Source organism: Lygodium microphyllum, chromosome 16, assembly GCF_053477565.2.
Source record: "Lygodium microphyllum isolate KBCC chromosome 16, Lygodium_microphyllum_v1.1.10, whole genome shotgun sequence".
Lineage (NCBI taxonomy): Eukaryota > Viridiplantae > Streptophyta > Polypodiopsida > Schizaeales > Lygodiaceae > Lygodium > Lygodium microphyllum.
In genome coordinates, this window is record NC_141150.1 from 105,016,486 (window position 1) to 105,088,574 (window position 72,089).

At 41.8% G+C, this 72,089-nt stretch overlaps 1 protein-coding gene across 2 annotated transcripts; it reads left to right on the plus strand.

The window, feature by feature from the left end:
* The first annotated feature begins 25,692 nt into the window (after positions 1–25,692).
* On the plus strand, positions 25,693–44,208 carry LOC148023191 (SUN domain-containing protein 2-like). Of its 2 annotated transcripts, XM_087696172.1 has the most exons (3): positions 25,693–26,036; positions 26,147–27,309; positions 43,006–44,208. In XM_087696172.1, the coding sequence occupies exons 1-3, from the start codon at positions 26,003–26,005 to the stop codon at positions 43,300–43,302; spliced, it is 1,494 nt and encodes a 497-aa protein (XP_087552298.1). In that variant the 5' UTR covers positions 25,693–26,002; the 3' UTR covers positions 43,303–44,208. The 2 variants fall into 2 exon arrangements, 1 of the variants encoding a protein (XP_087552298.1); XR_015693624.1 differs by lacking the exons at positions 25,693–26,036; positions 26,147–27,309 and adding an exon at positions 28,957–29,681 and having other exon boundaries at positions 43,006–43,130.
* The last annotated feature ends 27,881 nt before the right edge of the window (positions 44,209–72,089 follow it).

Genomic DNA, 72,089 nt, shown 5'->3' on the forward strand with positions numbered 1-72,089 from the left:
TGATAATGAGTTGAAACAGTAGGTAAATTCAATTCTTTTACCAACTTTGCAGAAATAAAATCATGCGTGCTTCCATCATCATGCAAAACAATCTTTTCTTGACCATGCACAAAACATTTCATCATTAATAATGAATATTTGGCATACCTGGTAAAGTATCTGAAGCATCGTCGATATCATCATCATCTTTAGTGAAGTCTGGCATATATTCATGGTCTTCGTCTTCAATCACTCCCAAGTAATTGATTTCAATAGCTTGCTTCTTGGATTGACAATTCACTGCTAAGTGTTCAGGTTGTTGATACTTGTAGCAAACTATAGGCTTTGCTTTTTGGAGACATTATTGGTAATGGCTGGAAATTTAGGTATGTTGGGATTTGACTGAAGAGAAGGCTTAGGGTTTGAATTTGTGTTTGATGGTAAAGTAGGGGGTTAAGTCCAAGGTTTATGGAAAGAAGAAGGAACAAAGCAATTTTGATTGAAACTTCAGAAGTTAGAATTGAATTGCTTTGAACCAAAGTTACCATTAGTCGAAAATTGTTGCGGTCCCTTTTCTCATCCATGAATTTTATCCTCAGCATCATGCGCTAAAGAAATCGCATCCTCCAAAGTCTTTAGCTTGAACATGTTCACTTCCGCATAGAAGTGACCAAAAAAACCGGACATATACTTGCACTTGTGGATCGCCTCAAGAACATCTTTAAGCATTCGAAGTTGAAGTAAGGCACTCCAAAAATGCTCAGTGTATTGTGGTATGGATTCACGATCTCTTTGTTGCAGAAGATTCCACAGTTTGATTGCTTTTTCATGGAATTGAGGTCGAAGAAAATTCTGTAAAAAATTCTTTTGAAAGGCCTCCTAAGTAGAGGGACAATCAACACTCTTGCGGACAACAATCTACCATAATGTGCTATGTCTGCTAAATGGTTAGTGACACATTTAAGTTTGTCTTTTTTAGCATATTACTCTTCATGAAAATAATCATCAAACCGATAATGAAAGAAAGAACAAATTTTTTGTCATGTTGTCCATTTAAAGTATGGAATTTGAAATTTCTCTTACTTATCTTGGCTTCTTTCCTGAGACACTGTGCTTTGAGTGTTGCATCAATCGTACGTCGAATAACATCTTCAGGTTGCACTCCTTATTGATCGATAGTGGATCTTTGAAGTGTAGCCAATTGTGCTTGCAATTTTTGACGTACTCTTCGCTCTTCTTGAAGTTGCATCATGATTAGGTCCAATTTTTCCTCCATAGTTGGCTCTGGAAAATCACCTTCATCTATAAAATCTTCCATGTTTTGATTGAACATCCTGCAAAAATCTCAAACAACCTCACACACTCGAAATCTCATTAGGAGGATGAGTGTAGCTCAAATTTGGGTTTACAAGGCTTGCTTTTTAAAAAAAAAGCTTTTGCGATATTGCTTCTTTTTGAGGGTACATAAATTGATGATGGTCTTCTTCCAAGAGAGAAATTCTTTTCTATAGACTGTGTGTGATAGTCTGCTTGCTAAAAATCAACTCTACCAAGCTACAGGTGTAAACATAGGCTTATTGGAGTTTCGAAACAGGTTCGGGATTGATGTGGTGTGAACACCTACTATGGAGAATATGAAGCCTTTGTGTAAAGCTTAGAACTTTAAGCTTTAGGAAAGCTTAATGGCTTTGTAAATAATTGTTTTAATGAATAATTGGCAGTGCGCAGGACGACAGGATGTTTTCGTTCAAGTCGACGTCGAGCAGTACATGCTGCCGCCATGGATCGTTGGATTTCTGAAGCTTAAGCCTATTTTAAGCTTTTTTAAAAAAGTTTATGAGCTCCAAGCTTAATGAAATTACTTATCTATTTCTCTGCCAACAAAACGACTTGCAAAGGAGCTTCAGAAGCGGTCCTCCGCCTCCTGGGTGAGGTCCTTCAGGATTTGACATCACAGCAAGGGGTTCTTCACCGCCAGGAACACGCTGGTATTGACGGTTCATTGCCTATAGGGCCCCTTTGTTCCAGGAGCTTTGCCTTCGCGCGAGATGGTAGGCAATTGGAAGCCCTTGATCTCAGTTTTGCTTTGATACCACTGATGCACAAATCGGATGTTGTATGCGCGCATAGTGAACTCTGGAAGGTCCCCAAGAACAAAGAACTCTACAAAAGCTTCATAAAGACAAAAGAGATTTTGCAAGACAAGAGATAAAAAGACCAATTGGGTGCAATCTCGCCCCGTGCCTTGTGTGAGCGTTTCACAAGGTATGTATTTATAAATTTATTAATCTCCAAGCTCAAAAATAGCCCAATTTACAATTAGCATACTTTTTGCTTTTGTGTTTGCTTTTGGCCAAATAAAGACTAAAGTGTTTGGATGTCCCAAAAGTCGAGCTGTGCCCAAATACAATGTCAAATAATTGAATTTTAAACCGAGCACCTATGTGCATACAAAATAATAAATATTTGTCAAGCGCTTTAATAAATAAGCATGCCTAAATAAATATTTACGCCATGCCTTTAATGATAAAGTGCGCACTCATCAAAAATAATAATTCTTTTACGTAATCTGAATACACACCATCACCCGGTGCTTCCCAATGCCACCGCTATCTGCTCTACACATCAACTGAAGCATTCATAATTATTAGAAAATAATAAGATAAAACCCACAAAAGTGACTACCTAGCAGTCTTCAGCTACAAAATAATTAAATAGGTTAGAACTCTATCATAACCTTAATTTAATACGAGTGCACTCTAAACTCATAAACATCCTTTAATTTAAATATGTATTTTGTGGAATCACCCACTGTGGAATCGCCCATGTGCACATTAAATTAACCTGACGCCCGAAAAGGACAGGCGTCCCTGTCAACTTCTCGCACAAGGAATCCACCTTGTATACGAGCCCTGGCAAATACATATAGTTTTAAGGAATCCAACGAAAAACCTCATGGAATCCACCATGGAATATGCCTCTAGTTTTACGGAATCCACTGAAAAACCTCACCAAATCCATCGTGGAATATGCCTCCTGGCATCATATGGACTGTGTTTGGGTAGGAGATCTGCATTCTTTTTTTCAAAGACATCTTGGAATTCCTGATTCTGGCTTGGTAGCTTGACCGACTCATCCTTACTAGATTCTTGAGTTTGACTAACTCATCCTTACTAGATTCTTGAGCTGGTATGTGATATATCATGTAGGTCAGTTCATGCCTTGATGTGTGCATAAAGGCTTTGACTCTTAAGTATACTGACTTTCCTTGATTTTCATGAGATGTAATCTTTTGGGTTTTTGAGTTGTATTTCTTTAGCCAAGGCATCCCAAGGATGATTGGATTTGTGGGACTAGATATGACATTAAAGCATACACGAGATTTGTGATCGCCAACAGTTACCATGAATGGTTGGGTTTCCTTGGTAATATCTCCAGATGCTAGGGGTCTTCCATCCACAACTTCAGCTATTGTAGGATTGGTCTTTTGGAGTACTAGAATCTCATATCTATTCACAAAGCATCATCAATGAAATGTGCAGAGGCCTCGAAGTTGACTAGGGCTTTGAGAGAAATGTTCTTTCTTAGCAAGATCATCTGGACTGTGACAAGGAAAGTTTCCATGGGTGTGGCTGGGATCAAGAGACCCTTTCTTATATCAAGGTACAATTGTATGTCTCATTTACAATCAGATGTCCTCATTTTTCTGCTCAAGGATGGTTGCAACAACTATTGGGGTCGCCCTCTTATTTGGGCAATTTAGGGCGATGTGTCTAGGGTTTTCACAATATAGGCATAGATGATTCTCTCTTCGTCTTTGCTTTTCTTGTGGGATCAAGGATTAGAATTTGATATTATCTATTTGTATCAGTTCAGGCTTGGTTTCTTCTCTGATTGGGTCTTCGATTGGGACTTGATTACATTGGCAAGGCCTTAATTCTTCTCACTTTTCTCGCTTTCTCTCGAACAATCTATTATCATGTTGAATGGCTTGCATGATATAATTGTTGAGTGTTTTTGCATCAGGCATAGTGAGCATGAGATCCTTGATGTCATCTCAAAGACCCCATTTTAATTAGCTAATAAAAACACTCCTCATGCCAATTGATGACACAAATTAATTGCCTAAATTTAGATACACAAGCAGAGGTAGGGCAGTTACCTTGTTGTAGCTTCCAAAGTTTTGTTTTTGCTACTAGACCAATGTCTCCATCTCCAAATGTGGAAGTAAGCTCGCAAAGAAATGCCTCATAGTTATGAAGTAATGGCATGTTCTTTTCCAAGATTGGAGCAAACCATGATAAATCTTGACCATAAGCTTGACTATAAAGCAGAGTCCCAATGAATCCCACATTGGAAGCATAATTTGGATACCTATCCGGTTGCATGCAGATGTAGAGCTTTAATTTTTGCAAGAATCCCCTGGACTTCGAACAATCACCATTGAACTTGTCTAGCATGCTGATCTTGGGTTCTCTTGTTGGGGGTTGATAAACACATGGAATCATCTAATCACTTCCTCTATTGTTCTGCAAGTCTTGGATTTGGTCTTACGTCTCTTGAAGTGTTGGGTCTAGATGCATAAGGTGTTCTATTTAAAGTTGCGCATGTTGTTCATTCAAGTCTTAAATTTGTTCTTGGAGGTTTTGAACGGAGGCCATGATTCTTTCAAGGGTCATCTCCATGGTGCTCAATAGGGCTAGAAAGGAGTCTTGCCAAATTGTTATAGGAGTACTCCATTGTGCTCGAGAGACTAGATTAGATGCAAGATTTGTTACAAGAATTCTGATTATAAGATAATCCCACGTAGGGGCACAAGGTACAATGATAACTTAACAAGATACATAAAATCCCACAACCTAGGACTATAGGTATAGACAACAAACTTGATAGGATATGAAGGATTCCACAACCTAGGACTGTAGGTATGGATACGAGATATCAAAATTAGAAGATCTTCATTAACACGGATGAACAAGATACAAGACAATACTAGACAAGATCTTGTCCTGCGAGATTACAAGGTGACAAGACAACAAGAGTATAATAGAAGACAAGTCAAGACTAGATACCATGACTAGATAAGGACTAGAACTGGAACTTGAAGTTACTTGGAGGTCTCAACTCCTTGAGCTCCCAAGACTAGGATTGGGCAAGACTAAGGAGATCTATGGCAAGCCCCTCCTTTCATAGGTGTTAGAGGACAGCTAAAGATCTCTTAGAATGTCCCATGAGGACAGCATCGATGATTCATGTGATGACATGGCATATCTTCTAGAAGTTTCTATGATGGCATGCAAAGGTGGGTTTGCATGGTTTGCTCGAGGATGTCCTATCAAAGATGCATTCACATGGGGTGTGGATTCATATGGCATGAGCAAGAATTAATCTGTACACTTGATCATGGCATGTCCATGATAGCTTAAGGGCAAGGGATTGCCTAACCAATTTTGGGTAAAAGTTGTTAATACTGCAGTCTACAAAGGCTCTTAGGGGCAAAACTCCTCATGAGGCATGTTCTTGTAAGAAACCATCTGTCTCACATTTTAGAACTTTTGTATGTGAATGTTATGTACATGTTCAAAAGGATAAGAAAAACAAGTTAAATCCAAAAAGCACAAAATGTAACTTCTTAGGTTATAGTGATGAGCAAAAGGCTTACAAATTGTATGACCAAGAGGCAAAGAAGATCATGGTGAGCCGTGATGTTGTGTTCAAGGAGCAACCACATACAGTGGAGGAGGAGAATATAAGTTCTTCCCTTTTATCATCTAGCGAAGAAGTAGTCCACTGTGAACCTGTCCCAAGAGATGTCCTTGCTCTCAAGGAGGAGGAATCATGATCTTCAAATGATGAGGACAAAGTTCACCAACTTGCAATCATGCCACCAAAAAATCCATTGCCGCAATGGGTGAAGCAACTCTATGTTTGTAGCAATCCTATGCCTACCATAAGTAATAAAAGGCAGATGGACCAAGGAGGTCACTGAGGATAGAGGAGCAAAGAAAGGCTTCTACTCACATAGTCAATATGGCCTTGATGGTTGTGATTATGAGAGAAGTAAAGGAGCCAGTAGACTTGGAAAAAGCACTTACCGATCTAGCATGGAGAGCAGCTATTAAGCTGAGTATGATAACATAATGAAGATACTTGGGAGCTAGTGGATCAGCCATAAAAGAGAAATATTATTAGCATCAAGTGGGTCTAAAAGGTAAAGTACGAAGCTAATGGTAGCTTAAAGAAATACAAGGCTAGATTAGTTGCACAAGGATTTTCACAAGTTGAAAGATTTGATTTTCAAGAATTATTTGCTCCAAGTGCTAGAATAACCACTATTCGCACAGTACTTGCAGTGGTTGCTCATAAGAAGTAGCCAATTTACCAAATGGATGTCAAATCAACATTCTTGAATGGTGACCTCAAGGAGGAGATGTAGGTGGCTTAATCACCAAGGTTTGAGCCCTTCCATATTCTAAGAACAAAGCTTGTAAGCTGAGGAAGGCATTGTATGGGCTGAAACAACCCCCTAAAGCATTGCACCAGTAGATAGATCAATTCTTGCTAGGTAAATTTCCAAAGATGTGCCTTAGATGCTAACTTGTATGTTTATAGGGATAGTGAAAAATATATAATGATTGTCCTATATGTGGACGACCTTCTTATTACAGGTGATTATGAAGATATAATCCATTAGACTCGAAAGGATTTAAGCTCTGGGTTTGAAATGATAAACTTGGGGTTGTTGCACTATTGTTTAGGGATTGAAGTCTACCAAGTGCATAACAAAATCTTCATCTCTTAAAAGATGTATGCATGGGAGATCTTAAAAGCATTTGGCATGACCGAGTATAAGGAGATAGCTACACCTATGGAGGTCAAAGTGAAGTTATCCATTAAGGATACATCTATATTAGTAGATATTTGGAGGTATAGGAGGTTGGTTGGTAGCCTGATCTACTTGTGTAACACTAGGCTAGATATCAGTTTTGCTATTGGTATTTTGAGTAGATTCTCAAACAAACTACGAGAAAGTCATTGGAAAGCTCGGTTGTGGGTGCTCAGATACTTAAAGGGAACTCTTAACTATGGTATCACATGTAGTTTTTGGAAGTGCTCTTATGGGATACTGTATTGACTCAAATTAGGCAAGTGACAATGACTCTAAGAAATCGATTTCTGGATATTGTTTCTCTTTAGGTTCATGAATTTTCTCTTAGATCAGTAAAAAGCAACCAAATGTGGCATTGCCTTCTACCAAAGCAGAGTACAAGGCAACATGCGTTGTTGCATGTGAAGCAGTATTGTTAAGGAGGATCCTATGGCATATGGGAGTACAGGATGATGATCCAACGATGCTAAGATGTGACAATCAAAGTTGCATTGCCATTGCCAAAAATCAAGTTTTTCATACACTTACCAAACATATTGAGATCCAGTATCACTATGTGCGTGAGTTGATCAAGGATGGGATAGTAGAGCTAGTTTATTGTCCAACAAAGGAGAACGGAGTAGATATCTTCACCAAAGCTCTTATGAAGAATCTCCTTTGAATTCATCTTCAGAGACTTAGCATTGGGCCGAGAATGTAGTTCACCGGACATTGAGGGGGGATGTTAGATATGCTCAATGCTCCACCCTCGTAAGGTGCCACCAATGATCCATAGTTCTCAAAGTTGAAGGAGGCTGATCCCATTATGAGGAGAAGCCATGTGTGAGCACAAACATTGGGTGGATCCTGACTTGTATGTCAGAACGAGGTCTATGTGACCAAATGCCAAAAAGTAATCTTTGTGGATCTATCCTTTGGGTTAGATAGAGTAGTTATGCTGGTACCAACTCAAGGCATGGAAAATAATACAATTTGCACAAGAATAAGGCCAAATCTCATAATTAATACAATTACATAATTAAATTACAAGTGCCCCAAGATAATCTGGCAAAGAAAAAAATTTAATATGTCTCCCAAAATGATTTTCAACTCTTGCACCTAATCTAAAGTGTATTCCAACAAATATCTAAAGCCATAGGGTTGCTAGCAGAATAACCATTAAGTTTACAATCCAACCTTAGTAATAAGCACAATTATATGCATCCATGACCCAAACTAGAAACATAGTAATGCTTTGAGGCAATTAAGGTGGAGTTCTTTCTAGCTTCTTAACTTTAGAAATAAGAGAATTCATTACCCAAATGAGGTTAGATACACCATGATGAGATCTTTGGCAACATAGGAATAGCATCAATTGTGCCCTTAAGTAACCATGGTAGAAAGAGAGTGAGTTACGGTACCCCAAAGAAAATCCAACTTCTCCAAGAATAAGATAGGCTGCCAATATGGAGACCCATCATTACCAGTTGTGAAAAAATATAATATAGATATGCATACATGCGGTAAGTAAATTAGGTGGCTATATAGCACTTTCAACTCATAGCATACATTTTTGGCTACATCATACACATGTCGATTGCTCCAAAGATATATGCATGCCATCATCATAGCATGGTTGTTCAACAATATCTAATCGAGTTTTCCCTATTATAGGGTAGGGAATTAAAGCTACTTAGAGCAGCAACATGAAATGATCATTCCACGTGCCCATTTAGAAAACATAAGCTATCAGGCCAACACAAGGTGATCTTTCTTCTTCCTCATTGGGAATGCCATGAACCAACGAGCTAGCACCAACATGAAATTATACCATAATGTATCTAGTTGCTCATCGTCTACATGAAATAGTAACAACATATACTCTTTTAGGTAGCATTTGATGAGCTTCAATCAACTTCACTATCAAGCCAAGTCCAGATGGCATTCATTTGCCAAAACTAGGAACACCATGATCCAACTAGTTTAGTGACACATGATGTACATTGTTGCTATCATAGGATGGTAGTTCACCAACATTCTTACCTTTCGATGGGGTGGTAAGGGGAGATTTTTTTTTTTGAAAGTTTTTAAGACTAGCATGAATACTATAGATCATGTATTAAGCCAACCAAACCTAAATGTAGTTCAGTCTGCTGCCTGTAGGATAACATCATGGTAGCACTACAACAGAAACGAGACATAGACGCGCATGTTAGATGCGCAAAGTCGGGCGCGTCTATCATTGCATCTATATGTGTGTGTAAAAGAACGTGTAAATAGACACGAATTTTGCATCTATATATCCGCGCAAATAGACGCCAATATAGACGCGCCACCAGATGCGCAATTATTTAACCACCTAAAATTGAAATAATATAATTAAAAAACCAAAGTTAATAATTATTTAACCACCTGAAATTGATTCTTGAGCATGCACGTATGCGCATGATAAAAACCATAGAATTAAGAATACACATTGAATCATTGAATAAAAAAACCAGAGTTAATAATTATTTTTTCATTACTCTCTAATGAATGGCAGTTCCTCCAGTTGACAAGACTGATATAAGTAATTAGCGGCAAGCGACAGAAACCTTATTATACAATTAGTAGCAAGCATTGCAATATGTATATCGTAATTTCTCTACTTGAAGATGATAAAAAATACTTCCTTTTTATTATGGAAAATTCAATTTAGCTTTAAACTTGACTTGATTATTGAGTATGCACGTGTGCGCATGATAAAAACCATAGAATTAAGAATACACATTGAATCATTAAGAAAATTAAGTATGTTGCAGTGAATGATCCATCTCATCTTCAATGAGATCAGCCCTTGCTAAACTATCTACTTCTAGGTCTATGTTACCAAGAGGTAACAAAACAAATAAGTCTATCCACTATCAGATGTGTTGCTATATTGCTCAATAACTTCATCAATATCATCGACAATCACATTATTGTCTTCTTCTGCGTTTCCTTGAACATCCTCACGAGGTTCATCTTGTACTATATCACGCATATCATCCATTATGGTGTCATCATGCACATCATCATTAATTGTTGGATTGTCATCTGCTATCTCCATGTCGGTAATATTACCATATATTTGTTTTGAACGATTAGATATAGGGATGACATACCACCATCGGTTATTGTTTACCATTGGATGATATACAACCTGTATTTGAAAAACAAACACTACAAGATATAGGCCTTATACTGACGTTTAAAGCGAAGAAAATACAAACAACAAAATTTGCCCCTGTCGTTGCAAAAAGCGTCGTTATTAACAACGCTATAGAAACGTCGCTATTAGCGTCGCTATTGGCGTCGCTATCAGCGTCGCTGATAGCGTCGCCAATAGCGACGGCAATAGCGACACGAGCAGTAAATTTGCGACGGCAACAGCGACGACAATAGCGACGCGAGCAGTAAATTTGCGATGCTAATAGCGACGGTAACAGGGATAATTTTTTTTTTTGTGGCAGGGCAGCAAGCTGCCCTGCCACATATAGCACTGTGTGTTGCATGAGAGCCATACAAAATAGTTTCTGCACTACTGTATACAAAGCGCTTGCAAACAAAAAGAATGTATATTGAAATCATAAAACTGATACATGAAATAAATACATGATTGCATAAAAAGTGATTGGTACAATCATGACAAGATATCACTAATACATAGAAAATGTCTACATAGATCAGGCGACTAAAAAATAAAGGTGTGTGAGCTCCAAGGATCCAAGGGCGAGCTACAAATCCTCGTCCCCCGAAAGCTCGTCCCACCGCAAAGGAGCATCGAACGGACTCTGTAGAAAAAGAAACAACACATCAATCCACCATACAATAATGCATTCAAATATCTCATGGTAACTACGGACAAGAAAGATGAGTGACTTACAGGGCCGCCGCGTCTATACAATCGGTCGATCAATGCATTGAGACTGTGCCTCTCTGCATATCGAGTCTCAAGGCCTATCGGATCGTGATTTGTAATGGAGTGCTGCAAAGAAAACAAAATGCTAACTGTTAGAAACATGATTGTCAGTACAAAGAATATTTCAAAAAAACAAACAAGCAAAACAAAAGAAAAACTTACAAAGTCCTCCAAATATGTCTTGTGGCCGCCACTCCCAAGATGATGGACCACTCCGGCCTCAAGTCGTGCCCTCGCTGCCTCGCGCTGCTGACTCCAACGTCCTGGAGAATCTGTAGGCTCCTCCCTCAGTCGACGCCAGTCGTCTGCATCTAACCACTCGGGCTTTGCAGCCCCACTCTTGATTGCCTTGCGTGTGTCGGATCGTCTATGTGACATGTATGCACGCATGCAATCCATCATCTAGCCCGTAGAGAATCTATCTACTGTGGCTGGCACTGGAAACTCCTCATGCAAGGATGCTACTATGTAGTCCTTGATCCCCTTCGGTATGTTCTTCCAATGATCCAGGACGTTGTGCCGAAAAACTTGTTGGCACAACTCTCTCATGCGAGCCATCACCCTCCTCCCCTCATCATTCATGATGATGGCTCCTAACCTACTATCGACCAGATATCCATAACCCCTAGGAGTCTGCCTAAGATGGGTCCTCTCCCATCTGCGTCCACGCTCCTGGGCATATCCAGGAGACCCCTCTACATCCGGTGTACCGACGGGAATAATCTCTCTTGGAGTGGCACCCAAAGGGGTGCCACCTACTGACGGCTGCGCAAAAGCCAGAGTAACTGGAGTAGATGTCCCCACAGGTGTGACAAATCCTGGAGGTGACGCAGCTCCAGCTGAATGACGAGACGGAGACACCACATCCGTGTCTCCACAGTAGCATCCCCCTGATCCCGATGCACTCCCTCCGTCTGGCCCAAGTCGTGAGCATCGAGATCATCTGCTCGAAGCCGAAGCATTCGATCGTGCTGAAGCAGATCTAGCAGAGCGCCTTGACAAAGAACGAGACAGCTCCTGGTCTGCCATCTCTCTGAATCTCGCGAGCTGGTCTGGAGACATGCGTGCGAAGCTGTCCTGTAACTCCTCATCGCTCATCCCTCGACTCATCCTGAAAATGTCACCTGCACGGACAAAAAATGATGTTAGAATAATCAATTTAAATCATACAAAGCACAGTAATATAAATCATTTAAAAAAAATCTCACTTAAAATGCATATCTTATGTACCCTTATAAGCGATTGGTCAATGAATTGAGTAAGTGGATGCCCCAAGTATGAAGTATCCTATGGTCCCATGTTAATCTCCTCACACAACTCTGCATACACTGGAAGGTCGATAGACATGTCACCACAAAGGAATGAGTCCGCCTCGTTCTCAAAGAATTCTTGGACTCCTGTATTTCCATCATTGTTAGCCGATGCTGGCTCCAAGCTTTCGACGGCCTCCACCCCTTGCAATATCGACCCCTCTATTTGCATATTATCTTCATCTATGCTCGGAACATCGCTTTGATCATATACTCTCGCACTTCGGGGAGTTGAAGGTATAACATACCACCATCGAGGTTGTCGGGGGTTTGGATAGAAGATTATCTGTTCACAAACACGTACAAGAGAGTTCAAACCATTGTGACATAAACCATGTCGTAATAGAATTAGCAAGCAAATGAGTCCATGCACCTGTTCACAATGGGCCGGCAACACAAAGGTGTCGCGCAAATCCGTCCATTTTTTTTTGGAATCTATTTTGAGAAATCCAGATGGACCTCGTCGAACTGTTGCTCCAGCTCCTCCAAGTACCACTTTGAACCACTGCACAATCGAATAGTATCATGGAGAAGCTACGGTAATCCACCGTAACAATACTTTGCAAGTTCCCAAAATACTCCATCTCATCCACAACCGTGTTTGGATCCGCTGCTCGTCGCCGGCTCTCTTGCTCGAACCTTACCATGATACCACAGTCCATTGTGGAGTGCATTTTGTCAATACGCTCCACGCGAAAATGCCGTCCGCGCAACCATGCTGCACTATATATTTTGTACTATACATTGAAACACTCAAATTAGATGTCGCATATAAAATTTAGATACGACAGATTCTAAACCCCTCATCTGCTTTGGACTACATCCCCTCGAGAATTCCCACTCCTCCATTGAGACCTCTATCCCTTCGCGAGACTTGCAGTCAAAGCTCCATGCAACCATCGCGTTGACATAAACCGCCACATCTCCTCCATGCCTTCAGGATATCGAATTGGTCGATGACGCGTACTACGTCGGAATTCAGCTCGCGCTTCCTCTCGATCTTACCTTGCAATCTGATACTTGGCGAGCCACGTCTCCATGGAGGCACGGTGCAACATACAAAAGCGATTCACCTTCTCTTCCATTGAGGCATCCATTCTTTTTTCTACCCCATTTCCAACCACCACATCTCCAGTCAGTCTATCATCGTCCTTCAGCGTCCATAGCATTTCATTGTCTGGTTCCACCGTTGGTAGCCATTGTGAAATATGCACTAACGCCTCTGACACCAACCAACCTTCGGCCATGCTACCTTCTGGCCGAGCTCCTTGTTGCACAAAGCCTTTTAGGGTTTTCATGAAGCGCTCCAGGAAGAACATCCATCGCGTATGGACAGGTTCAGCAATCTCCACTTCGTCCACAAGATGCACAAGAAGGTGGATTTGTATCGTGAGCATGCTAGTGGGTAGGTATCTCTCAAAGAGACAGACCGTCTCCACTGCTCCCCGCCTCGCGGATTCAATAGAGGACATCTTAATCTCTTTCTGTGAGATCCATTGCACCAAAGTCGACAACTTGTAAATGGCCCCGCGAATTTCTGGAGTAAGGCATCCTACGATCGCGATCGGTAGGACAAACTGCCACAAATGAGAAAGCATTATGAATAATGGTTTTCAATTAGCTTGCGAGTACAATGCATGATTGATATTAACTTCAAATTACCGTTTGCTGAAAATCCGCAATCGCCTGATCAATTATCTCAGATTGAAACTCGCCAAATTGTCATACGTGTTCTATAGACAATCGACGTTTTTATCTAATTACCAACTTGCATTGAGAGCAAGGACATGGGACACGCTGATTAAGATACGCCTCACGATCTTGAACAATAAGACCTTCTTCGTTTTCCATCTTATCTACATTACAACAAACGAGGCTCAAATGGATAGCTTTACGGAGATGTATGTCAAGTTGCGAGTTGACCATAAGCTCTTGCTTGAGAGGTTTTAGCCTCTGCAAGAGATTGAGAAGCAAATTTTGTAAAACATTGAGGTTGATATTGATGCATCCATGGTGTTGAAATCTAAACTTCAAGATATAAGAAATGCTTTACTGATTGATGTAAAGAATGTATGGGACATAGTAGTTGAGAGATTTATTGATATTATATCTCAGCCATATACCATGCTCAAGGATTTGTTTGTCCCGGTAGATAATTATTCATTATTGTTTTTAAAAAAAAGCATTGGTTCATAAGGTTCATGAGTCGAAGACTAAATGTTTGGACTTGACTAAAAGATTGGATAATGCCTTAGATGCTAAAAGGAAAAGTGATGAATATGTTACTTCATCATTGCAACAAAAAGATTGGTGACAAGGATGCTATGATTAATGAAGTTCTTCACGAGGTGAATATAGAGTTGAAGGGGATGGAACACGATTCTTCTTTGGGATTTAGTGGTGATCAGTCAATTATTGAGGTGTCTTCTTGTATGGCCATTATACCTTAAATACCTAGCTACGGTCTCTAGGTTATGTACTTTGAGTATCTTAGAGGGGCTCTACTAGGATTACTTATACAGCTGCATTAGAAGGCTTTGAGTATAAGTAATCCATTTATGAGCATCATTGAGGATCTCTTAGTCTAATAATAAATCAGACTCAACAAAAAGCATCTTAGTAATGTGGTTTTTTGGTCCTAGGTCCATGTATAAAAATTAATGCCATCTATGAAATTTATCAACTATAGTTATGAAATTTGTTCCAATCAATTCTACTCATAGTCATAACATTTGAAGAAAATATCCTATGCTCAATTTAAGGGATTCTTCTTCTATAGCAATACTTTTGGGTTCATTTTGATGAAGTACCATAATGACCATTAGCTAGGGTATCATTTTCTTTTAGTCCTTCCGTTGACTAGTTGGCATGATTACTAATTTGTTATGCCTATAAAGTTAATACAAAAACAAGGAATTATGCATATCACAATTAGATCCCCTACTTGGACATTATGAAGAATATGACCAATTTTAAGCCATCTTAAAGAGTCACCAATGTACGTGGCCCATGGCAAAGCACATTGCATACCATTATCGATAAGTCTATTATCTTGCATCTTCAATCTCCTAATTAGACTTTATAAAGTGTATGACTAATTTTTAGCCCTCTTAAGGAGTCGATGTAATGGTACCCATAAAAAAAGCAAAGTGCATACCATTACCATAATCATGGATATGTTATCGTTCCAATATATACACACATACGTGGACTACATCTTGAGTAGACAAAAGCTATCCATTTGAGTAGACATACATCTCCATAAAGCTATCCATTTGAGTATACATCTCTTTCTTTTCTCTCCCTCTCTCTCCCTCTCCCTCTCTTTCTCTCTCATTTCCTCTCCCTCTCACAATATATCCTAACACTCTCCAAAAGCAAAAGGGAGAGGGAGAGAGAAAATGCACTCTCCCTCCCTCTCCCTCTTCCTATCCCTCTCCCTCTATTTCTCTTTCTCTCCCTCTCTAATACTCTCCAAAAGCAAAAGGGAGAGGGAGAGAGAGAATGCACTCTCCCTCCCTCTCCCTCTCCCTCTCCCTCTCCCTCTCTTTCTCTTTCTCTCCCTCTCTTATTTCCTCCCCCTCCCTCTCCCTCTCCCTCTCTTTCCCTCTCATTTTCTCTCCTAAACAAGCAAAAGAGAAAGTGATTTAAACCTTAAACAAGCAAAAGGGAGAGGGAGAGAGAGAATGCACTGTCCTCCCTCTCCCTGTCTTTCTCTCTCATTTCCTCTCCTAAACAAGCAAAAGAGAAAGTGATTTAAAACTTAAACAAGAAAAAAGGAGAGGGAGAGAGAGAATGCACTCTCCCTCCCTCTCCCTCTCTTTCTCTTTCTCTCCCTCTCTCATTTCCTCCCCCTCCCTCTCCCTCTCTTTCTCTTTCTCTTTCTCTCTCTCTCTCTCTCCCTCTCTTTCTCTTTCTCTTCCTCTCTCTCCCTCTCCCTCTCTTTCTCTCTCATTTCCTCTCCTAAACAAGCAAAAGAGAAAGTGATTTAAACCTTAAACAAGCAAAAGAAGGAGAGAGGGAGACTCACCGATGAGATATGGCAAGTGTGGGGCGGCTCCTCTTTGCGATGAAGGCTCCTCCTCTCCTTCGCGAACAATGACGGCGGCGGCGGCGGCAGCAAGTCTTCTTCCTCTCCTCTCATGACGGTCGCTCTCTCCCTCGCTCTCACTCTCAAAACACAAAACGCGAAAACACAAAATAAAGCCGCGCTCGATTTCGACCCATTTTTTTCCCTGTGGACCGTCGCTATTGCGTCGGTATTTGTGATGCAAAAGGCTGCTACCCGCCGTCGCTAATTGCCCTCGCTATAAGCTCAAATCCTTGTAGTGAAAAGCAAGAAATTTAAATACTTATTATGTTGTGTATATGTATCACATGTATACATATTAAAAAATTAGCTTTTGCATATATACCTGCTTGCATTGTTGAGGTAGTACTAATGTGTCATTCTTGTTTTGGTGAAATTTTGTAGAGTCAATGATTATAAAACCACTTGGATGACGTCTGATTATGCAATGCTCACCATTTGTTACCACTTCTTTAAACCACTTCACATCCAGTACATATATAAAGAATCGTTTGAAGTCAAGCTTCAGAATATCTTGGATCAAGCCACAATAACCTTCCATGGTACCATTGGCATCCTCGAAGTGAGCAAGGACACCACAATCTTGGGTATTTTTCTTTTCATCTATACGTTGAGTTCGAAGATGTTTACCCTCACACCAAAGTGCATTGAATAATGTGCACTAGTAGTAAAAGATAAAAGATCAAACATGTCAATTATTTATATAAAATATAACTTATAGAAACAAATTAATTGATAGTATGTCTCACCTTTGATAAGCAACCTCGTGTGTATTCCCACTCTTCTTGAGATATATTAATTTCCTCCTCTTTTTCCATTCTCTCCATTTCCTCATGTAACCAATCTATATCAATATGACGTGGGAGCGCATTTAGATGATCTGGAAATGAGACATTACATCCATATCCGGTGCAAAATGCTTGTCTTTCGCTTTTTCTTCTTGCCTTTGCTTCATTATATAGTGTCACCCATCTACTCATTACATCACTATTGAGCACACAAAAACTATTTAACTTACGAAGTTCTTCTTTTGTTAGCACTTTACTCATTCCTTTTCCTTGAGGTATTATAGAGGTCATCCTCAAGTCTTCATCATCTTTCCATAGTCGTGGTTGAGAGGGATCCACTTCAGCAAGATATTCAGAGATATAAACAAGGGATGATTGCACTAACCAACCCTTTGTCATGCTTCCCTCAGGTCGTGCTTTTTGCCTCACAAAATCTTTCAAGGTTTTCATGAAGCGCTCAAGAAAAAACATCCACCTTGCATGAACTGCCCCACAAAGTGCGATCTCATCAATCAAATGTACGAGTAAATGTAATTGAGTAGTCAAAATGGATCGAGGAAAAATTTCCTCCACCAAACAAATCACCTCAATAGATAATACTCGAGCATCTTGCAATGTGTTTGGATCAATTTCCTTCGAGCTCACGTATCTGTCAGGATATATTTGAGAATTGTTTATTTTTGTGTAGAAATTCAAAGATATATAATGAAAAAATACAATGTATACACACCTCACAAGCTCTCCCATCTTGTAAATGATATCACGTACATCTTTGGATACACAATGGGATATGCTAGTAGGAAGTACGAACTGAATGTAAATAATATTCATAGATCAAATGATTAGTTGAGGAAAAAGTCATCATACCCCAAAGTTTACACATAGTTACTCCACTAATTACTATATTCATGGTTAGAGATACCCTTACTTGAATCATTTTGTGCCAATCATGGGACTTCAAACCAGATAGTTGCTCCACACCTCTTTTCTTTTTCTTTATGAAGGCTCCCTTGAGACATCTCATACATCCTGTGGGTGTTCGAAAGCTACATATTTGTTCCTTCACTATTTTATCCTCGTTCTTTGACAACATCCAAGGTGCATGGGGTAGCTCAATCTTTCCTCTGGGTCCAATGCGTGGCCAGGCTCATTTCATACGACCAATGTTACGTAAATTCTCCCTTACATTGACTGAATCACGAGCCCCTATCAAGTGATCCCATAATGTAGATACAATATTTTTGAATATGTGCATGGGGTCCAATAGGTGATTGATCTTGAGTTCAGTCCAGTACGGAAGACGAAAAAATATAGAGAACCTAACAAACAAACAATATATTATATAAACAATTCATCATGCTAAATACTTTAAAGTCAATCGAGAGAAATGCACTCCTTACCGACTCATGCCGAGTGGAGAGTGGCTGTCGGCATTAATCCATCTCTCCTTCCAATCTTGAATGGTTAGAGATTGTGGAGTCATTCCATTAGTAGGGGGAACATATTTGGGATGGTCAATAGGAAGAAATCGATGATGATTGTCGTAGATAACCTTCTTTAAACATGCCGGCCTAGAGGAAACTAGAGAGGGACCGCAAATAGGACATGCATGATATCCTGATGTGGTTAAACTTGAATAAATAAGTGAATTAATAAAATGCAATTGATTCAAGTCTTGAATTTCAAATATAGAGTTATATACATGTACCTGAACACTCTTCGTATCCTGGAAAGTCATGCATGGTCCACAACAACATGGCCTTCAATGTGAAATCTCTAAAGGATGCAGATGCACTTGTATCTTGCACCTCAATACCTTCCCATAACATTTCTAACTCTTCAATCAAAGGCTCTAAGTAAATGTCCATGTTTTTTACCTTGTGCTTTCCAGGAATCAGAAGGGACAATATTACATGTCCCTTTTTGATTGCCATGGATGGAGGAATATTATAGTTCACCAATACCACTGGCCATACACTATATGATGTGCTTTTGATGGCAAATGGATTGATTCCATCCATACCTAAACCAAATCTCAAATTTCTTGGCTCTTCTTTGAAAACGGGCCACAAATTATCTATATGTTGCCATGTCAGTGTGTCTGCAGGGATCCTCCATTTTCCATCACTTGAACGATGACTAGCATGCCACAAATTATCTATATGTTGCCATGCCGGTGTGTCTGCAGGGATCCTCCATTTTCCATCACTTAAACGATGACTAGCATGCCATGACATGAGCTTTCCAATAGACTTACACTTGAACATAAGTTTTATACGTGGAACAATCGGAAAATGTCGCAAAACCTTACGAGGCACATCCATTGACTTCATCTCCACTTCGTATCTTGATTCGCCACAAACAGGACACTCTCGTGCGAACTCATGAATCCCACGAAATAAGACACAATCATTGACACATGCATGGATCTTGACATAATCAAGGCCTCCCAGCGATGTCAAGTAATGTCTTGCTTGCTCTCTCTTAGTTGGCAATTTGTTTCCTTTTGGAAGCATTTGTGATAATAACCACATATATTTTTAAAAGTGAGTTAAAAAACCACCAACATATATTTCTGTCTGATTTCAAAATAGAACAATTAATATTATGATTCATAAGCCAAAATTGATACCTACTTCAATAACGCATCCAAACTGACATTACTCCATCCATAAATTGTTTGCAAGTTAAGTATCTCGAGGGACGCACGAAGAACAGAGTACGTATAACCTTCATACAACGGAGTAGATGATGCAACATATAGTGGATCATCTGGCTTCGTAGAGTGACCTTCTCCCTGAACTGGTTGCGAAAATAGATGGTGTACCATGTTGTCCAAAATCTCATTCTCTACGACTTGATGGGGCATTTCATGAGGGCTACTATCATGGTCGTGAGTCTCTACTCTTCTTGAAGACTCTACTTCCTCGCATCGACGTTTTGTAGCCTCTTGATGCCCGGGAGGGAGCATCTGAGGATGTGGCACTGCATCCTGCTCAATCACAAAAGGGAATTTCATGTATGTTGATATATATTGAGTAATATAGACTAGCAATCTTAGTGGTAAAAAAAAACAATGAATACCGGTGATTTTTCTCGGTCCCATTCTCCATACAAGCTGAGGTGTGACATTGCAATTCGACGTGCTCGAAAAATACACCCTCGACAACGATCACACATGCATTTAATTTTTCGTCGTAGCCATGCATCTCGATTATGAAGACGTAATGTTTCATCCTCACTTGAGGATGTGCTCATTGACTCATCAGCATGCACCACACTAGGTGATGATGACGACATCATTAAACCTAATTCATGACAACATCAAAATATTTGTCATTCATATATTTACATAAAAACTTCAAGCTAGCGTATTAATTATTCTAAGATCTTAATTTTAAATACACAAAATTCATCATAAATACATTAAAACTTACGATAAGAATTCACTATCAACACTTATCTTAAAAACAAAAAATTATGATAAAGCCTAAATGTGCGTCTATATTCGCGTTTACGTATGCATCTATATTAGCGTCTATTTGCGCGTCTATGTTCGCGTCTATACTCGCGTTTACATGAACAATAGACGCGCATATACACGCCAAAATAGACGCACACGTCAAAATTCAAACCATACTTAAATCATTTATTTTCAAACTGCGCCTTTCCTTTCTTGCATTTTTTGCGGTTCTAAAGCTTGAGTTTAGCCGACATGCAGTCTCTTCATGCCTCACCTAGTCTCTTCATGTCTCACCTCCTCATGACTCACCTCTTCTTTCATTTCAAACACACAAGAAGGGAAAAAGGAAAGCCAAGGAGAGGAAGAAAGAGAGAACAAGAGAGAGGAGAACAAGAAGAAGCAGCAAGCAAGCAAGCAAGCATCGAGGGAGGGTAACTTACCAAGGAGAGGAAGAAGGAGAAGGAAGAAGCGCCACCACCCGCCACACCAAACTCCCAAGGTGAGTCTCTCTCTCTCTCTCTCTCTCTCTCTCTCTCTGTGTCTCTCTCTTTCTCTCTCTGCTCTGTTTGTGTATTAGGATTTCTGATTCCATTATGTATTGCATTTTGTAAATCATCAATGGCGGTCGTCGAACTAGAATCAGTCGACTGAGCGCATCTGCCAGCGCATCTATATTTTAGTGTAGACGCAGGTATAGATGCGAAGAAATGTTTTCTCTCATTACATCTGAGGACGCGTCTCAGAGTGCGTATGCTGGCATGTGTGCTCTGCAGTCTACACGCGCGCCAGAGCATTGACCTGGAATATGCGTTTGACAGCGCATCTATACTGCATCTCAGATGCGAATATAGACGCGCTGGACAGAGGTTTGACTTTAGGAACGCATCTGAGAGCGCGTCTAACTTGCAATTTAGACGCGGTCATACACGCGCCAGCTCTTCCAGCTCTGATAAAAAACAATATATTTTTGCAATGATGAATGTGGCCAATCCCATGTTTGTGTTTATCAGTTTTCTTGTTTATGAGAAGCATTAGCACTTAAGTTTTATGCTCAATGTCTAAAGAAAGCTCTTTGAAAATGTTTAGGTATGGATGAAGGTAATATATGATTTTTTGTATGCAAACAAATTTGTATTTTTCCTGTATTTTTTTTGCAGATGTCATATCTTGGTTCATCTAGCAATGACCCGGATTTGGATCGCATGAATGATACATTGGCCTCGTTGAACAGGGGGGTCAATGCATTTTTTGGAGGTTTTCCTAGTAGGGAAGACTTCATGGGAGAGATGACCAGACACCTTGGCCGCTCTCCCACAGTAGACGAGATGTTCAGCGTCATGTTTGGAACACCTCTGACGTCTTTGCCTGGCACTACTTCCCAAACTCCAATTGCTGGTACTCCACATGCAGGTACTCCACGTGCAACACCTATACGTGCATCGGCTGAAGCACAAGCATCAGCCGACGCACGTGCATCTGCAGAAGCACGTGCATCTAGCGAGGCAGAGGGTAGTCGACAGAGAGGGAGAAGGGAGAGTCGAGGGGGAGGACGAGGCTTGTGTGGGGGCTGCCTATGAGGTGGCGAGCGATCACCCTCACCAGTAGATCACGTAGAGGAGCATGTACGCCAGTACTATAGAGTTACAGATACTGGTGGCATCTTCCATGATGATGAAGGAAGGATTGTAATGGCGTACATGAGGAGCGTCGTGCATGGACGTATAAAGATTGTTTCATCTACTTCAAAAATCAGAAAAGCGGCTTGTGGCAGGAGGTGTTGAGGGCAGTCCATAGGAGGTACCCAAATCTTCAGGGTCAGCGATTCTTGGATGATTGGGGACGCACAAAAGTGAGGGATTTGCTTCACAACAAAAGATCCCACCTCATGACGCGTGCCAGGGACTCACTGCGGAGGCAGGAGGAGGGGCGTGGAGCCTATAGCCAACCACCTATGTGCCACCGCATAGAGTAGAAGAAAGCTAAGAAGAAAGCAGCAGAGAAAGTGAAGAGTCGCCAGCACGCAGAGGCGTGACGATCCAAATGGAAACCATGGGATCGTCGCATTACGGATCGGGCAGTAGAGAGTCGTGGGAGGTAGAGTTTGTAAGTACATTTTGATTTCTAGTTTTTTATAATTTATATTTCTTTCAATTCTTTATATAATTTGTTCTAATACATTGTGTCTCATAATTATTTGTATATATCATAATTGTTTTGCAGACTACTATCGTTGGTAGGATACCTACTCCTAGAGAGGTAGGTTACCATTGAGGCCATAATCGCGCAGCCACATGGCTTCACTTCTATGAGGAGGGTCTCATCACTAAGGACCAATACAACCGGGCTATGAGGATTCGACAGCCAGAGGAGGTATGTTTTTCTTACTTTCCTATTAAAAGTATAGCTAATTATAACTTTTTCTCCACCATGTCTACGTAAGCAACCTTGATCTTTTGTGTGTGTAGGCGAACCCGGATGTGGAGCATAGCGAGGAGGGGGATAGCGAGCTAGTAGCCATGGTGGTACTAGCGAAGATGTTTCTTCTTCAGATTCGTAGAGGAGCACCATACTTCCTCTATAGCCTTGTTTTCTTGTATATGTATTATCCATCTTTGAGCCTACTACTTGCGGCCACGCTTTAGGTCGCAAGCACTTAAACTTCCCATGTAAATGCTTTTGATCTATAATGAATACATGGACTTTTATTTTCAATTCTCGTGCTTTTAGATCCATTGTCTTTTTCCCAAATGCACAGATTGATGTATGGGAGGGTCCAGTTCTGTTTTGCGTGTCTATCCGCGCATCTAAATTGCAGAAAATGCGCGTTTATAAGCGCGTCTACAATGCAAAGTACACGCGCTTATACACGCGCTAGATAATTCAAATTTAAAAAAGAAATTAAATATCTTTAAAAAAATGAGATTTTTTGTTTTTCGTTCGCGTCTATGGGTGCTTGTAAAAGCGCGTCTATGAGCGTGTCTATATGCCCGTCTAACTGCCAGATAAATGTGCTAATAGATGCACAAAATAAATTAAATAAATAGCAATTTTGGTTTATTATGCGCTTATATTCACGCGTGTATATGTGCGTCTATTGCACGTCTATTTTTGCGTGTAAATTCGTTCATACATGCGATTATAGACGCGACACTGTAGACGCGCAAATAGACGGGCGAATAGATGCCCCCATAAGATTTTCTCTATATTCAAAAATCGCGTCTAAAAGTGCGCCTATGAGGCCTTTTTGTTGTTATGTAGTGTTTGAAATGATGGCTAGGATAAATGAGCAAATTTGGCATTCTCACATCTTAAGCAAAGGCATGGAGAAAAAAATCTATACTAAGGTGAGCCACTACACGTCTGAGATATGTATGTGTGATTATCCTTTAAAACCAAGTGTAAGGCCCTAATATATTTTTGGAATAGCATGTAGGGCAGATTGAGGTGTTTCATGAGAGATTTATTTCTTGCCAACCCAAAATTAGTACCTTGACCACAATAAAGTAGCAGAGCTTGAAAGAAATTTCTTGTGAGCTTATAATTAAGGTTGTAATCACAAACGAGATAGCAAGAATTAGGCTATCATGTCAAAGAGGAGTGCATCACTTTTGTCCTCTAGGGCTATAGTCATCTAGTATGGGTATTGTTTTAGAATGTGAGCTCCAATTCTGCCACATGGCAAAGAGAGTGTATGCATCAACAATCAATTCCATCGAGCAGGGCGATGGAAAGCGTAACAAAAGGTTTGACATGACTCTTTTTTTTCAAGAGCTTTATTCAACATAGCTATGGATATCCCTCACCTAACCATTATACCCTCTTTCTCACCAATCTACTCTTTCATCTGTCAATTTCGAAAGTATGAAAGATTGACTGATAATGAGTGTAGTAAACTTATTGACTTACCTTCTCATTGTAATCAAGGCTCAAAGATACACTGATGGCTCCATGATACAAATGTGGCTCCTTAAAGGTCTATTTAACTACTTGCAATGTAACTTGTATGGCTTAAACTTCCAAGTATTCCTAAACTACTATATGCAACAACTTGAAGGCATCCCTCTCTATACATTCAACATATGCAAAAAAGGTGAAAAGGTTGAGTTGGCTGAATGTATCTAGAATAAGATATTTAGTTTGACATGGTGAAGGGGATGACAACCAAGTTGTGCCCCAACACCTACAATATGCATTAGTTGCAAGGTTTTTTACCTTCTCCTTTTTTATAGATGCAAGTAACAAATGAGACCTCTTCATGTCATTTTACATACCAAGTTTTTACAAGGGTAATTGCTAATTGCTTATTTTGTTCTTAGCATATAATGCTATTGCTTTGTTATCACACACACACACACACACACACACACACACACACACTCTCTCTCTCTCTCTCTCTCTCTCTCTTCCCCACCCCCCGGCCCCCCTTGTTCTTTAAACATTGATTTTCTCTATAATGACTACAAGGACTAGGTATCCACAATGGACCTTGAATCTTTGGAAAAAATAGAAAACACATACATCGACATACACATAGACATTAGTGGAAGTTGACATGTAAGTCAAAGAGAGGATTTGTTGGTATATCTTACGCCATTTACTTCTTTGAATGGTGCTTAAAACCCTTGGCAAAAATCACACACATACATGTACGTGTTAGTGGAAGCTACTGCGTAAATGAGAGAAAGCATTGGTTATCATAGAAATATAGCTATTGACTCTTGAGATTGGTAGGGTTTTGCACCACATTGTGTGTAGAGCACATCTTTTGTTGTGCATGAAGCATGCCCTTCATTCTTTCTTGAGAAATTCTCAAAAGAGAGCTCACGCACCTACTTCCTTTTGCTCACATTTCAAACCCATGAAGTGTGCAACATGTGGTTAGCAAGTCAAGATTGACCAAACCTGCTAGTCTATTCTTAACCAATAACCATCTATACTATTAGTTATGGAGAGGTGGGGGATGGGTGCCACGTGGCAGCCCCCCACCTCCCCCACAAGAAGAAAAAGAGAACGCGGGGGCGGGTGCCATGCATCTAGCACCCGACCCCCACCCGCAAAAATCCCCCCCCCCCCCCCCAAAAAATTGTGCCGGGGCGGGTCTAGGTGCGAGCGCCTAGTAAGCCACTAGTAGAGCCACTAGCCCCAAAGAATGACGATGATAGGTTTTCGTGTGAACCGAGCCTCGTGAGGAGTCCTAACGACCAACTCGCTCATGGCCAACCCCATGCATCGAAACCAGAATTCGAAACTACTCTCGTAAACATTTTCTGTCAGGAATGCTCCCAACGCATTGGAGCAATATTGCTGACCATGCCGTATGCTGCTGCTCCGATCAGATCTAATGGTGACATTCCGTGCACGTAGTACGCAGTTCCTGCAGGGCAAGAAGAGAGAGGAAGCATTGATCCCGAATAGAAGAAGACATGGTGCCTAATCATGTCGTATGCTGCTGCTCCCATCCTGTCTAATGGTGACCTTCGTGCCTGTAGCACGCAGTTTCTGCAGGAGAAGAAGAAGGAGAAAGCATTGATTCCTCGTGAAAGTCGAAGCCATAGTGTCTGATCATGCCGTATGCTGCTCCTCCGATCACATCTAATGGTGACCTCCGTGCCCGCAGTACGCAATTTGTGCAGGAGGAGAGAGAGAAAGCATTGATTCGACCTTGTCGAAGGATCCTATGTCTAATCCTGCCCCTTCGTCTAATACAGAAGCAGGAACGTCGCCAGGCAGTGCTGCTGCTGCTGCGGCCTCTCTCCCGGCTAGTACTGACACACCTGCCGCGCCTCCGGCGGGGACTCCCAGGTTGAGACGAAGCGCTAGGATCAGTGCGGCCGATACCTCCAGTGTTGATATTGTTGCTGCTTCTTCCAGACACAACCCTAGCCGTGAGGAAACGGTCCTTCCTCAGCAGCAGGATACACTGCACGTGGTGCATTCCAGTAGCATACAACATGCTGGCAACGATCCCAGTGTTTTCTTTAGAGGTCAGGGAAAGTCTTCCCTTCCTTCGGCCTCGACCAAGTCAGAGTATTCAACAAAATCGAAAGGACGCTGTCTGCAGCCACTGCAAGCTACATCGGTCTCTATTGTTGCAGGTTTCCGAGAGTATCTTATGCTAAGTCTGATCTTCCGTTCCTTCATTATTTTTGTTATAGTTGCAGGCTTGATGACAGCCTTCTGGAGTTGGAATACTCCCCCTGCGCGACGCCATAAGCTTCAAATAGAGCAGATCGATGAGCCTTTGATCAGGAACAGTCTGGAAACCATGCAACTGCAACTTGACCTTGTTGATGCGAAAGTTGATAAGAAATTGAATGGTCTCAGAAAGGAGCTTGAGGACAGGATAGATGAACGGAATGATTTCTTTAAAGCTGGTTTGCAAAACATAGAAGCCAAGTCAAAGAGCATGGAGGATTCCTTGAAGAGGCTGACAGAAAAGGGATTTCCAGCCAGGCAGGAGGTGTTGAACCTGATAAAATCTCTGGTGGATGAAAGGGCAGCTGAAGGAACTGGGAATGCCCTCAGTTTAGATGATATGCGTGCAGTAGCCAGGCGGCTGGTTGAAATTGAGTTGGATAAGCACGCAGCAGATGGCATTGGCAAAGTGGACTTTGCATTAGCTTCAGCCGGCGGTAAGGTCATGGCCCATTCAGAAGGCTTCTATCACAATTTGGGGACTGGCTGGCGTCATTTGGCTGGAAATCTTCTCCCTGGAGCATCGAGCAAGCATCCATTGGCTAATAAAATCTTGGAGCCTAGCTTCGGTGAGCCAGGGCAATGTCTACCCCTTAAAGGAAGCAACACATATGTGGAAATTGCTCTAAGGAGTCCGATATTCCCTGATACCTTCAGTCTGGAGCATGTGTCGAGGGTACTTCAAAATTCAATACTTTTTTGTTATGACTGGCCTATCTCTTCTGTTTCATAATTGTTCAAACAATGTCAATGTGAAAGCCTCCCAACAAAAACCTACGTTCCTAAGCAAATGAAATACTTCTACCTCTAGAAAATGGACGTTCTTGTGCAAAAACTTAAAGAAACCATCACAATCAAGAGTCTATGTTACTGAATGAATGGCTTTTGGAACACGATCCCACAAGGTTTAGCCACTGCCTTTTAGACATGATTAATGTTTGGAGTGGTGGTACTCTAGAATGGTCTTTGCTACTACCTCTGATATGGTTCCATGTAGAGAGAGTAAACAGAGGGCCCCAGGCCGCAAAAAGAAGAGTTATATTTTAACAGTCAGTAGCTGCAGATTGTCTGTTACAAAAGACGGTGGCATTTTCTGTTTGTGACACTTCCCTGAAGGCCTTTCAAGAGCCTGAAACACCAAAGTAGCAAAATATTTACTGAGCTTGGTTCAAGGTTGTCCTTTGCAAGGGATTAATCTTTTAATCCTAGCTTGGGTGCCAATAAGGTTGTTTCGGCCCCAGGTTTCATCATTCTTGTAATGAAGCACAAAATGGTGATGTTTATGCTCCTAAAGGATAATTTCAAGCCTATATTCAGATCAATGAAAGATAGGGAGATCGTACCTATACCATACAGTTGTTCCTTTTGAAGCATTTTCCAGTGCTCCTGAAACGATAGATTTCAAGCACATGTTCAGCTCAATAGAAGATGGGGATCATTTGTGTAGTGGTGCATACTACCTAATTTCTTCACAGAGACACTGTTTCGTTGGTGTAAATAAGCTAACAGTGTTCTTTTAAGGTGCTATTTTGTATTGCTTGTGACCATCTGGTTACTCAAAACGCTTAGGTTATGCCTTAGAAACACTTCTAACATAGGCCATTGTAAAACTTTTGGTTCCAAGTTTTGATAAGCTACAAATGAATGGCTGTACCATCTGCTAGATCCTTACCTGCTGAAGTTGCAAGCACTAGAAGCATTGTCACACCTCACCCAAGATAGCAATTGATTCGTTTCATGGAAGAGGAACTGCTCATAACACCCTAGGGGCTCCTCCGGCAAAGTGCCTGGGAGAAGATGGTAGGCCTACCACCTCTTTGAAACATTTTAAAAGATTCTGCAGCAGAGTGTTTGCCTTGCTTGTTAGACGTCATGGCTATACACAGCATGATAGAGAGTCTGCTAGAGAGCTTGATTCGCCTCATCTGCAGGACAGGATATTCAAATAGCGGAGGTCCGTCCCTTTGTTGGGAACAACCTACCTGACCTAAGATGGTCAAAGTCATCAGTGTGAGGTGTCAACTTCAATGATCCAACCTTATCCAAGAGGAATGTCTCTGTGATCCAAGTCCTTATCCATACTAGATTCTTCCAAGAGTGGAACATCTTCACTTTTTGGGAGTGTATGGCTCACGATTAACGCATGAGAATCTTCTTTTGCTGCGCCTAGATATCACAGGGTTGATTCAGCATTTCCTTGAGGCTTGGGGTACCATGAAGAGTGAGATTTCATAGGCAGTGGATTATAGGGATTTTGGCCCTTTACAAGCTTCGCTGCTCACATCATTAAGGTTTTGATATCGGGCATATTGGTGGTAGGGAGCGTAGAAGTGTAGCCACTATATTTTGCATCACCTCTTGTTGGGTTTTTTTCTTAATTCTTTAATGGTCACAGGTCCATATTTTGCTAGAGCTTTCGAAACGGGGAAATGGAAATGCATTTAAGAGTTCCAAAAAGCAGTTACCCTCAATCTAAAACGGCAAAATGAAAAAGCGAAACATACAGATATAAAACGAGAGAGATGGAAAGAGAGAGCTGGAAATTTGAACTACCTCACGATAAGAGAAGAGACCTGGAACTGCATCAATAAACACGCCTTCCCATTGTCAGGTTCGAACCCTGTGCAGGGCTGTTCTCAGATTAAGCGTTGCACAAACCTGCAGCCAGACACGTAGATAGGGGGAGAGAGAGCAGCATCAACAAAATTCTTCACAGGCTGACGTTGCAGTCTAGTCTTCTGCGTGGAAGAGACGTTCCAGACAGACGTGACCTGCAACCTGCTTGATCTGAAGACTGAGAAGGAACCTACCTGTGTCAGAGTTGAATACTACCTTCATCGACTAGGTAGTAGAGGGTTTGGGACCGGACTCTGAAGCTGATGAGGGGGAAGAAATGGTCCCCTGCACTAAGACGATGGCATTGGGTTTTGAGGTTCAGCCTTTTTGATGTTTAGCCACTAGTTAAACGCAGCAAGCACACTTCTGATGCCTTGATGGTAGATTCCGAAGAATCCCGGAAGTGTCAGCATCACACTCTCTTATGCGCAGGTTACTTCTACTCTTGATGAATAAAAGACAATGTCTTGGATGCTACTATGGACACCAGGATGCATTCTTTTTTGGTGTTCCATGAAAGAGAAGTTATCCTCTTCTTCACAGGCAGGATCCCGATGCTTTCTTGGATCCGTTAGTGGTTACAGTCCTTATTGCAAGGAGTTTGTTTGGATGAAATTTTTGTGGGACCAAGGGGTTTCTATGAGGTGCTGCTAAAATTGGCAAGGCATCATGATGATCTCATGGCATGGTTGCCCTTGTTCTTTGACTGTCGTCTGGTTCATGTTGTGCCATGGAGACCAATGGCAAGTTTCCAACATTTGCTTCAAGAGGGAATGCTTGGTGTGGGTGGAAGTGGAGGATTGTCCTATTGTGTATTGGCTTGTGTTGAAAGATGCCATGGTAGTTGTTGGCACTATCTTGGTTCACCCCAATCTGAGGGCCACAAATGCAACCGTGTATGGGATACTTCTCATAAAAGGCCTAATTGGTTGCATCTGAATTGTCATGGAATGCATCCTTTGTATTTTTCCTTGAAATGCGGCACTTTTGCAGGCCATTGCTTCTCCTGTGGGAAGTTGGGTCATTTTATGGTTGAGTGCCTAGAGGAAAATATAGCTCCAGATGTAGGGATTGCTCCACCCGTCAAAGATGATCTCATGGTTGAAGGTTCTCAAGATGATGCAGCCCATATCCTTAAAACTCTAGATAAGGGGAAACAACTTGTGCAGCCTTCGAATCAGCCTGAACATGGTTGGATTGATGCTCATCTAATAGAGGCAAAAAGCCTAATGTTGGCATGGCTTCTGTGCTTACTACTTCGCATGACTCTTTAAAGACACAACTATGTGTGGCAAGGACAATCCATCTTTTGCAGGTGTATAACACCTCACTAATAGTGGCTTTCATCCTCATTATTGAGACATGGTTAGAGTTATTGGTAAAAAAATATAGGAGTATGAAAATTGGGTACATGACATCAATTCTCGAGATTCTAAAAAGAATTGATACTATAGGGACATAGTCCAATGACTGAAAAGTTTTCATCCAAAATCAACCTTGGTTGGGTGAGAAGCGGCTACTGTCCATGCATGATAGAGCAATGAGAGTGATAAGAGCTGGAAAGAAGAGGAAAAGTCCTATTAAGGTCCCATTGCATCGCAACGTTTTCCAAAAGTCAAGCTTCACTATTTTTCCCTGTAAAAAAAACCTCACATTTTTTAGTCAGAAACGGTTCTTACTCGTAGAAACATTTCAGAAGTATCAAACGCAAAGAAACATGTTTCTTTGTTGCTATGGCTTGAATTTTACTAGGGGTTAGCAGTATAGTTAGCTCATGAGTGAGTGTGGGCATGTGTCCTAGTGGGCTGGGTATTTTAGTGCTATTTAGGTTTATTTAATTTGTCATTATGATGGTAATTTGGGCATTTATTGTTGGCCAACCAGCATTAAATGTTGGCTGACCTGAAGACATTGTTGGCATATTTTCAGCCTTTTATGTTCAGGCTCCCTCCTTCATAGTTTGTTATTCACCACTTGCAAATTCCAATGCAGGGTCCTTTTGGAGAGAGGGAGCCGGTGCCAGTGCTCATGCAGCCAGTGACTCACTATTGTACGCGATTGTCTCGTCACTTGTCTTTGGTATATGGATTCCATTTCTCAAGCATATCTAGTACTCCTTTGCAGTGTTCTTGTCTTTTCTTTTTTCTCTCTCTTCTATAATGTGTTCAAGAGTTTATTTCAGCATTCTTCTATGCTTCCATTGTTGGGTCCACTCTTGACATGGTATCAGATATCACTATCTCCATTTGTATTCTTGTCTCCTGCTGATTACTGATCATTTATGTCTGCTACAGCTGGGTGACCAATTTCTGGGATTTTTTACCCTTCCAATCTTTGCATTTTGTTGTTATGATCACCTTCTAGGCTTAATTGACTACATTTAATGCTGTTGCTGCTTTTGTTTATTGATTTTTTGGATTATGTTAATGCTTGTGACAGCATTTATTGCTTCTTTGTCTATGTTTTTAACATGCAACATTTGCATTTTCAGCCTCTTGGGCACTTGAAGGCTAGATGATAGGGTCTTTAGCCTTTGTCTGTCTTTGCTTGGCTGATTCTTCCCGATTTTTGCAGATTTTGTGCTCAATTACCCTTGACACTTCCTGTGAACTCTATTTAGTGTAGTATGTGCTGTGCTTTGGCTGTACTCTCTCTCTACTTCTCTTCTTTGCTTTATTTTCTCTTCTTATCCTCTCCAGATGGCTCCTCCTTGTTGTTCTTCTGATGACAAACTTTATAGCCTTGATTACGTGATATGGAGTGCTGTTATGAAAGCATGGTTGGTGTACAAGTAGTTATGGTACATTGTTTCCAGAGCTATTGAGCATCCTCAGTGCCCCACTCCTCTTCTAGCTAATTTCAACAAGAACAACCATGAAGAAGCGGTGCCCACATGGGAGTTTGATGATGTGCGTGCATATTTTCCTCTTCTTTGTCATATCTCTAAAGAAGTTCTTTTGGCAACCTATATGGACAGCTCTAGCAAATGAAGTTTGAGCTGAAGGATACTATCCTTTCATTCTTGCTTTGTGTTACACAGGTATAGGATCAACTTTGTCACATGCAGTCCACCCTTCCAGAGGCTCATCTGTGGGGATTGTACTCTACAAGCTCCCTCTGAAAATTGATGGAATAGCCAATGCTTTGCGGGCCCAGATGTCATCGACGCTAGTGAACATTACACATATTTCCTCGATGCTACTTGAGGATGAGACGTCTTTGCAGTTATACGAGAGGCTTCCATCTCAATATGGTGGCTCCAATGAGGCATTTGTAGCTTCAAAGAGGAGTGACAGGAAGAAGTTAAAGGCCTAGTATTATCACTGTGGTAAGCAAGGATATTTGCACAAGGATTGCAAAGACTTAGTGGCTTTGAGAAAGAAGAAGGAGAAGAAAAAGAGATAGGATACAAACTCCTCTATCGAGTCATCTGCCTCCTTTGACTCTGACTTGGACTTGGATGCTCCACCAAAGCCAAGGCCAAGGCATGAACGGGGTCCTCTTTCTTAAATTGAGGAAAGGGCTTGGCAGCCTCTCCTTTTACTGCTTTCTAGTATAGGTGATGCGGTCATCCCTCACGACTCTTCAATGCCAAAGAGGGAGTATGAAAGGGTGGTGAGTCTCATCTATATAGGTACATAGGTACACAGCTTCTAGAGAGAGACTACCTTGATGTATCAATTGAAGTCTAGTAGGTTTTGAAATCTTGGAGTTGGGATTGACTTCCAAGTTCATGATGGGCTATTACTTGATAGATAGTGGAATTGGCTCCTAGTCCGAGCTCACATGAGGGGATACTTTGTAGTCTTGTGGGTGTTACGATTCTTATCTATTTTCAGGTTCTAATATAATCGGCATTGACATCAAGTTCTCTTTGAGGCACCTTGGTGGTGGCTTAATCACCTATTGCTTGGGTATCCATGGTTCTATTTTGGTGATCTGTTTTTGTTTACTAGACTATGATGAGTCATTATCATTGTATTAGATCACCCATGATCTGAGAGAGGGTGTAGCAGTATAGACGGCTCATGAGTGAGTCTAGGTATGTGTGTCAATGGGCTAGGCATTTTGGTGTTCTTTAGGTATTTTTTATTTGTCATTATGATGGTGATTTGAATATTTATTCTTGGCCGACCAACATTAAATACTGGTTGATCTAATCACATTATTGGGATATTTTTGGCCTTCATATTCAAGCTTCCTTCTCCATAGTTTATTATTCACCACTTGCAGATTCCAATGCAGGATCCTATTGGAGAGAGCTGGTGCTAATGCCCACATAGTCAGTGACTCACTATTGTATGCAATTGTCTTGTGTTTGGTATATGGATTCCACTTCTCAAGCATATCTCTAAGTTCTCTTTTGTAGTGTTCTTATGTTTTCTCTTTTCTCTCGTATGCCTTGTGTTTAGTAGTTTATTTCAGCATTCTTCGATGCTTCCATTAGTGTATCCACTTCTGACAACTCGCTTGGCACATCATATCTCCCATTTACTCACATCTCTATCTTGGATTGGCGGTGTAAACTAAGTCCCTTATGCACCTTGGATCTCTACCCTCGTCCATTCAGAGAAGGGATAGTCATCTCATGCTTATGGTGCATCTATTCACACTCCTTGGGCCACTCAAATACAGGGATATCCATCTTGTGCTTATAGAACCCCTATTCTCTCTTATTGGGCTACTCAACTATGACCATGCCTATGCCTAGTCCATTGAGTTAACTAGCTGGAGTCATTATGCATAGCTCTCAAATGCATAGTGGCAAATTTGGGGCGAATCACCCAATACTCCATTTTCTATCCCTACCCTCGCTATCCTTCACTTAGCACTAACACTTTCATTGCTAGGCCATGAATGTCTTTAGTGATAAGGCTCATGCTAATAGCTTGAACTTCACAACTTGGTCGAATATCATTCAACAAGTGCTTTAATCCCAAGGCGGTGCCTTTGGGAACTAGTTGTTGTTCTAGAGAATATGTCAGGTACTTGACTTTCCCACTTTGATCTTGCTTCTCTATGGAAGGCACGCAACAAATGTTGAGTTGATACATGGGTTATTATTAGGGTTTTACTCACAATTACAACACTTTTTCTAGCATTTGACCATTGGAGTTATCTTATTGACCTCTATGTGGTGAGAAATCGAATCACATGTCAATCTCGATCATGAGCTCCACACAAAAGCTAGATGATGATTCTTAAACAAGCTGCCACCTTCCATCCCTTTTGGTGGTGCCATTGCTGCTGTCTCCTCGGGATACAAGTATGTTTTATCTCATCCTATTGTCACCTGCATTCAGCCTATCATATGGCACCATGTTGCTGTTTTTTTGACTGCTGGTGGTGTGAGCATAGAAATAGGGAACGCCTGTTCCGACATTTAGGAACGGATTAACGCGTTCCGGGAGGTCTGAGCCCAGAAAACATTGGCAAAACTTTCCTTGTCCCGTTCCCGCCTGTTTTGGGCCGTTCCCTGTTTGGAATGGCCGTTCCAGCAGCCGGGCTTTTTTTTTAAAAATGTCGATCTTGTCCTGTCCCGCTTGGCGCCAGCTGGCCTCGACTCCTGCCTCTCGTGATTATTGTTGTGGCTCGCCTATCGTGACTCTTGCCCCGCCTCCCGCCTCTCCCGCCTCTCTTGCCTAGCCCTCGACTGCCTGGCGCCTCTCCCGCTTGCCTATAATTTCACAAATTGTGGTTGATATGATCTCTCTCTAGATTCTAAGACTTAAGTGTGTGTGTGTGTGTGTGTGTGTGTGTGTGTGTGTGTGTGTAATGCCGTTCCCTCCGTTCCCGTTCCCTAACTTTGGGCGTTCCCCCCGTTCCGAGGGGTTCCATTCCTGTTCCCGGTCCCCATTCCTGGTAACTATGGCTGTGAGGCTGTGAAACGTCTCCTGGTGGCTGCATTTATCAGCCAGTTGCCCTCCTTCATCATAGATTGATTGCCAGGTGATACACAGCTGATTTGTTGTTCCATCCCCAGAGATTGCTGCATTTTGACATCCTCTATTTTTCATTTTTATGGTTCCTGATGTTTTAATTTTCGTTTTTGTTTTTCATGGCTCGAAAAAGCCACATTCTAGATCTTGCACACCAGGAGACTATTTATAGGAGTTCCATTTTTATGGTTCCTAATGTTTTGATTTTCGTTTTCGTTTTTCATGGCCAGAAAAAGGCACATTCTAGATCTTGCACACTAGGAGACTATTAATAGGAGTTGCATGGGCTGTGTAGGCACTGAGGCTATTGCCTCCTCAAGCATGGCTATTGTATAGTTAGTCACGCCTGTTGCCTACACTGACGTGGCTGAAATCTGTAGTTGTGTGGGGCTGTCTTGTAGTTATGGCTTCTGTTTGCTCACTTGTAGAGGCCAACCTTATAGTTGTTTGGTTGTCACATACAATGTGGTAGTGGCTGGTTGCATGCTTGCTATTGTAAATTGCATGGCAAGAGATTTGGATTATATACATCTTGCTGAACCAAGACAGAGTGCTGATTTTGTATGTCTGGTTGGCATTTTGGGGCTGTCATATAGGGATTGAGGGCAGGGGCTGGTATCAAAGGAGTCCAAACTATCTAATAGATTGGGTCATTTTGAATAAATATTGGACAAATACCACAAGATGTGCAAAGGTTTTGGGCCAATTTGTTGGTGTTTAGGGGAATTGAACAATCTCGCAAGAGCAATCAAGCTCCTCTAGTATTGTACTTTGTGGTTTGGTTCTAAATGTTAAATTTGCACATTGATGTTAAGTTCTACTGCTCTTTAATAACCAACGTTTTTTTTTTGTTGGTTCCATTGTCAGGATCTCATCAGATTTCTCAAGGAGGTAGGCTTGTGTTAGTTTTTTTTTCAAGTAAAACGTGGCTGATTATATTACTAAAAAAAAGAATAGATTACAACGGAGTGCTCATGCTCAACAGACTAGCTGGAACTGATGAAAAAAGTCACAAATACATCATGTATACAAGCCTCTCAAGGCGGTCTGGGGGGGAAGGGGGTAAGAAGCCATGGAGGGGGGGTTATCGCCATCTGGGGCTGCCTGCTTGCATCACGAAGAACAGGTCATGGTCGCCCCAAGTGCGCGTGAAATGACCTTGGAGCTCTTGACGAGCCCTAGACTCGCCCTGCACCTGATCCCATCGGCCGTGGAGGGAGTGGATGATGGAGGTCCAGCGCTCTGCTAAAGTCGCCTGTACTGAAAGTCTCTCTCTGCCGAAAGCCTCCTGATACCGTGCCTTCCAGATATGCCAACCAGTAGGGCTCCCTATGATCTCCCATACCTTAGAGTGGTCTACTGTGGGTTCCCCATACCTTCCCAAGCTCTATCAGCTCTCGTATCGGGGGAGCAAGCCACTCCTGAGGTATTGCTGTATCTATCTCCCTTCTCCTCAACTCCACTCCTCTCTGGCAGCTTGATACTCGCTGCAGCACCTCCTCGTCCACCATCCTGTACACCTCTCGCCATGTCTTGATGGTACAAGCTGGGCCGGCCTTCCAACTAGCCCATTGGATGTGGAGACGCTCGCCAATTTGTGCCCCTTCCCGATCCCTAACCTGGGGGTTTCAGATCACCGGCTAATGGTCTATCTTCTCTTGGCAGCTTGGGGGGCTTTGGATTAGGGCCTTATGGAGGCCTTGCCACACGCGGAGCAAGCTGCGTAGGAAAGGTGATTTGGGGGGGGGGGGGTGATCTAGGCTGATGTGAAGATCCATCTCAAGGACGGCCTCCACTCCCCGCCAAGCCTCGGTCTATAATCCTGAAGACTCTCCTACAATAGGACCTTCCAGATTTGCCCTCCTGGTGTGAGGCCGCAGATAACTACTTGCCCAGGAGGGCTATACTCTGATACTCTGGGTCTATGATTCCAAGCCCTCCCTTTGATCGATGCCGTATGATGGTTGCCCACGCCACCTTGGCCTTGGAATCCCTGGAGCCGTCTGACCCGGACCAAAGGAAGTTCCGCACTAGGCGGCGAAGCTGTACTATGCAAGATGAGAAAAAGCACCAATACAAGGCTGTCACGGGGACGTGAAATTTTGAGATGCTTCAGTAACATTTGATTAAGTTATTAATCAAATGTGCAAGGTTGTTCAGCACATGTGATGCACATGGCAGTTATTTCATGGGAAGGGGCCACAGACCCCGAGGATGCAGGGGGTGTTAAAGGCAAAAGTTGTGTTGAGTTATGCCAACTGGGTTTTGGTGGTCAGTTGGTGCCAGGTTGGATCCTAGGACAATTGTTTGGCCATTAAGTGTCAGTGGTGACACTGGGAACTAGCATTAATTAATTAATTAATGCTAGTCTAAGGGTCATCAGAGGTTGGGAACCACTCCAAGTTGCAAATGGCCTAGCCAATTTCATTACAGATGGACATGTTTAATTTTGGGTAGCGTGAAAAGGGCTGAAATTAATTTTCAAAATTAATTAATTTTAAAAAATTAATTTAATGGCTGAAAATGCATTAGGAAGGCTACCACTTGGCAAAACTTTCCCATGCAACTAGGAAGAAGGTTGTTGAAGGGTGGTGGAAACTGAATTGCAGCCATTTTGAGCTTGGTAGGGGGAGAGGAGGAGGTGATCAGATTTGGCTCTGAGAGGCAACGATGACTGATCGCGCGCCGCGACAGGACCGGGGGCAGGAGGTTTTCTCTTCCGTCTCAAGAGAAGCCGTGGCAGAAGAGGAGGGCTCGACAGCTAAGCTACTATTTCACCCCCCTTTTGAAGCTATTGGTGCCATCAGATTTGTCATCAGAGCTTCAAATCAAAAGATACATTTCAGCTGATTTTCTCTCTCTCTACAGCATCCTCTCATCTCCTCCAATCTATGCTTAAGCATTCCCAGTAATTCTCAGCCATTGGTAGCAGAGTAGAACCAAATTTGGTGGACAGCAGAGAGTTTACTGCGGTAAACCCTAAATTACACCAATAATTAGGGTTTAGTAGCCACCTTGGGATCCGTGCCATTAGTCAAAGGCATTGTATACTGAAATCAGCACTGGAAATTCATGGAATTGTGCAGATTTCAGATGCCAGCCCATCTATTGTGAACTTGGGGCAACATTTGACCAGTTGGGGTTCCATTAGAGCAAGTCCTGGGTGAAAATCAAGGGGCAATTTGCCCGAATGCTTTGCTAATTATTGGAACAGTAAGGGGCTTTTGAATCAGCCAAGGAGATCGTGAAATCTCGGCTTGTAATTTATCCATTAGCAATTGAAATTAAAGAAATACTGAAAGGGGCGGCAGTTTTGGGGCCAACAGGGTGTCCACTGTCCAAGTTTATGAAGGTAAAGTGAGCACTTTAGTTTATGTTCATTTGTTGATTGCTGTAATTAAGTGCTTAATCAGGTTAAACCACCCTATCCGAGAAGGAAGGCTGGTTTCAAGGTGATGTACCAAGCCATCGCTAGGAGGACCTGGTTAACCACCAGGACTCGGCCGGATAGTGAGAGGCGAGCCGTGCTCCAGTAGGTCAGCTTTCTCCGAATAGAATCGAAGACTGGAAGAAACTGTTGGGCGGCGGGAGTGATGTCGAGTCGCACTTGGAACCCTAGGTACTGGACGGTCTTCACCCATCTAAATCCCAGGTGGATGCCCCACTCCGTGTTGGAGTTTGGGTCTGTGAGGAAACCAATCAACTTTCGCCAGTTGGTTTTCACTCCCGTTGTAAAGTAGAACACCTCAAGAGCCAGCCTCACTCTCCCCAGCATCAGCTCATCGTTCTCTATGTAGAGTGTTGTGTCATCTGCATACTCTGAGTCTAATAACTGAGTCTCCTCTCTCATTGGAAGTTGGAGGCCGCTTAGTCCGCTCATACATGACCTGAGGAAGTGGAACATCACCTCTACAAAGAGTAGGAACAGGTACGGGGCCAGGGGAAAACCTTGCCGAACCGATCTCTCCAATCGAAACTCCCCCCCACGCCTACCACCTATGAGAACCCTGCTGGTAACCGATTTGTAAAGTGCGGAGACCCCGCGAATCCAAGCCGGGGGGAAACCCAACCTCACCATGGTGCCCTCTAGGAAATCCTAGTCCACCCTGTCATAAGCTTTCTCAAAATCCAAGAGTAGTATGGCGAGTCTTTATCCACTGTGTTGAGCCCACTTTGTCATCTCAAAGAAGGTGAATACATTGTCCAAGATGCTCCTATCATGGACAAAGCTTGTTTGTGTGTCATGGATGATGTCTGGAAGCATGGGGCGTAGTCGCCTACCAATCATCTTTGCCAGTGCCTTATAGGCCACTGACAATAAGATGATCGGTCTCCACTGGGAAAGCTCCAACCGGTCTCCCCCTTTGGGGAGAAGACTGATAAGGCCTGCTGAAAGACTCCATGGCATTTGTCTTGAAGTAAAGATCTCCTGGAAGGCCATCAGTAGGGGGTTCTTCACCACTTCCCAGTAGGTAGTGAAGAAGGCCTTAGAAAGGCCATTCTCTCTCGGGCATTTCTGCCTGTCCTGTGTATGGAAAGCCTCCTCTAGTTCCTTCTCAGTGAAGGGGGTTAGGAGGGAGTGTCCCATCTCCTCTGTGACGAGGTGCTGTCTACAACGTTGTCCTCTAGTTGAGGCTGTCTCTTGTTGGAAGAGGCGCCTGTAGCAGTTGGTGGCAGTCTGCATCACCTCGTCTGGGCTAGAACGAGTCCTCCCATACTGATCCCGAAGGTTGCATATCTGCTCTCCTGCGGTGCGAGGCTGGTGCACTTGGAAGAACTCCCTGCACATCGTGTCTCCCTTCCATGCCCAAAAGGCTGCTGAGATGTGGAAAGAGAACTCCGAGAGCCTGTTCTCAAGGCCAACAATGGTTGCTCGTGCTCGCACCTCCTGTGCATGGAGGGTGGGATCCCCTGGTGCCTCTTGTAGTAATCTCTGCGTGGCTGCAAGGTCTCGCCGGAGTGCTCTCTCCTTCTCCGAGCTTTGCTGCCTGGCCTGTATGGCTGCCTCTTGATAGATTTTGCTCGACTCAGCTAAGACCTCTGTAACCTCCTTTGTGATCTGGTCCCTGTTACCCCACTCCCTGGTCCAAATTTGCTCTATCTGTCTCGTCACCTCCTCCTTTCTATAGATCAAGTCAGGGATCCGACAGGATTGTGTGTCTAGGGTGGCTGGTGGGGGATCAAGGGTCAAGATAACCGGGCAATGATCGGACAACGTGGTGCTTGCCAACTGCTCAATCTGGCCTCTACGAGAGCCTCCCCACTCTCCCACATAAAACCTGTCCAACCGCTCCAGCAGGACTCCACCTAGCCACCTGTATCCCCAAGAGAAGTCCAGTGACCTTTCCCTCTTGAGGAAGGCAGGGTCTCTCCAGGCATCACGTGCTCCTATTGCCAGTAGAAAGACCTCCCATGCCTCCTACTCCTCCCTAGTCATGCCCTGGTAGTTTCTGCCTCTGCCCTGCTGGTCCTCCAAAGCTTCCAGGTTGTTGAAGTTTCCTCCAACGATCCAGGAGTCCACCTCTAGGAGTCCATCCGCGATCTCTACCCAGAACCTGCTGCGTGCCCTAACCTCCGTAGGGGTATAGACATTGAGGACTCCTAGGCACGAGTCCCCAATATCCAATCTGATCCATAGAACCCTCCTTGTCACTATTGTCCCATGGTCTCGTACATAGGCGATGAGACTCGGGCCAATAGAGGTGCATACGTCTCCACTCTTGCCGTGGGCACCTATGGCGTGCTCCTAGTAAGTGTGCGAACTACGCGAGAGTACCTTCCCTATCCGTTGGGCATGGATGGCTGGAGGATGGCCTCATCATGGAGATATACCATAGGGAGACATGGGAGTGTGAAAGGTAGTCTTGGCATTGGAGTGAAATTTGGGATGTAGGGAGGTATGCAGGTACACATTTATGGAGGCCTATAGCTTGGAATAAATACAGGAATGTATGGGAATCTGGGGAAAGATATTGGTGGGATGCATGGAATGTCGAATAATGGATCTGGAAATTTTGATCCAAATGTAGGTATTAGCCTTGTGGCTAACAAATTCTTGAAGCCTCTTCCTAAAGATAACTTGACATCTAATAGTAAGCTGAAAGACTACATAGAAGATGATCAATAGTTAGTGAAGTTTGAAATGTGAAGTGGTGCAAAAGCCACGTTGAAGGTACTCACTTTTACACAGTACTTTGATGCAACTTTCTTTGATGGAAAATTAACGGAAAATGGTATTTGATCAGGCGTCTTATAAGCAACGCCGTGATCATTATTCTATCAGAGATGGTTTTGATGCATGGGAAACTTGTTACCAAGCTTTTGAGGCAAAAGGCCATTATAGAGAGCCATTCTTGAATCTCCACCATACTCGGACTACAAGTGCATTGAGGCGATAGTGAAGGCATTGGAGGCTTTCTTTTATTGTCTTTCTTTGAGGTGGGATGCTGATGCACTTTTTTGTAAGTGGATCATCTGTTAGAAAGTGAAGTACGATGTGCAAAACACCCTCGATCTACTTTAAACTTTACCTATTCTAGATAGATTGCAGGGGAGTGTTGCTATGGATTTTGTCTGTGATATTCTTCGGAGTGGTGATCTTTTATGACTTCACCTGAGGTATTGTGGACTGTTAGTAAATGTGCTATTGGGACTTCTATGATGTGTTCAAGTCAAATGAATCTTTTGGCTATTCTTCTTCCAAAGCAGGAAGTTAATGGGCTGAGTGACCTTCAATATTACTTTGCTAAATAATGGTGTACAATATGACAGCACACGAATAACAATGTGAATATGAAAAGGCTATGCTTCGGATTTCCAACATACCAATTTATTTGCAACCTGACCCAGATCCAGTTGATCAGTCGTTGGGGCTGACATCAATTCCCCATGATATCCCAGTTGATGGAAGATATGATCATGGGGAACAATTTCACCGTGCCAACCAAGGCATAGAGATCCTTCTCAATGCTGCTGATCAAGGTCGAATTTTCAAGAACCTAGAACAATCATCAACAAACGCTTGGCCCATGAGTTGTCTTGATGGGGATAAGACCCATGATGTTTCCATTTAGATCTAGGTGTGACAACCAGTCAACATCAGATGCATGGCAATGGCAAAGAGTAATGGACTCAAAGGGCAACATTGTCTAACTGAACCAGGAGTAGGAATGGCTGAGTCACCCCCCTATTCATCATGCGTCACTGAGAACCATAATCCCTCTCTTTTTTTCTATGTCATTCCCTGCCCTTCGACTTAGCCCCCCAAAAGAAAAACACCCTGCAGCTACCCTCGGGTACCTTCTTGAGCCTAGCACATTCTAATAAAAATAAGAAACACTCACAACTGGCTTTAGATGGGCATTTCATAAATACCAAAAAGCCTTTTCAAAATTTGTGTCTTGTGGTTCTCTCATGTCTGCTAACAATCAGCTCCACAAGAACAGCCACAACTTTTCCATAATCTGGGTTACCAAATCAACTCCAGACACATTGCTTGCCATATTAGCCTGCGGTAATACTTTACAACCGATGGGGTAGTTAGACATGCAACCAAACCTAGTCCCAATGTTATGTAAATTCACCCTGTTCATGCCCACACTAGGTGCGCAAACATCAGAACCACTTGGCTGGAATCTAATTCAAATAGGCCTCGAGAGACCATGTCCATGAGATTGCAATCGTCCAATGTATTTTTTGCTGTTTTCTGATTCTCAACAATTTATTCTATTTTCCATAAAAGGCTGCTGTATTCAGAATGCTTTTTCTTGCATGTGCTGTCATATGGTAGCCCACTTTCTTAAATTGTTCTGCTGCAGAGTGTAGCTTATGATCTGTCAAGTGCACCAAGGGACTTCAGGGTTTTTGGCTGGCTGGATACCTACAAGGAACATAGAACTGTGGAATCAGTGGCCCAGGTTTTTCTCGGGGAATTTCTGTATAACGTTACAAAGAGAAATGTACAGACCTTCAGTGTTCCCCAAGACTCAAGGGGAAGATTGGTTAACATGGTGAGATTAGAAGTCTTCTCAAATTATGGATCTCCTTCTTACACATGCATTTACAGATTCCGAGTTCATGGGACTGATCCAAGAGCTCAGCCTGCTGCAGTATGAGCATTTGCAATCCTTTCTTAATCTAGTTGGAGCAACAAGAACTGCTATGCTTAAGCAAGAAAGGCTTGGTCGTGAAACCGTCTATTTGGTTAAGGATTTTGTAGTGAGCCTCCAAAATGCTGATCAAGTGCAATCCTGCAAGTGCAATGTTGCATGCAGTGCAAAGGTCGGCAACTTGAGGAGAGAGACGAGTCCTGATCCTTGTTAGAACAATGTAGTCAAATCAAAGACTGGTACCAAATTTGTGTGTTGATAACACAGCAGTCACCAGATTAGATTATTTAGACAGCACTGCCACAAGGTGGAGTAAGTATCCAGGTCAAGGGCCAAGGCCTTGCAGCAAACGGATTGCTCTTTTCATTCTTGAACCAGAGCTTTGTCTTGCCTTCCGACAGTATATATTGGCAAGATGTATGCATATTAATACCGTGTAAACACAAGCTGCAAGTATAGTGGGATAAACGAATAAATCTAGAGCGTCATGAATACACATCTTTGTGCTGAATTAGAGCTGAGCATTACTGTTGGGATGCCATTATTTGATGCAAGGACAAAAGGGAGTAGCAAAAGCCTGTTATGCTGAAAGAAAAAAGTCTTAAAATTCACGAGTACTCTGTGCCTAAGCGATTGTGGATGGAAAAGTGAGGCGTCTTAACATTTTATCTAAGTTGGATGGGAAACAACAGTGACCTTCATTTTGGGTGGTCCATCCATAATTATAAGAAAAAATGAGAAAATCCATGGGTACATTGTTGCAAATGGGGGACTACATTCGTCTTCCATGGATAGTGACAATGTTTCTAGCTCTCGAGGATGCACGAGGTTAAGATTTCTACATTAGATTGGCCTCTTATAGAATGATTGTTAAGGGAGCATTTGGTTGCCTAAATTACAACTTGGCCAACATTGTGCTCATAAGAAAAACCTAACAAACGCATCTTGACAAAGCTCATTGTTGGACGTTGCATGCTTCATAACATTAACCTGCATTATGCGATAGAAGTTGCAAAGAAGCATTTGGCTGCCTAAATTACGACTTGGCCAACATCGGGCTCATAAGAAAAACCTAACAAACGCATCTTGACAAAGCTTATTGTTGGACGTTGCATGCTTCATAACATTAGCCTGCATTATGGGATAGAAGTTGCAATGAATGTCGTTTCCAAGTTTTGGTTGAAGTTTTGATCATTCTAATCGAGATTTAAATCTTGTGGCATGGGGAGAACAAGGGATGCTTTGCTTCATCATGTATGCTCAAATAATTTATATAATTTAGTTGATGTCCTTTTCTTTTAGTTGAAACTTTACTTTGCTACACATGCATGCACGTGTGTGTGTGCATACATACACACATCATTGCTAAAGGAAAAAGCATATAACTAAAAGGGCATATTTTTGATTCTTTGTACACATGTTTTGGATGTGCTTGGGAGACACATATGTAACATTGTAGGTTGTCTATATCTCATGCTAATTTGCAAGTAGCTTCAATTGGTCCTAGGGCCTAAATTTATTGATATCATGGGAATTACAATAAGCTAATTTTATGCTTGCCTCTTAGCAACATATCATAAAAACTCCTTTGTGTGTATGCCACACACATACACATATGCATATACATGTGCACTCTCATATGATTCCATGCCTATAGGTTAAAAATATTATTGTAACTTTGTTTGCACCTCATCCTATTTTGTAAGTAGCTTAAATTGATCATAGAGTTTAAATTTATTGATATCATGGTAATTATAATAAGCTAATTGCATGCGTATCTCTTACCAACATCTCACAAAACCCCCTTTATGTATATGTCACATGCATATACATACATACATGTACATGTACCTTGTCACATGATTTGGTGTCTATAAATTAAAAACTTATTGGCATGTCTATCAATGATAGGTTTTCATTTGTGTGCCTATGGTATGTGATTGTCATTGCTCATATTGAACTTTATACTGTTTGTGATTGTTTGGAAATATGTTTATATTCAGTCCATACCTTAGTGTTGAATGCCAAGTGTCATGGCCATGTATGGGTAGCTTAATAGCTAGTGAAGTGACCTCAAGGAAAAGTTTAGGTGTGATTTACATGTGTGATGGATCCAGATCAAACACCACATTTTGCACCATAAATTTTGGTTGAACATGTCATCTTCCTGTAGGGGAAAATCAACCTAGATACTCATGTTTTTTGGTGTGGGCAAACAAAGGAGAAAGTAGGGCATTATTGGAGTAGATAGAGAGAAGGCTTGATGAATTGTATGGATATATGAAGAGGGATTGATTTGGGTATCTTTGGATTGCTATGGATGGAACTATGTAAATATTAGAGGCTATTTAATACTATTCACTAGTTGCACAAAGAGTTCTACCTTGATTCATGTGTAATCTATGGCTTGGGAGTTCTTGAATTAGATGCTTATTGTGGATAGATTCGAGCATTACCTATTGTTGTGCAATAGATAAATAAAAATAGGGATTTTGGGCTGAGAAAAGAGACTTTCTAAAGCTCTAGCAATGTATTTTAATGTGTATGGATTGTTTTGGATTTGGACTATTCCATGCATGTTCGGGGCCCAATTCTAGGACATAGATTCATTATTTTATGATTGGATTCTTATAGCAATGATTGAATCTTTTGGCCTGATTTAATTAGGAACTTCTCTAAGCCATAGCCTTAGAAATATTATCTACAATTGGATGTGTATGATGCACAAGTTTAGGGCTAAAGCTCTTATGCGATAAATGTAGTCTATAGTTGGGTTTTTTCAATTCTTTGTGTTCCTATGGATTCTTGTCTTCATCTTTTATAGAATCTCTGGTCTCTCTTCTATAATCTCTTCTTTCCAAAACCTCGGTGGTTTTAGGCTAGTCATGACAAATCTCTCGAATCTTTAGTGAACTTCACGTGAAATGCCTATAGAAGAGTTTCATAGGATGAAAAGTACTATAGGTCCTTAGACTTTTATTTACATATTTGTAGTAGTAGCAACAACAACAACAATATCTAGACTCTTTGCAAAGCATGACTCTATTGTAGCCAAAGCATTGTAGGTTGGAAAAGCCATATTAAATTGTTTAAGGGTCAGAACTACTTAAAGATCTATGCTTAGAAAATGGATTTCTATGGGATATATTTGCATAGGACGAGCTAGTATTTTGTGTAGCTTGTAGTATATGAGTTGAATTGTCCATAAAGGAAATTTATGTGAAAGGTGCAAGAAGAATATTTCATAGAAGATGCATGATTCGTTACCCATAGGAATTTCATATAGTGGGTTATGAGACCCAATAAAAAACTTGCAGCCACAAAGCTTTGTGTGATTCAACATAGATTTGACCATTTGGATATTGTTGAGCAACAAGCTCTAGAATATTAGAAAATAGAATTATTTTTACAAGTCACATATTCTACATTGCAATTGAGCTTGAAAGATCTCATTGAGGATGAAACCACGGAATAGGGTTTAAAAATAGAGGGGCAAGATGTGAAGGATGCTATCCCTATGCTTGTCAAGATATAGAAGACATGATGAAGATGCATGTTGGGCCTATGCCTTCGGTCACTAGTAAGGTCACACAAGACGTGTATGAAAGTAGTTTGTTTCTTCAAATATTTCTCAAATAAAAGATGATGTAATGGATGAACTGTTTAAGGATATACATGACTTGCAACTAAAGTTTTCAAGGATGGAAAAAAAGGTTCGATCTATTGCACCAAGAGCTCTAATTTGGAAAGCCTTTGTATGCTCCAACCCTCCTGTTAACCTTAGCACAAGAAGAAAGCGAAAAAAGTGAAAAAGTGCAAGTTGGGTCACCTAAAAGAGGTAGCCCAAGAAGGAATCAGATGCAACAGAAGAGGTAGGATGGAAAATGACTAAAAGTGCAAGGGTGGCCTTCGAAATCAAGTCAAAGGAAAAAGCACATTTTTAAATGCAAGGTGCCTCTAAAACTATTGTAAAAGAGTGCTAAGCTCCCTCCTGTGCACATTGTAAAAGATAGGTGGGCATAGGTAAGAAAAAAGGAAAATAGAGTTAGTAATTGTGGATCTCATTTTTTGAATAATTTAATTTTGGAATTGATGGATCTCTATAAAATTAAACATCGAAAGTCTATCCCTTATTATCCTCGAGCCAACGATGATGTAGAGGTTACTAATTGTATTGTGATAACAATCTTAACCAAAACAATAGCTGAGAATAGACATGATCAGGATGAGTACTTGCCATAGGCACTCTGGGCGTATCGGACTACCTAGAGGGTAACAACTAATAACACACCTTTTAGTCTAATTTATGGGATTGAAGTTGTATTTCCTATTGAATTAGAAGTTTCTACTTTGCGTGTTGCATTATCTAATAGTCTTGGAGAGCAAGCATCTCTTACTAATCGCTTATGTAAGTTAATTAAGCTTGACGAGGATCATATGTTTGCTTTATAACATATAGAAGCACGTTATAAACGATGAAAATCCTAGCATGATAGACACTTGAAGCTTAAAGACTTTCAGAAGAATGATTTAGTTTTATTGTATGATAGTCGTTACTATAAGAGGAAACTTCGTATTTGATAGTTAGGTCCATTTCAAGTTAAAGAGGTTCATGAGAATGGTTCAGTGGTGGATATTCAAGACTTAAAGAAAGTACATGAACCCTTTCACATTAATGGTCTTCGTTTGAAACCTTTTGTGAATTAATTGGGAAGTTTGGGTTAGATGGTGTAGATAAAATCATTTGCTTGTCTTTTCTTCCTTATTTTGGTGTTTTGTTTTGTTTTGTACTGGTGGGGGAAATTATTCATGGGATGTTGGTATGGAGATTCTGTGGATGGATACCCTTAGACCTTGCCTCGATGCCGATTGTTCTGATCTTATACATACGAGACCTTATAGAATTCCTTGATTCAGATGCATGACAGATTTTGGTATGCTCCAAGGGGTGAGATGTGTTGTGGTGTACATTTTGCGACTATAGTTTATTTACAGTATCACCTCCAGTTTAGTCATTTTCCTTGTCAGAGGTATCTTTATGTACATACTCAATTATTGTGATGGCAGTGTCAGACGTATTTTTGATGCTATGGTACCACTGCCATACAGGAAGCTATTGATTACACTTATCAATGCCATGATTATGCTAGTGTTTTTACCCCTAAGCATGGTATTCATTAGTACCAGATGGATACAGAGCAGCACGAGTTTGCCAGATATCAAGCTGTTGTCTATCGTCTAACTCCATCATATTTAGATATTGCATTGAATGATAGTTGTCCTTATTGGGGCCACGTTTGTCAGTACATGGATGTGATGGTAGGCTGCTCTTTGGGATGTTTACCTGTAGCACCTATGCCTTACGTAGATGATGCAGCCGACGTTTCGCTCCATGAGATAATGCAGAATTCTAGTGATGCACCTGATAGTGAATCTATGACCTCTAATATGCCTGTATTGGAGGCCCTTCAGGAGCATCCTATAGATAGTAGTTTAATTGATAGTTTTGATTTTGATAGTGTTGATGATTTTGGGTAAGGTTTATTATTTGTTTTAGAGGAACTTAGAGAGTGTGAGGAGTTAGGTTTAGATCTTTTGTTTTTTAAGATTCTTTTGTGTTTATTTTACATTATTAAAAAAACGTACAAACCCAAAAAATAGTGTGCAGTTTCTTGCCTAAAGGGATTATTGTTGCTTAGTGGCTCTTGAATGCTTCCTAGTTGGTATACTACATGTCGTGGATGAAATTACGTTATGCACTTTAGTGGGGAGATTGAGTAAAGAGACCGCTAGTTTGTACCTATTTCAAGCAGTTTCAATACTCTCTTTACTTTGGTTGTTTACTTTATATCCCAAGCATTAGATGGGTTTTCTATCTTTTTTAGTGTCTACTAGTCTTCTTTGTGTGCTTTTGCAGGTTTTGTAGCTGTGCTCGTAGAAACGCTCGCGGCTTGGCAAGGGATAGTATTTATTTTTCACATCATAGTTATTGGCTCATTGGCTTTGAAGCTTTCATGGATGATGCCGCCATTGAAGTAGTACTTAAAGATCGTAGTAGTTCCTGTTGTGTTAGTTTGCGGGAGCTCACTAAAGCTAGTGAGGGAGGAATGATAACTGCTTATTTTGAGCTATTTTTACACTATTTTTAATGCAAATTGAAGGGCTTTGGCTTTGTATAACACAATATTTTTTATAAAAATTTAATACAAATAATATCGTAAAGCCGTATTTGATCATGCTGAGGTGGAGTTAGTAGTAGAGAGTTGAGATATTTTAGATGGGAAATTTTAGGGAGCGGGAAAAGTAGTAAGTGATAGAAAGTAGATGCAAGGAAAGATTTTTACTGAAGAGTATAAACATTTTAGAGATGGGAAAAATGATGTTATAATTTAGCATGCATGGCATTCGGGTCGAGAAGTCATGGGCGAGGTTAAAAATAAATTAAGAGATGTAGAAGATTGCTAAGAAGACCAGATTCAAGTGGGAAAACCTTAAAATTTGAAAAGAGGATATTCAAGAAGTTAGAGGGGAATGTCATGGGAAGTTGGGGGGTTGAGAAAGAAGCAAGAAGAGGAGCAAAAAATGGGCATCATGTTGCATGAGGATGTTGATCAATTTGCTATAGCATTTGGCCTCAATTTCAGCATCATATGTTGCAGAAAATTCCTCTTCTCATCTCTTTCCTCATCATTCTATTCTTGAAAAGCATTCTTGGATGTAAAGAGAGAGAATTTTCAGCAAGATTAAGGGAAAATTACGGGATATTAGAGAAAAATGTGGGACATTAAGAGTTTTGAAGATTGCTAAGCATGAAGGGAGAGGAGGAACAAGTAGCATCATCATCGAATATGAGTGAAGATATTTCTTTCTCTCATTAATCGAGTATGTCAAATTTGATTAAAGATTGAATGAAAAATGCATAGTTTGAATGATTTGTTATTGAATGCATTGAATTTATGATCTCTAAGTTTCAAATGAATAAAAAGAAGTTGAATGCTTGCATTGGATGGATAAAAATGATAAAAATGATGAAAAATGGGCTAAAAATTATCTTTTTAGATTATAAGTAAGAGATATTAAGAATTATGGATAGTGCTAAGGGAAACAAATTGAAAGAGTTAAAACATAGTAAGATGAACCTAGGGATGGATTTTTACCTTTTGGAGGTGAACACCTTAAGAGATATAAGCATTTTAGTGATACAAATGGTAATTTTTTGCCATAATTAGGAAAAATTAAGAAGATTAATTAATTATTAAGGATGAAACCCAAAAAAAGAGTTCAATTATAGTATGATGGATCTCCTCATCAATTCGTAGCTTTAATGGATTTCTAGAATCAGGGGTATCCAAATTTAAGAATGAATGAGCGAATTTGTTGATACCAAATAGGAGATGGACTACAATCATTATGGAGAACATCTGGTTAAGAGGGTTTCAATTTTTGAATTCAAAAATACTTATTATGAATAATTTTATTTTTTTGAGTAATAATAAAGAAAAATTAATAAGTCTTGATAATGAAGGAATTGGTAAAACAAATGAAAATATACTAGAGTATATTTTATGTTCAAATTTTGTTGTTAAAATTTTATGGCTAATGGAATCTATTTGAAAGTATTTCTTTTTAAAATGCTATTAAGGTCTGAAGTAATAATTAGTGTATATCAGTGGTTTTATTGAGTATTAACAAAGGTTAATGGTGAACTAAGAGTTTTTAGATAAGTTTTTTCCTGGCAGATGGAGCAAGTTCAAGAAAGAGAGAGACTCCAAATGTGGAAACTCCAATAGACATAATGTGTGACCTACCTTTCCTTTATTCAAATATCACTGAAATAATAAAGAATGAAGTGACAGTGATGGGCGCCCACTGCCTGTAGTGTGTAGATGCAGGTATACTATTAGTCTAGTAATACATGAGTGGCTAGACGGATGCACCTTTACCCCCAACAACCTCCCACTTAAAGGCAAATCTATCTCAGTGAGGAGTAAGAAGAAAAAAGAAAAAAAAGACAGTACAACATGTACATAGATACAAGAGGATGAGGAAAGACATCATCTCATCTAACGCTCATCAACTTTCTAAGGAAGGCAAAGTGCGTTGTAGAGAGACTTTTCGTAAGCAAGTCTATAGGATTCTAATCAGTTGAGATCTTGACAAGGTCAACACACTTGTCCTCAACGACCCCACGAATGAAGTAATACCTCACCTCAATATGTTTTGTCTTAGCATGGAAGACCTGATTCTTGGCTAACTAGATAGCACTCATAGAATCCGAATGTAGTGTAGGGATATCATCTGCAATACCAAGGTCAACAACCAAACAACCCAACCAAATGGCCTCCTTGCAAGTAGCCTTAGAGGCTGCAACATACTCGACCTCTATAGTAGAAAGAGTTGTGCATTTTTGCAACCTGGACATCCATGAAACAACACCTCTAGCAAAAGTGAACACATAACTAGAGATGGACTTCCTACTATTTGCATGTCTTGCATAGTCAGAGTCACTGTATCCCATGACTCTTGTATCTTGGATGCCATAACATATGCATATATCAATAGTGCCCTTCAGGTACCTCTTCAAGTACCTCATGATACCCTTTACGGCATCCCAATGACTCTTGCCAGGTGTAGCCAGATAATGTGCCACAACACCAACTGCAAAAGCAACATCTGGATGGGTGGTTATCATGGCATACATAAGATTACCCACTACGGATGCATAGGGAATCTTGGCCATCTCGGTCCTCTACTCATCTGTCTTTGGAAAATCAGCCCGTGATATCTTCACATGAGAAGGCAATGGTCAGCCAATAGGCTTTACATCCTACATACGGAAGTGCTCAAGGACTTTATGAATGTACTCTCTCTGTGATAGATATAGTCCTGATGCCTATTAGGCGTAATGCGCATACCAAGAATATGAGAGGTGTGTCCTAGATCTTTCATCTCAAAGCTCTTCTTGAGCTAAGCCTTAAGAGCATCTAGCTCATCAGAAGTGTAGTCACCATCGGACTCCTTAGGCTGCATGACATTTATCTCCTCAATCTTTACGCTGGACTTTGCAAGTATAATGCTACCATCATTGGATTTTTCCTATACTTTTTCTTTCCCCTTTTCTTTGCCCTTGTCATTGTGCATCTTATGGCACTGTAGCCGTATATGTCTCACTTTCCCACAATAATGGCATGTAAGATCAAACTTACATCCGCGAGACTTGTTGTGTCCATGTGACTTAGACTGGGACATCTAAGAGTCCTTCCCATGACAATCATTATCTTTCTTGCCACTTCTGCCACCTCTAACGGATAAAGCATGTGAATTGCAAGAAGCATCATTGTTTTTTTTGTTAATTTCTTCAGGGATTAAATATCAAGTAGTTGTTAAAAACTCACATCTCAATGTATCGTATGTTTTCATTGCATGTAGGCGTCAACAGAGTAGCACACCACTAGCTGATCCATTGGCAATACACCACTAGTGCCCCCACCAGTACCAATGTGCACATGCACTGGCACTTTGGGTGTCACATGCAACATCACGGTTAACGGGGGTATACTTCATGTTAGAGTCGGCATCGCCTTCAAATGTTGGATGAGAGACCTCTGCATGTCTTATCTATAGTGAGTTCATGTACAATGGGAGTAAGTATTATTTAACATAGAGAATATGAATTACAATTTGGTTATTTGAATTACTAATTGACTTTATTTTGCAACATAGCGATCAGCTTGAGGATGACAAGAAATATGTCATCAACACACTACTGGAGATGGAGTTTGGGATAGGATGGAGTTGGAAGTGGTTGCTTAGGAAAATGTGCAAAGTCATGAGTCATTGATGTGACAATGCACGGTAAGTAGAGAGAAAGAGAGAGAAATGAAATGCTATATTTACATCTTCAAAAGGCCAAACTGACCTATGAGACCAAAAAGTTATGACCAGAGAGCTTGGACACCAATGTCAAGTAGAACAGCGGTACTGAAGGTTTTCTACGAAACAAGCGTGAGACCATACATATGTGTGGTCTCTCAATTTGTGTCCATGAGACGGATCACAAGGATGGGGCCCATACTGTTGCCGCATACATCAAAGCTAGGGTGACCATAGTGTCATAGAGAGAGAGACAGAGCAGGACTAGAGCAACAAATGGGTAGCATGGGGGGGGGTACTGCGGGTACTCAGTGAGGGTGCTGCTGGAACTACTACCACGAAAAGATAGAAGACTGCTGGCTTTGATGGTTTACTACTAGACCAAGTCAATCCAGGAAACAATGCTTGATTGCGGTACTGAAGGTTGAGATGATGATACTAGGGTTGAAATGCGAGATAGAAGCCTTGGTAGAGGAGGGGAACCAAACCCCGATACAAACTTTCTTTCAATGAACTTGAAGTTAAGATTACCTTGTACACAACTAGAGAAAGGAAAATGAGTCCCCAACACTAGCTATATGAGGCTATCACCATGAGACTCCCCACCACCCCACCACCACCCCACCACCACCCTTGTTAGTAAGTTTTCAAAAGAATAAAAATCATGACTTCACAATGAATTATTTTGAGATTAAATCTTACCAAACAATTTGTAATATTTCGGCATGAAATATTAATAGACCCCGCACATCCTGCGCAAGAGCAACTTAAAGTAATCTCCTACAACAATAAAATCTTGGGCTAAGTGCTCCCTCCGCGTGCACTAGCAAACTCCACCCCGCATCATGTGTAGAAGCCATGGCTTGAAAACCCTGAGCCACCGTAGGCCTACGCAGGAACACCCCTTCAAGGGGGAAAAAAGGGATAATGGATAAATTTTTGGCAAATTTTTTTATAATAATCCCCTCCCCTTCAGTTGTTGCATGGCGGGGGAGAGGGAGTGTGAGAGGAGTGGGTGTGGAGTAGGAGAGCACGGGGGGAGGGGGGGGAGGAGGCATGCAACTAGCCACATGTGTGGCTATACCCCCCCTTCACAACCTATATGACCCCCCTCTCTCAATCTTGAGAGGGAAGGAGGGAGAAGGATGTTGTGTTGCCCGCCATCATCGCCACGCTGCCACACCGCTTGGGAGCCTACCACCACGCTGCTGCCGCCTCCACCTTCCTCACCATCAATATCATCATCGTCATCTTCACCTCCTCATCATCATCTCCCTCATCATTTTCTCTCTCCACATCATCTGCTGTAATCAAAGGCTTGGAAGCTTCTATTAGAAGCTTCCATTAAGGCTTCCATAAGCCTTGTTTACATGTGCCTTCCCCGGTTTTTAAAACTATGTCCTGGAAGGCTTGTGTCTTGCGTGGAGGAGGAGATATCGGACTGAAGTGGCTTCATAATGCGTAAGAGAGCCAAAGGAGAGTTTGTTGAGTCGCGATCTACGTCATCGATGGCTCCTAAGCAGAAGTCGCAAGGTGCACACGCGGGAGCTTCCACCCCAAGTTCGCGAGTGGACAACACCTCGAATCTTAACGCCGAGGTTCAGATAAATTTCCTACATGAAAAGGATGCATTTGAGCATGTATTTAATTCTCGTAGGCAAGTTTGAATACATTGGAAAATTCATATACTCGCATCGAATTACCAAGTTAAGTTACATGACGATTACTTGCATGATCAAGATAGTTGCCTTCTTGAACGCATATTGCATAAGTTAAAAGGTGGAATTGACTAAAGGCATCCTTGTTGCCTCGTAAAAAGAACATCACATAATGCACTTAGGTAATAATTTCCTAGCTATGATTCGCATATAAAATCATCGTAGACGCCCATTAAATGATTCGCAATGCATGGAAAGGAAACTACGAACTTTGCAAATTGCATGCGAATATGGTTACATCTTAGGTCGGGTTAAGTGCTAAAGAAAGGATTAATTTAATGATGGACTCATGGTATTCGCTCATGCATGGAGTCTTTTTATCAAAGTTTGAATGCATCATTATAGTTTAGGGCAAGGAAAAGAAAAGATCATTGTAAATCTAATAGCTGCATAGAAGGAAAAGGTCCATAGTCTTGAAATCGCAAATTTACATGGAATGATACATCGCATACATCTTGTAGTTCCTTGCATCTTTTAGGGAAAAGTACTTGCTAATTTAGAAGGAAGTATTTGCATCGTTAAAAGGGATGATTGTCTCTAATCGTGGGTTAGTTAAATCAATTAAATAATTCGCATATAGTTGAGTTGCTCACATGAAAATCATAAAGGTATAATTAGATTGCATAAGACGATCACCTAAAAGTGCTAGGTAGGGTTAAGTTACGTTAAAATTCTGCCTAGTATCGCACTTGGGATGCAAATTTAAGACTTTGGATCCCAAAGATCCTACCTGTTAGATATGATCAATGCCCCACCCTCATTAGGTACTACCAATGATCCATGGTGCTCAAAGTTGTAAGGCCCCCATTATGAGGAGAAGCCAAGTGTGAGCCCGGACATTGGTGGAGTCCTGACTTGTATATCAGATGAGGTCTATGTGACCGGATGGCAAAAAGGTGACCATTGTGGGTCTAATCTTTGGGTTAGACGGAGTGGTTAAGCTGGTAGCAACTCGAGGCACATTGCATTGAGTTGCGTGGTAAGGGAGTTAAAAGGGGCCCCTATTGTGGGGTCCGGGGGCCGCGGAAGCGGCCCCTGGCTGGGGGGTCCCAGGGGGGCCAGCGGCCCCCCTGGCGGGGGTCCGGGGGCAGCGCCCCCGGCCCGATGGTAAAGGGAATATTCCCTGGAATATTCCCTGGCCGACTAGTGGAGGCTCATATGGTAGGTCGGTCAGCAGGCCGACCTAACGACCTTCGCGGGCTATAAAAGCTAAACCCCTTCGCAGCCATCTTACACTCATCTTTCACCCAGTCAGAGTTGTTGTTCCAGCTAGCCTTAAGCTCTTCACCTATCTTCTGTCTAGATCGCCATCTAAGCTTCACACAGTGGAAGCGCACGGGTGGACAGAGCCATCTTTGTATCAGTTGTTTGGAGTTAAAGAATTTTACTGATTCTCCTCTTATCTGTTGTGTACTCTCTATCTCTTTCTCAGATTCTGTTCGCTGCGCCGTGTAATATTTTACATGGTATCAGAGCCCAGGGGGCTCTAGAGATCGGAGAGAGTGCAAGAGGCAAAGGCTTCAACAGCAAAGAGAAACGATGTCGACTCCGGGAAGCAGTTCTGGCGCATCAGGAAGCGGTGCAGGAGGTGGTGTTGCTGTACCGGCTATTCAAACACTGAGGATTCGTCCACCAACCTTCAGCGAAGGCAAGTTAGATGGTACAAACTACACCTTGTGGAAGTTCAAAATTACTACTATCCTTGATTCTTATGAGCTTCTGGAGACTGTGCTGGGGACTGACGCAGAACCACAGCCTACCCCCGACCCATCAAATCCTAGTGTGATGATTCCTCCGAATGCAGATCTTCTACGAGCTTGGAAACGAAGGAATGCAGATGCATTGTGTGCCTTAGTTACAAGCTGTTCTGACAGTGTTTTGACTCTGATTCAGCATACAACCAAAGCGTCAGAGGCTTGGAATGTACTAAGGAGTCAGTATGAAACACGAAACCAAACAAGGATTCAAAACTTGGAGAATCAACTAGCAGCGGAGAAGTTTGCTGAAGGAGAGACGGTTGAAGCATTCATCACTCGGATTAAGAATCTGCGCGACCAGATGGCTGGCGCTGGGATACAAAAGACTAGCGAAGAGCTAGCTCGGAGGTGTCTTCGGATTTGTCCACAAAAGTTTGATGGACTAGTAACTGCCCTTAATACTCAGGTGAGACCTCAAGCTTTGACTTTTGAGGAGTTTTGTGCATTATTAATGGAGGAGGAGTTGAGGCTGAAAGCCCGAGAAGGAAGCAACAATGGAGATGCTGCATTCTCTGCCAATGCAAAAGGCAAAGGTGTTTCCTCCACCAAAAATGATGGTGACAAAAAGAAGAAGGGCGGCAAGAAGAAGTTTCAAGGAGAGTGCTTCTACTGTAAGAAGAAAGGACATGCAATTGCAGATTGTCGTGTCAAGAAGGCAGATGAAAAGAATGGTACCCTTAAAAGTAAAGGGAAAGAGACAGCCAATACGGCTGAAGCAGAGTTGGAATTATTCATGGCGACCATTGAGGAAGTGTGCTCCTCGGCGCAAGAAGAATCTACCACTGACTCTTGGGTGTTGGATAGTGGGGCCTCCCGTCACATGACCAACAAGAAAGGTCTATACAGTTCTATGCAGCCTCTACAAGAATCCATCACTGTGACGGTTGGAAATGATGCTAAATGCCCTGCTGCGGGCACAGGTACTATTTCTTTTGTTGCTGCAAATGGTGAAGTCAAAAAGCTTTCAAATGTGTTGTATGTTCCCGAAATCAGAAGAAATCTCTTATCAGTTGCTGCCATAACTGATCTTGGTCATGAAGTAAGGTTCAAGAAGACAGGTGCAGAAATTATTGATAGTGCTGGCACAATTGTTGGCAAAGGAGAAAGGAGGAACAACCTGTATGAGCTAAGTGCTCTTACAGCCACCGCTGGAGTGGGCACAAGTAAGCTTTGGCATGAAAGGTTTGGACACATCGGATTTGCAGTATTGAAGGAGATGCAAAAGCAAGGTATGGTTGCTCACCTACCTACAATAACTGAATTGAAGGAACCATGTGAAGCTTGTATGATGGGCAAGCAACAGAGAAAGGCATTTCCACAAGAAAGCAAGAATAGAGCACATGCTTCTCTAGAGTTGGTGCATGCTGACTTGTGTGGTAAGATGCCTACACAGGCCTTGGGGGGATCTTCTTATTTTATGTTGATTGTCGACGACTACAGTAGGAAGATGTGGGTGTACTTCCTTCGTGATAAGGCTCAAGCTTTTGGTAAGTTTAAAGAATGGCTAATACTTGTTGAGAATGAAACAGGGAAAAGTGTGAAGAAATTTAGAACAGATGGTGGTGGTGAGTTCAACTCAAAGGAGTTTGAAGGCTTTTGCAAGAGCAAAGGGATCAAGCGTCAATTGACGACGCCTCACACACCTCAGCAAAATGGTGTTGTGGAACGCAGGAATCGTACCATTGTGGAGATGGCAAGATGCATGCTAAAGGGCAAGGGATTGCCTAACCATTTTTGGGCTGAAGCTGTTAATACTGCAGTCTACATTCTAAATCGGAGCTACACAAAGGCTCTCAAGGGAAAAACACCTCATGAGGCTTACACTGGTAAGAAACCATCTGTTTCACATTTCAGAATTTTTGGATGTGAATGTTATGCACATGTTCCAGATGAGAAGAGAAACAAGTTACAACCAAAAAGCAGAAAATGTATCTTCTTGGGTTATAGTGATGAGCAGAAGGCTTACAAGTTATATGACCAAGAGGCAAAGAAGATCATCGCGAGCCGTGATGTGGTGTTCAAGGAGGAGCCGCATACAGTGGAGGAGGAGAAGGCAAGGTCTTCCACTTTATCATCAAGCGAAGAAGTAGTCCACTATGAACCTGTCCCGAGAGCTATCCCTATCCTTAAGGAGGAGGAAGCATCATCTTCAGATGATGAGGAAAAAGTTCACCAACCTGACATCACCCCACCGGAAAAGCCATTGCCGCGCTGGGTGAAGCAGCTCTATGACCACAATAATCCTATGCCTGCATCTGTTGAGGAGAAGGCAGACGGACCAAGGAGGTCTCAGAGAATAGAGGAGCAAAGGAGGGCTTCTGCTCACATAGTCAACATGGCCTTGATGGTTGAGATTATGAGAGAAGTAAAGGAGCCAACTGACTTAGAAGAAGCACTTGCAGATCCATCATGGAAGGCTGCTATGCAGGCGGAGTATGACAGCATAATGAAGAATGACACTTGGGAGCTAGTGGATCGGCCAGCAAAGCGGAAGATTATTGGCACCAAGTGGATCTGGAAGGTAAAGTACAAGGCTGATGGTACCTTAGAAAAGTACAAAGCTAGACTGGTTGCCCAAGGATTTTCACAAGTTGAAGGGTTTGATTTTCAAGAGTCATTTGCCCCAACTGCCAGAATGACCACTATTCGCACGGTACTTGCAGTGGCTGCCCACAAGAAGTGGCCAGTGTACCAAATGGATGTTAAGTCAGCGTTCTTAAATGGTGACCTCAAGGAGGAGGTGTACGTGGCTCAGCCACCAGGGTTTGAGGCCCCCCATTCTGAGAACAAAGTGTGTAAACTGAAGAAGGCATTGTATGGGCTGAAACAAGCCCCCAGAGCATGGTACCAACGGATAGATAGGTTCTTTTTAAACCTAAACTTCAAAAGATGTGCCTCAGATGCTAACTTGTATGTTTACAGGGATGGTAAAAAGTCTGCAGTGATTGTCCTATATGTGGACGACCTTCTTATTACAGGTGACTATGAAGATATGATCAACCAAACTCGAAAGGCTTTGAGTTTTGAGTTTGAAATGACAGACTTGGGCTTGCTGCACTATTGTTTGGGGATTGAAGTCTGGCAAGAGCCAGGAAAGATCTTCATCTCTCAGAAGAAGTATGCGTGGGAGATCTTGAAGGCATTTGGCATGACCGAGTGCAAGGAGATAGCTACACCTATGGAGGTGAATGTAAAGTTATCCGTTGAGGATACATCAGCACTAGCAGACATTGGGAGGTATAGGAGGTTGGTCGGCAGTCTAATCTACTTGTGTAACACCAGACCAGATATCAGTTTTGCTGTTGGTGTTTTGAGCAGGTTCTCAAACAAACCTCATGAGAGTCATTGGAAGGCTGGGATGCGGGTGCTCAGATACTTGAAGAAAACTCTTGACTATGGTATCACATACAGTTTCGGAACTTCTCTTGTGGGGAACTGTGACTCAGATTGGGCAGGAGACATTGATTCCAGGAAGTCAGTTTCTGGTTATTGTTTCTCTTTGGGTTCAGGAATTTTCTCTTGGATTAGTAAGAAGCAACCAACAGTGGCATTGTCTTCTACCGAAGCAGAGTACAAGGCAGCTTGTTTTGCTACATGTGAGGCCGTATGGTTGAGAAGGATTCTATGGCATATGGGAGTGCAGGATGAAGAACCAACTGTGCTGAGATGTGACAATCAGAGTTGCATCGCCATTGCCAAAAATCCAGTGTTTCATGCACGCACCAAACATATAGAGATCCAGTATCACTATGTGCGTGATTTGATGGAGGATGGGATAGTGGAATTGGTCTACTGTCCAACAGAGGAGAATGGAGCAGATATCTTCACCAAAGCACTTACGAAGGATCTGCTTCAAGTTCATCTTCAGAGACTCGGCATTGGGCCGAGGAGATAGTTCACCTATGGGTGGACATTGAGGGGGGGTGTTAGATATGATCAATGCCCCACCCTCATTAGGTACTACCAATGATCCATGGTGCTCAAAGTTGTAAGGCCCCCATTATGAGGAGAAGCCAAGTGTGAGCCCGGACATTGGTGGAGTCCTGACTTGTATATCAGATGAGGTCTATGTGACCGGATGGCAAAAAGGTGACCATTGTGGGTCTAATCTTTGGGTTAGACGGAGTGGTTAAGCTGGTAGCAACTCGAGGCACATTGCATTGAGTTGCGTGGTAAGGGAGTTAAAAGGGGCCCCTATTGTGGGGTCCGGGGGCCGCGGAAGCGGCCCCTGGCTGGGGGGTCCCAGGGGGGCCAGCGGCCCCCCTGGCGGGGGTCCGGGGGCAGCGCCCCCGGCCCGATGGTAAAGGGAATATTCCCTGGAATATTCCCTGGCCGACTAGTGGAGGCTCATATGGTAGGTCGGTCAGCAGGCCGACCTAACGACCTTCGCGGGCTATAAAAGCTAAACCCCTTCGCAGCCATCTTACACTCATCTTTCACCCAGTCAGAGTTGTTGTTCCAGCTAGCCTTAAGCTCTTCACCTATCTTCTGTCTAGATCGCCATCTAAGCTTCACACAGTGGAAGCGCACGGGTGGACAGAGCCATCTTTGTATCAGTTGTTTGGAGTTAAAGAATTTTACTGATTCTCCTCTTATCTGTTGTGTACTCTCTATCTCTTTCTCAGATTCTGTTCGCTGCGCCGTGTAATATTTTACACTACCCACATTCACAGAATGTTAGGGTTAGCTAAATGCCCATGCAAGAATGATCTAGGGTTCTCACCCCAATGATAAATTGACCAAATGTTAGACTTTCGTATGAATTTAGGAACCCTAGGGCCAAAGCGTTATCAGCTTAGTAGGGTTAGGGTTGGGTTGGGTCAATAGGACTCCCAAAACCCTACATCTTGAGCAAAGGTATTCTTGACCAAGGAATACCGTGTGATGGGAGAAATAATCCCACAAGTTAGGCGCGACACTTATCTCGTGCAACAAGTTGCAATGTCGCATGGTTTGTGTGTCTAAATCACAAAATAGAATTGCCACTCCTTAGAACAAGGTTGGCGGAGTTCTAAGTATAAGTCTAATTTTTGTAGAGGATGAACAGTCATCCTGCTACATCACCCTTCCTTGGGGCTAATTTGCCAAGTTAGGGAAGTTATGAATTGCCTAGCAAGCAATTGACCAATCAAGTGAGGACAATGGGGTTGTCCAGGATTTATTGACCATAATATATGGAAGCCTAAAGTATTGACTATTTGGGTTATCAGGGTATAAACCCTAACCCAAGGAAAGAGGGTAAACAAGCAACTCAGCTTATGAAACCCTTGGGATCTTGCCAAGTCATGATTGATCGCGGATCGAATGCTGGATGTATTCGGAGAGAAGGATTCACACCTTGGCAGTTGGCCGTATAAACGACCACTGGAGTGCTTGTGTTTGTACACTTAGGAGCACTGTTTGTTCTTCTTTGCTCAAGGAACTAATGTTGGAAAATAACTAATGCTTTAGGTTGAAAGCCTGGAGGGAGAGGCAGCATTAGTTACCCCCGATTGTCTGCTTGACCCTGTCCAAGGGGGTTGTTAGTTGCGCTGGGTACGTGGACCGAACCCGCCGCGAGAGCTCTCCGTGGGTGCTACTTGGAGCAGGAGGACGCTTGGGTGCCAGGGGGGGCTCTGGCCATAAATCCCTTGCCTCTGGGTCCTACACAAGAGGCCAACGTGTCTCGAGATGGGATCTCGAGGCCCGCATACTAGTCAACGGGCGGAACTTGGAATAGCGATTCCTGAGAATTGCTGGAATAGCCTTCGGATTGGATTATATGATGTATTCCAAAGATCGATAATAAAGATCAAATGTTGAAAAGGAACTTACTTGACATTGTTTTTCTATGTCAATGTTGCCTAAGTTACGTGAAGGAACCAGTGCTAAATTGGTTAATTAAGGAAGCTTTTTTTGCTTGTCAAACTAAATGTGATAGGTAATTAGATAACTAAAGCAACCCGAGGAAAGTGCGGTGGATATGACCATGGGTTCGTCCTACAGAAGGGTGGTCCCGGTTGACCGAAAACTTTCCTCAAAGGAAATTAACAACAAGGTAACAATGACCTAGAATCTATAGAGCTAGAGTCCCAATTTGTGCTGTTTTAGGGGAACGGAATGGGACTATGCCTTACGGGCAGAGAGATCGAGCTTCGCATTCCTCTCGTTTCCCATTCTCTTGAACCAAGTGCAGCATGAATCTGCTTTAACCCTGACATTTCTGCGTAAAATAGTTCTTCTGGGGTTCGACGCTAGCTACTTTCTAGGAACTTGACCATTAGGAAAACACTGATTCAGGTTGGTCCTAAGTGGGAACGGCCAGAATGCTTCCACTTCGTGGCAGACTCGGGAAGACCTAGATCGCAAACCCCGTGACATTCCATGGGATTGTCAGGCGGTGCTTTCTGGACTCTCCTCCCGATGGGCTGCTAAGATATGTCCTACAAGGATAAAGGGGGACACGTTACACAATCCATGAGTTGACATGTAAGACTAATAGTCCTCATTGTCATCTTTGAGATTAATCGTCAATAAAATTTCATCTTCATTATCCTTGTTAACTTCTTCGAACTCCTCTGTCGTTAAATCTGTGTTGATGTTCATTTTCTCAGTAGGCTTGACATCCATTATTCCTTCCTCCTTTGGTATTTGTAATGTGCCTAGGTTGTAGACTCATATCACACTTGGTTTAAAGAGAATGGAAAATGAGAGGGATACATCGCTCAACCTCTCTACCCATAGGGTAATGTCCCATTCGGGTCCCTAAAACGATATGAACCAGTGTTCTATCCTATATTATCTAAGGTCAATGTATCATTGTGATTTGAATGTTGAGAAGCCTCCTAGTTCCCTCGGACCACCCTACCGTAGGATGGACCCTGGGGGTTCCTCCCACCTGCTTCCCTTGATAGATTTAGTTTTGTACTTACCCTAGGGCACATTAGTGGTAACACATACAAGCACCTTCCTTAATTAACCCGTTAGTCACATGTTCCTTTATGTAATTTTATGCATCAACACGAAAATAGCTTAGACAAATTTCTTGAAAATAAACTTTATATAAAAATTTCAATTGAGGTACACATCCCATCCGTAGGACGATTCCTGCAATCTGTAAGGATGCATCTTATTTTCCTCTAAGTTTCCACATTGCACTAGCAGCAAGGCCTAGAGATTCCTTCCCAAGTCACGTAGACCGTCTGAGTAGGACCCATAGGTAGGGGATTTATAGCGAGAGCCCCCCTTGCACCCGAGCATCCTCCTACGAATAGGCGTTTCTATGGAGAGACCTCTCATGATGTGTTCGGTCCACATTCCCGACACGGCTATCAAAAAACCCTTGGATAGGGTTGGCAGCTAGCTAGGGTGCTCAACACGCCTGCCCCAAGTGTTTCGACCTGAAACCAATTTGAAAGATTTTCTTTATCAATTCCTTTTTTTAGATGTTTTGTTTTCCAAATAGGTGATCCTAAGTACAAACACAAGCACAAGTGCACAATATGTACTAGACAATTCTTCGTTCTCTCTACGAAAGGAAATTTTGATTTGATGCAATAGCTTCTAGTCTCGACTTTATCCTCATTATTGTCCAAGATTTCCAGAGATAACCTAATTTAATTTCCTTGTTCTTTTAAATGAAGGAGTATCCTTGCAATGTTGATTGCAATTTGGGACATTGGCTTCCCTATAAGGAAACCCTATGTGTTCATTTGAACTAGGGTTTGTCGCATAATTCATAAAGTTACTTAGGTACTTTGAATTACTTTCACCTTCAAGCAAGATAGGGCTTGAAAAAAATCCTTTCACCTTCTAACACTTTAGGTTTGAAATTCTTTCAACTTCCTAAGAAACCTACGTTAGGGTTTTCCATACCAAATACCCTTCTTGAATTCATAGTAGAAATCATAGCAACCCTAAGACTTAGTAAGAACAATTTAATACAATCCGTGCATCTTTATCAAAAGTTACATGGGCCATGAGATGTTGGCCAACACAATTGGTACTAGCAATTTCGCTCATGATGAAAATAATTTGATGATTCTCAATCATTGATTAATAGCTAATTGTATGGTGTGGGACCCTAGGTTTAAATCTAAACGTCATAACCCTTATTCCAATTACTCAATCGACTAATCAATTTACTTTACCATAACTTTAAGGCTAAGATATTCTAAGTTTTGATCCGCTCACCTACTTGCGGGGTGTGCATTCATCTTCTTTTTTTCTTCATGAATGCAACTTCACAAGTGCACTCTATCTAATGCATAATATAAGTGCAATTTAAAGGAACTATCAAAATTCCATTCCCCTAAAACAATATGAGCTAGGGTTCTACCCTACATTATCTAAGGTCAATGCATCATCATGATTTGAATGTTGAGAAGCCTCCCAATTTCTTGGGACTACCGTGTCGTAGAATGAACCCGTTAGGGATTCCATCCACTCGCTTTCTTGATAGCTTTAGTTTTCTACCTACCTAAGGGCACATTAGGGGTAACATATATAAGCAGCTTCCTTAATTAACTCGTTAGTCACATGTTCCTTTCTATAATTTAATGCACCGACACAAAAACAGTTCAGACAAATTTCTTGAAAATAAAATTTATATTAAAATCTTAACTGAGATACAAATCTCATCCATAGGATGATTTCCACAATCCATAAGAATGCGTCTTATTTTCCTCCAAGTTTCCACCTTACACTAGTAATAGGGCCTCAAGATTCCTTCCCAAGTCACGTAGACCATCTGAGTAGGACCTGGAGAGGCATGGGATTTACAGCCAGAGCCCTTTGACACCCGAGCATCCTCTTATGAACATACATTTCTACAGAGAGACCTCTCGTGATGGGTTCGGTCCACATTCCCAACGTGGCTATCAAAAACCCCCTTGGATAGGGTTGGCCGTTTGCTGGGGGTGCTCAACACGCATGTCCCAGGTGTTTCAACTTGAACCCAATTTGAAAGATTTTATTTATCAATTCCTATATTAGATGATTCCTTTTCCAAACTAGACAATTCTTTATTCTCTTTGCCAAAGGAGATTTCGATTTGATGCGATAGCTTCTAGTCTCGGCTTTATCCTCATTATGGTGCGAGATTTCTAGAGATAACCTAATTTAATTTTCTTTTGAATGAAGGATTATCCTTGCAATGTTGATTGCAATTTGGGACATTGGCTTCCCTATAAAGAAACCCTATGTGTTCATCTGAACTAGGGTTTGTCCTGTAATTCATAAATTTACTTGGGGACTTTGAAATCCTTTCAGCTTCAAGCAAGATAGGGCTTGAAAAGAATCCTTTAAGCTTTTAACACTTTAGGGTCTGAAATTCTTTTAACTTCCTAGGAAACCTATGTTAGGGCTTTTCCATATCAAATACCCTTCTTGATTTCATAGTAGAAATCATAGCAACCCTAAGACTTAGTAAGAACAATTTAATACAATCCATGCATCTTTATCAGAAGTTACATGGGCCATGAGATATTGGCCAACACAATTGATACTAGTAATTTCTCTCATGATAAAAAGAACACTACAAGGGAATGGGGCAATAGCGACGGCCATTTGTGACGCAAAAAAGTGTTGTCGCTAAAAGCATCGTTATTTGTGTCGCTATTAGCGTTGCTAATTCTATTAGCGATGCAAATAGTTAGTGACACAAATAGCGACGCCGGCCTGAGGAAAAAGTTTCGAAAACCTGAGCGTAACATTTTTCGAGAAAACATTTGTGAGAAAGAATGAAAGAGAGAGCGAGAGAGCTTAAAGCTTTGAGAGAGAGAGAGAGAGAGAGAGAGAGAGAGAGAGAGAGAGAGAGAGAGAGAGAGAGAGAGAGAGGGATCTCATCACCATCATCACTGCCACCGCCGCTATACACGAAGAAGAAAGAGAAGTGTGCAAGGGAGAAGGGAGGAAAGGTGCAAGGAGAAGGTACAAAGGGTTTCATCTTCAAGCCTTTGAGGTAGGTACATTATCTCTTCCTGGTTTATTTTTGTGTTCTCTTGTTTTTTGTTTGTTTTTCTTTGCAAAGAGATACATGGAAAGAGAGGGAGGGAGGAAGGGAGGGAGAAGAATGAAGGGAGAGGAAGAGAGAAAGAGGGAGAGAAAGGAAACAAAGAGAAAGAGGAAGAGAGAAATAAGAGATTAAGGTAGGGAGAGAGGAGGATGAGTGAGAGAAACAACGAGAGAGAGGGGGGAAAACAAAGAGAGAGGAAACAAAGAAAGGAAAATAGAGAGAGAAAGAGAGGGGGAAAGAAATAGAGAGAGGGAGTGGGAAGGAAGAGAGGAGGAGGAGGTAGAAAAGAAGGGTGAGGTAAAGAGAGGAAGGAGAGTGAAAAGAAGAGAGAGAGAGGAAGAAAGAGAGATAGAGAGAAAAAATAGAGAGCGAGAGAGAGGGAGAGAGATATAGGAAAACAATGAGAGAATGAGAGAGAAGGTTAAGAAAGAAAAGTAAAGGGAGAGGGGGGAGAGAGAGATAAAGAGAGGTGGGGTGACATTTCTTTCAATATCTTTGTTTCTTAAGCTTTTTATTTTCTATCTTTGATTGTCTTTGCAATGAGATGAGTTGAGTGAGAGTGGGGAGGGAAGGAGGGAGAGAAATAGAGAGAAGAAGGGAGGGGAAGGAAGAGAGAGATGGAGAGAAATAAAAAATGGGAGAGAGAGAGGCTTCATAAAAAAGTGTCAAAATCCGATCATGGCATTTTACAGGTTTGTAAACAAGCAGGAGAGAGAGGCTATCGCCACTACTGCCATCCACGAAGAGGGAGGAGACAAGTGTAAAGGAGAAGGAAGGAACTCCCAAAGGAGAAAAAAAATGAGAGAAGTACGAAGGGATTCTTCTTCAAGCTTTGAGGTAAGTGCAATATCTCTTCTCTCTTTGTTTTTCTCTTTTCTTTATTTCTCTCTTTCTTTTTGTTGATGAAGAGTGTATAGAGAGAAGAAGTGAGAGAAATCAATATGCACAAGGGAGATTGAGAGAGAGAGAGAGAGAGAGAGAGAGAGAGAGGTTGCTGTCACTGCCAATCCACCACAAAAAGAGAGGGGACAACTGCAAAGAAGAAGGAGGGAACCCATGAAGGAGAAGAAGAAGAAGAAGGAGAGAAGCGCGAAAGGATTCTTCTTCAAGCTTTGAGGTAAGTGCATTAGCTCTGCTCTCTTTGTTTTTCTCTTTTCTTTACTTCTCTCTTTCTTTGTGTTGATGAAGAGTGTATAGAGAGAAGAAGTGGGAGAGATCAACGTGCGCAAGGGAGATTGAGAGAGAGAGAAAGAGAGAGAGAGAGAGAGGTCGCTACCACCGCCAATCCACCACAAAAAGAGAGGGGACAATTTCAAAGAAGAAGGAGGGAACCTGTGAAGGAGAAGAAGAAGAAGGAGAGAAGCGCGAAAGGATTCTTCTTCAAGCTTTGAGGTAAGTGTATTATCTCTTCTCTCTTTGTTTTTCAAAATTCTTTACTTCTCTCTTTCTTTTTGTTGATGAAGAGTGTATAGAGAGAAGAAGCGAGAGAGATCAACGTGCGAGAGAGAGAGAGAGAGAGAGAGAGAGAGAGAGAGAGAGAGAGAGAGAGAGAGAGAGAGAGAGGTCACTGCCACCGCCAATCCACCACAAAAAGAGAGGGGACAATTGCAAAGAAGGAGGGAACTTGTGAAGAAGAAGAAGAAGAAGGAGAGAAGCGTGAAATGATTCTTCTTCAAGCTTTGAGATAAGTGTGTTATCTCTTCTCTCTTTGTTTTTCTCTTTTCTTTACTTCTCTCTTTCTTTTTGTTGATGAAGAGTGTATAGAGAGAAGAAGTGAGAGAGATCAACGGTGCAAGAGAGAGAGAGAGAGAGAGAGAGAGAGAGAGAGAGAGAGAGAGAGAGAGAGAGATGTCGCTACCACTCCCAATCCACCACAAAAAGAGAGGGGACAGCTGTAAAGAAGAAGGAGGGAACCCGTGAAGGAGAAGAAGAAGAAGGAGAGAAGTGCGAAAGGATTCTTCTTTAAGCTTTGAGGTAAATGCATTATCTTTTCTCTCTTTTTTTTCTCTTTTCTTTACTTCTCTCTTTCTTTTTGTTGATGAAGAGATGTATAGAGAGAAGAAGGGAGACAGATCAACACAAGGGAGATTGAGAGAGAGAGAGAGACTGCCACTGCCACTACCATTGCCACCGCATCCACTAAAAGAGAGGGGACAACTACAAAGGAGAAGGAGGAAACCCCCAACCTCTGTCTCTTCTCCATCTTGCCCTCCTCGAGCTTGCATGGCAGGCACCAAGCAAGCATGTCCCCATTTCTCGGCCATGGGAAGGCCTCATGCCAAAGCCCGCCACCTGGAGCACAAGGTGGAGCATCCTGTAGTGTAGCGATAGGTGCTCCCCATAGAGCACAACAACCACCATAGAAGAAGAGGAGATGGAAACTGGGCACTATCACCCTTCAGGAGATAAAGAGAATGCAGTGCGAATACGAGCTTCTCATCCCAAAAAGATCTTTTCATAAGGACATTGTTCGGGAAGTCATGCAAGACTTGGAGCTGAAAGGGATGGAAAGATTTTGGGCACGAGTGCAAGACGGTCTACCAGTAGGAAGGTAGACTGTTTCAGCTATGACGACAGAAAGAAGAGCCTACATGATGTACTACATGTATCTTCTATTACCAAGAATCTATTGTCGATTGGACAGATGGTAGAACAAAATTTGCAAGAATCTACTGTCGGTTGGATAGATGATTTCAACTGATACACATGGCTGTACATTCGGAAGTACAAGGATGAGGTACTCGATGTCTTTAAGAAAATGGTTTTATAAAGAGAAATGCAAGTCAGATGGTTCATTGGAAAGGTATAAAGCCTGGCTTGTTGCAAAGGGATATGCACAGCAATATGGGCTAGATTAATACGGAGACTTTCAGCTCGGTTGCCAAGATGGAAATGGTGAGAACAGTCATTGCATTAGCGGCTTCTAAGGGCTGAAATTTATGAAAAATGGATGTCAAAAATGCATTCTTGAATGGTGACTTTCTTCAAGAGGTATACATGGAGTAGCGTGAGGGTTATGTACACAACCTGAGGTGTATATGGATGCTAGCTAGCAACCCCATCTATCATGCTAGATCCAAACACATAGAGATTCATTACAATTTCATCAGAGAAATGGTACTTGCAAGACAGACTAATCTACTTCATGTGAAGATAGAAGACCAGGTAGCCGATATCTTTACCAAATCACTTGGTAAAGAGAAATTTGTTCATTTCAGGGATCTACTTGGAGTACAACAACTAGTTTGAGCTCAAGAAATGGAGTTTGAGAAGGGGGAGGATGAGCTTAATTCTTTTGATCTTAAAACACCTCCATCCATTGAGATTGAGGGTGAAGATAAGAAAGAAGAGATAGAAGATGACTTAGACGTAGGTAAAAACAAGAAGGAAGAACTAGAGCTTAGAGATACTACCACTCCCTATATAAGTGTTTCTAGCTCCAAGACCATGGTATAACTCTTATAGATGTCCAAATGCTCCCCCAAAAAGACTTGAACAAGTTTGGAATAAGTTGGAGTGAGCAGAAGATCAATGGGACTTATTCATACCTCAAGGTCCTAACTATAATGAAAGCTTGAAGTGAAGCTCTTTTTCTTGGGCCTAACAAGTGATAAAAAAGCTCCTTTTCTTCTCGTGCCTAAGCAAGTGATGGAAAAACTCCTTGCGAAATAACTTTTCGAATTGATTATATCTAGCTTTTGCAATCAAAGGATTCAACTTTTTTTTGAAAATCTGATACACAATTTTTAGACATTAGGTGTAGGTGACATTAGTAAATGAATTATGCAAGAATATTTAGTGCATATAATTTTTTTCCCCTTTGTAACCATCCCTATTTGCGTCAGAAATTTACTCTGCAAAACCGTCGCTATTTGCATCGCTAACCCAATTAGCGATGCAAATAGCGACACTAATAGCGATGCAAACAGCGACGCTAATAGGGAGTATCGATCGCGTCGCTAATAGCGATGCGAATAGCGATGACGGGGGTAATTTTTTCCATGAATAATTCTGTCACTTTAAGCGTCGCTATTGGGTCTATATATTGTAGTGGAATATGATGATTCTCAATCATTGATTGATAGAGCTAATTGTATGGTGTGGAACCCTAGTTTTAAATCTAACTGTCGTAACCCTTATTCCAATTACTCAATTGACTAATCAGTTTACTTTACCATAACTTTAAGGCTATGATATTCTAAGTTTTGATCCACTCACCTACTTGCGGGGTGTGCATTCATCTTCTTTTCTTCTTCATGAATGCAACTTTACAAGTCCACTCTATCTAATGCATAATATAAGTGCAATTTAAAGGAAATATCAAAATCCTTCAAAACTATCGTATACTTCCCGATGCAAAAGTCTCTTTTCCCTCAAATACTAAATTTTTTCTAGTATAAATGCTTCAATCATAACTTTATGCAAATAATGAATTTGTTTGATGCAAGCGCACAATCCGTATATGTATTCTAACACAAGTTCAATCTATGTTTTGTGAGATGTAATAGGATTTTCCATTATTTCAACCAAGAAAAAACGGATGTGGATGCAAAAATCTATTTGGCTTACTTGCAGTTTAATGCATATTCTTGAAATTTTCGTATATATTAACATGAAATTTCCATGCAAGTTATGTGCAATTTAATGGCTTCTAAGTGAATTTTTAATCAATCATTTAAGATGAATGCGATGAATAAATTTTTCCTAGTGTGCTTAAAATCTCAAAACATGCTCAATTTATTACAATATATAATGGAAACGTTCTCTTCTCCCAATTTCTTTTCCTAGTACAATGGGGTTCACTTGATTTATAAGAGATGTGTTTCCCGTAGTTGCGGTCCCTTGGTCCATAGTCCCGTTTGATTGTGGTGGGAGTTGCAGCATTTAGAGAGCTCTTTCGCTTGGGGGCCATGGAAGCGTGTGGAGTTGTGGAATAACTTGGTTGTGGTCCTAAGATGGAATTTTTCCTAGAGTCCAGGTCCTCTTTCTCGGGGCGGTAGTTACCTAAATTTTTGCAAGAAATTCTCCGCTTGCTGGATCAGGGTACTCTACTCTCACATGGACTTGAATTGATTGCCGAAGGGGGGGAAGAGAGAAGAGCACGCAAGAAGTCTTCAATGTATAGTGTGTGAAAGCCTCCTTGAGAGATTGTTCTAAAGGATTCTAGAACCTCCTCTCCTTCCTTTGGAATGTTGAGTGAAGTGGAGAAGGGGGAGATGGCTCCTTCACAGATCAACGCCACCCCCTGAAAGTAGAGGGGAGGGGTTTTTATAAGTGGGGGAGGAGAGGGGAGGTGATCCGTGATCTCCCTCTTCCTTGTGGCTATAGTATGGATCCCCCCCTCCCCCCCCTCCCCCCTTATTTGTGGAGATTATGGCGGCGTGGTGCTAGTAGCCATCCACCTGGTAGGGAAGGTGGAGTGGGTGGTTGGAAAGGGGAGGAGGTGGTGGT

Excerpts from the sequence above, each read along its gene's own strand:
- LOC148023191 (XM_087696172.1), top strand. The coding sequence starts at position 26,003 with ATGCCGTATGCTGCTCCTCCGATCACATCTAATG. Across the intron at positions 26,037-26,146 it reads TCCTCCGATCACATCTAATG|AAGCAGGAACGTCGCCAGGC; the intron begins GTGACCTCCGTG and ends CGTCTAATACAG. Across the intron at positions 27,310-43,005 it reads GTCTGGAGCATGTGTCGAGG|AGTGTAGCTTATGATCTGTC; the intron begins GTACTTCAAAAT and ends GTTCTGCTGCAG.